This window comes from Callorhinus ursinus, unplaced genomic scaffold (assembly GCF_003265705.2).
Source record: "Callorhinus ursinus isolate GAN/ISIS: 27379988/994484 unplaced genomic scaffold, GSC_fseal_2.0 scaffold2, whole genome shotgun sequence".
Taxonomy (NCBI): domain Eukaryota; kingdom Metazoa; phylum Chordata; class Mammalia; order Carnivora; family Otariidae; genus Callorhinus; species Callorhinus ursinus.
Genome location: NW_027397064.1, coordinates 98,671,975 through 98,744,063, shown reverse-complemented (window position 1 = coordinate 98,744,063; position 72,089 = coordinate 98,671,975). Strand labels below are relative to the sequence as shown.

Below are 72,089 nucleotides of genomic sequence, written 5' to 3'. Positions count from 1 at the left end.
TCCCTTTTGTTCAGTGCTCCCAGAAGGATAGGGATGTAAAAGCTTTCTCCTTTCTTACCAAACTGATGAATACATAGTAGCTGCTGGGCTGAGAAGCATACTGTCTGTGTCTGGGCTCAATGGTAATGAGTGCTGGGATCAATTAGCAATGTCTGCCATGGATGTGAAATGGGGCAGTGCAGTATGCGTGGGGACAAAGAGTTCGAGCAGATCAGGACAACTAAGATGTTTGGCAAACACTTGATTGTAGATACATTTTTCTCTTTGCAGAGTTTATAAACAAATTCTTCTATATCCTTTTTACAACTTGGCTACCATTTTCAAAAGATAAAAATGAATACGGGAAAAAGAAATGTAGATAGTATACAAGTACATAGCCCCTCTTCTGATAACCACTCTCAACAATTTCTAGGATATTTATGTAACACACACACACACACGCACACACACACTTCACTTAGCAATTTATTTGGACCTTGGCTCACTCTAAAAATTATTTTCCAAGATTATATAGTATCCCATCACTTGTGTGCACCATAATCTATCTAGCAAGTCCTCCATTAATGGATATTTTGATTGTTTCTGATCTCTTTACTACTGATTACACTTTACACTGCAAAGGATACCCCTGTATACGTGTCTGTGTTCTCAAATGAGAATATTTCAGTAGAACTGGTGGTCCAAGGGAATGTGCATTTTTAAATTTAGACGATTCAGGCCCAGTTGTCTTCTCGGAAGGATGTGTCAATTTTCACTCCCACCTACAATACATAAGCTGGCATTTTATTTTTTAAAAATTTTAAAAAAGATTTTATTTATTTATTTGCACGTGCACGCGCGAGAGAGCACATTGCACAAGAGCACGGGTGGAGGGGGAGAGGGAGAAGGAGAAGCAGATTCCCCGCTGAGCGCGGACCCTGGGATCATGACCTGAGCTGAAGGCAGATGCTGACCTGACTGAGCCACAAGGCGTCCCCATCAGCTGGCATTTTAAAAAAATATCTTTTCATTTTGAAATAATCACACAGTTACAGAAGAGTTGCAAGTACAGTAGTGCACAAAGAACTCGTTTCTGACCCATCTGAGTGTCCATTACTGACCCAGTCCCCCATCGTCTCCGAATATATTGGTGCTCATTTCCTACGAGCAAGCACATCTTCCCCTGGAACCACAGTACAACCTTGCAGATCTGATAACCAACGATCCTCGGACATTTTGAATCTCACCAATTCTCTCAATAATGTCGTTCGTAGCGAACAGGGCCAGGCTGGAATGGACCATTGCTTTCAATGTAGTTTCTCTCTCTCTCTTTTTTTTATTTAAAGATTTTATTTATTTACTTAGAGCGCAAGCGGGTGGAAGGTTGAGGGAGAGGGCGTGAAAGAAGTGTGGTGTCTCGTGAGCATCCTATTTGGAAGAGTCCTTTGGTTCTCCCTTGAGTGAGGGTTACAGACCACCGACCTCATGGAGACCTCCTCAGTTGGGGTTTTTCCAGTGATAAGATTCCGAGTACACACCTTCGGCAGGAGTATCACGCAAGGGATGCCGGGTCTTCTCACTGCCTCCCAGCAGGGGCACACGTTTTATTTGTCCCATTTCTGCCCATGTTCACTTTGATCACTCACTTCAGGTGGCAGCTCTTTGGCTCCTTCACTTCAAAGTGACGTTCTTTTCATATAACTCATTAGCATTTTGTTAGGAGGGATTTTGAAACAAATTAGTATTTTGTTAGGAGGGACTGAAACTTTAAGGACGCATCAGACTTTCAGTGTACTGATTTATTGACATGTCTTGCTATGTTTTTTTCTGTTTTATTCAATAGGTTATATTCCATGACAACCATTGTTTATTTTGGTGCTCACCTTGTCCTGACTTGGCGAACGGGAGCCCTTTCCAGCTGGCTTCTGTGTGCCTTTGACCTGGCCGGCTCACTACTCTTTCAGCCTCCTTGCTCTCTGGCACTGAGAATGTTCTGGACCCATCTTATGCTTTCCCTGTTTTGGTCCTGGCTTCAGTCACTTCCCCAAGAAGCCCGGTTTCTTTTAGGCGAGAACCGTATTTACACACACACACACACACACATGCACACATTAACACTTCTGTTATTTCTAGATCTGTCCATACATATTGAAAGTGGTAAGTTCACAATGGTGCTTTCAATTGTAATCCAACACCACCACAAGGGTGAGTCTGGTTTTCTCTCTTCCTGTATTTTTTTTCTTTTCCTGTATTTTTAACTCCCTTTCTGACAATAAGAACCTTAGATCCTATTATCCTAAATATATTTGCTTATTTGTTCAAGCTTCCTGTATATAATGCATCTCCAATCTTGACCACCACCCTTTCCCCACAGAGATTCCCTCCAAATTCATTCTGGCGTCGATGTCATAGGCCTGGTCCCACTCAGGGGGCTCCTTCACTTCACCCTCTCCCCTCTGAGGAGGTCCCTCCCCACCTCACTCAGGCCACCCGTCCATGCACAGCCCTCCCCGGTGCTCTTGGGCTGGGATTCCCCACACAGGGCCACACTCCCTGACATGGATGTCCTCATGATGCTGGGCTCTGGCTCCCACTCTGAGTCACTGTGACCCTCCCCATCCTCAACCACAGCGTGGACACCTGCCTTGTTCTGCCCCACCGAACAGCCCTAGGACTGAAATGAGCAGATAGGAAGGGGAGGAAGAGGAAGAGGGAAAGGGAAGAGGAGGAAACCAGCCAGTAGGTTAGTGACCTTCATTGTTCCTTACTATTGAACTTCACCTTCCACCATCATGGGGACCTTTCTGCTTCATAGGAACGTGGAAATTTTTCCTAAAAAAGAAGAGATGCATGATGTTGGGTTCTGGATTTGAGCAAGAGTATATGTGAGGACGTGTTTCTTAGGCTATGAGTGGGGCTCAAATCCATTCTTGGAACTCTTCTTTTGGGTGACTTGTGCCAATTTGGAGCAGACATCAAGATGGAATGGGACATGCAGGAAATCCATTAGGGGTGGTGATGGCAGGAGGGAATGGGGAGGGGGAGTGTGGAAGAGCTGCCAGACTGATGCTGACCTGACCTCCAGTGAAGGAGAGAGGGAAGGAAGGAAGGACGGAACGCTGGACGGAAGCATTTCAGGCTGTCGGGCAGTTGCAAGGGGCGTTTGACAAGGCTTTCAAGGAGTGCTATGCCACACTCGCCCATCAGAAGGCCCCAGTCTCTGAGGAAGGGGCCTGCCTCAGTATCCCTGCCACATTCAGTTATCGGCTAGGGGGTTCCTGTGGAAAGAGTGGTGGCAGCATGAACGTAATGCTGGATTCAGAGCACAGCAGTGGGGCCATGAGTTAATTATGCTTCCTGAAGTCAGAGATTTGACAGGAGCCTTCTCGTGGCTGCCACATGAGCAGAAGGGCAAGGTACCTTCCTGGAAGGGAAAGACTGAATCGTAATCTGTTACCAAACAGAAAAACCAGCAACCAGAGAGATGTAACCTGACCATAAGCAGAGTCACCAGCAAAAAAAAAGGAGGAAAGATTAGCAAAGAGGAAGATAGGTAAGCTTTCTTGCCAGGTGTTCAATGCCATTGGCTTTGCATTTTTAGACTATTAAGGGGAGGTACCCACTGATGTACCCCTTTGACTGGAACATTTGAAAACCAGCCATTTGCAAAGCCAGACTAGCCTCCTGTAGGCTCACTGTACCCATCATTCCCCACTCTTGACTCTTACATCTTTGATTCCTTGGTTTCTTCCATACTTCAGCTCCCCTTAATTGACCCTCTTCCTGGTTGGCAACCCATTCTTATTCCTTTCTTGGGTTTAGCAACCTCAGCACCTCCACATCAGTGAGTTTTCAATAAGGTGTGCTTCCTTGGGCTCAGAGGCTCCCACAGCTACATGTGGGATCATTTTCTCTTCCAACTTTTCTCAGCAGGGCCCGCTGGCCAAGCCAGGACATTGACCTTCGCTCCCCAGTGTTAGTGGCAAGTCAGGCAGAGTGGGGACAGTGTGCTGGCTGGGGCACATGGCTCCTATAAGTAACACTGGGAAAGAGCAGGGGAATTCATAATCTTAGGCCTTCTGGGGTCAAATGACTCTACCATTCCTTTTGTCATTGCTCAGAGGCTTTCAGTTTTACCTCTAATACTAAGAAATAGGTCCAATCTTTACATCTGTATAGCCGTTGTGTCTCTTTCTAGGCTTCATGATCATGCTATGAAGCATGTGGTGGCATTTTACAGGTGAGAAAGTGGAAAGCCCAGAGAGGGTTAAGTGTATGCCTAAGGTCACACAGCTAGACTAGACAGAAGCACAGCTGGGTCAATGCTTAGTCAACTGTTCCTTCCGCAGCACCCTACTTTCCTATCTATTGTGTGCCCCTAACTCATGGATTCTCTCTCAACTCTTCTGAGAGCCTGCTATATTAATTCTGATTCCTTCCCCCGTCTTCCACAACCTTATGAAATAACTTGCTCTACTGAATCATCGCTTTACCTACAAGATATAATTTTATTCTATTGCCTCTGATTTCATTATCTTTGTTTTGTCACTCGATCTCGCTTTTTCTAGGGGTTCCAAAGGACTTACAATGAATGATAAGAATGGAATTATAAGCACCAAAAAATAGAGAATAATTAAATGTCAGTCATGGCCGTGATAGAGTGAATGGGATTCCGTATCTCACTATTTGGGGCACTGACTATGATGATACTCATTAACTGTTTTTTATTCTTAAGGCTGTGAGTTTGGCTGGGAATTCAGCTGTACGTGATGTATCATGCTTACCTTGCCTTCCCCCCACCCACGCGCCTCCCCTTGAGGAAGATAAGCATCTTTGGGAGCGAGAATTTTTAAATGAGATTGTTTATGCATCAAGGAATAAGTATTAATAGCTAAAGTGCATTCATATGGTGATTGTTTTCTGGTGATGAGAATGGGAAATGTTATTTCTCTATTAAATTATGGAGGCCACTGGATTATGCATGCCACACTGATGTGTCAGCTCTGTTTCTGTCTATTCAAGGTGATGCTGGGAGTCTTATTTTCAAACTTGATGCTTCTGTAAATTGGTTTGAATGTTTTGTGTGTACATGGGCATTGGTGCCAAGGAAAAACAATGGTTACTAAATCAGCATGTTGAGTCTACTACTCAAGTCTGCACTATAGGCAGAGAGTGCCAGAGTCTCCATTGGGGTCTGTCCTGGAGTCCTGTGCTTTGCCCAGGGCCCCGCCCTGCAAGGGACATAGTGAGTGCAACCAGGAAGGGAAAGCTGTACAAGGTGAGCCATAGGAAGAGCTGCTGAAGAAATCCGGCGTGTTCGGCATGAAGAGGCAGAGGCCAGAACCGATGTGAGGGTTGTCTTCAGATACCTGAAGGGGAAGATTCTGTCCAGGAGGTGACACTTGCTCTCTGTTGTCCTGAAACACAGACATAGAATTTAAAGATAGAATACTTACAGGGGTGTCTGGGTGGCCCAGTCGGTTGAACGACCAACTCTGGGTTTCAGCTCAGGTCATTATCTCAAGGTCATGAGATCGAGCCCTGCATGGGGCTCCACGCTCAGCACAGAGTCTGCTTGAGATTCAGTCTGTCCCTCTCCCTCTCCCTCTGCTTCTCCCCCCAGTCTCTCTCGCTCTAATAAATAAATAAAATCTTTAAAATAGAAGATTTCTAGTTCTACAAAATGACACCATTTTACATTATTGCAGTACCTGACTACTCACAACCTCCTTTCAAAGACACCGTCACTAGAAAATAATCTCCAAGATAATAGGAGTTTTGTGCCAAATTTTGTTTTTCACTTAGGATCTGCAGCTGCTATGATAGCGTTTGGACATAGTAAGTGCTCAATAATACTGGCTGAATAAATGAATGAATGAGTCTGCGCATGTCAGACCTGATGTTATAAGCCCATTTTGCAGATGATAAAAACTGAGGTTCATACATGTAAAGTGGTTTCTTCAGCTCACATAAATGAAGTCATCTTGAACCCAGAGCCTCTAATAAGAGTCTACTGGCTTACTTGGGGTTTAATGATGCTGGCTTTCTACAATGAATTGGGTCATCTCCTGTGGTAGTTAGTGAGCCCCTGATGAAAATTTGAATATACTATTCATGCTTCTGTTACTATTATTTCCTGCATCGTCTGGATAGTCAACCTTAGAGGGGTTGGGTGAGCCACTGAATAGCTGTTTTTCTTAATATGGAGGTAGTAAGAACATGACTTTTCACACCTCTGTCTTTCCATTCCTCATTTCTCCCTTATCTGTGAATTTTTTTCATCCCTCCCAGCTCTCTAGAATTCCTCTACCGTGTAGCTTCTCTCACCCTCTGCCCCTCCGGTGAGAACATAAGCTATTGTCATGTGCAGTAGGTTAGCACACTACTTCTTTCAGAGCTGTTTGCCTTTCCAAAGCATTCACTATAGAGAAACACCCAAAGGAATAGGTCTGTAATAGTTGAATTGCAGGTACCATGTACCTTGGAGTATGAACTATTCTTGGAGAGGAGAAGAGGGAGGGGGACCCTTTCCAGTCACCCTGGAACCCCAGCAATCTGGCAACCTCATGCCCCACTTATAACAGCCCAGACTTGCTTACAGCAGCTTTGCATGAGGGTCATCACCTTTTGCCCCACCTGGTTCCATCACCCATCCCCAGAACATGATCCCAAATGTACCCAGCTAGGTTTCCAGCCTCAAACAGTTGAAATTAGAGCTACCGTTCGATCCAGCAGTTGCACTACTGGGTATTTACCACAAAGATACAAATGTAGGGACCCGAAGGGGTATGTGTACCCCAATGTTTATAGCAGCAATGTCCACAATAGCCAAACTGTGGAAAGAGCCAAGATGCCCATCGACAGATGAATGGATAAAGAAGATGTGGTATATATACACAATGGAATATTATGCAGCCATCAAAAGGAATGAGATCTTGCCATTTGCAACTACGTGGATGGAACTGGAGGGTGTTATGCTGAGTGAAATAAGTCAATCAGAGAAAGACATGTATCATATGACCTCACTGATATGAGGAATTCTTAATCTCAGGAAACAAACTGAGTGTTACTGGAGTGGTTGGGGGTGGGAGGGATGGGGTGGCTGAGTGATAGACATTGGGGAGGGTATGTGCTACGGTGAGCGCTGTGAATTGTGCAAGACTGTTGAATCACAGATCTGTACTTCTGAAACAAATAATGCAACATATTTTAGGAAAAAAGGAAAAGAAGAACATAACAGGAGAGGAAGAAAAGGGGAGTATGTCAGAGGGGGAGACGAACCATGAGAGATGATGGACTCTGAAAAACAAACTGAGGGTTCTAGAGGGGAGGGGGTAGGGGGATGGGTTAGCCTGATGATGGGTATTGAGGAGGGCACGTTCTGCATGGAGCACTGGGTGTTATGCACAAACAATGAATCATGGAACACTGCACCAAAAACTAATGATGTAATATATGGTGATTAACATAACAATAAAAATTTAAAAAAAAAAAAAGCTTAGAGAAAACTGCCCTAGCTGGAGGGTCTATGGATGTGTTTCTGGGTGACAAGGAACCCAGGAAGAGGAGTGATTAAAGAGAAATATTCATTAAAATGGCTAAAGGTGAAGGAGCTTTGAAAATCTGAGATTAAAAGAGATCTACAACACTTTTGCTTCCAGAGTCTGCAAACAGCCTTGTCCTTCTATCGATGCCTTTCTAGGACCTCAAGTCCCTTTGTCTCTGAAGGAGAGCCACCTGCAACCCTCTCACCTCGCTTTTGTTATTCAAGCTCCAGGCACAGGGGCTCTTGGCTCCCAGGAGCTCAGTGAACCATGCCTCATGCCTCGCTTCTTCCCAGCCGCTGCTATGGACCCCGAAGGATAAGAAACATAAGAAATGACGGGAATTTCAGGAAGCATCCAGCAACAAGAAAATAGTTAATGGAACCACTAATAAGAAAGCAAACCTTGTACAGAAAATCTGTCCGTTCTACTTTCCTCTTATCAATATTGCTCCGAAAGTCAATTTGTCACCGTGTAGTCACAAATCTCACCCCGGTCTCCTTAAATGTTTCACGCTAGGTTTACCCAACAAGAGTAATAAAAATAATGACACCATTATTCCTCTTCTCTCTTTGTTTTCAGTGCTCCACTTGCAGATTTGAATAATGAATTATACTCACATTATCTGTACTCTCTTGCTCTTGACTTCCTCTACTGGCTAAAAGTGAAGCTATTATCCGATTGTCAAAGACTGAGGAGACTTTCCTCCTGCAGTCAGTGATCCTGCGATGTAGATACACTCTGGAGTGAAATTATCGAGAGCACAATTTCAAGCTATATAAGAGAAAATTACCAGCCAGTGTGGAAATGAATCTGGAACCTGGTGAAATATTAAATATTTCATTAGTAATCCTTTTGGAACAAAAATAAGGAGACAACAGAATTAGTTGCAAGTTGGGCATAAAAGGCTAATTAATGTTATTGTATTCAGCTGATTGACTTCGAGGCTATTAAATCATTATTTTATTGTCAGGATCTCTTCCTTGTTCACACTAAAGAAGTCATTTCATCAGAAAAACTGTGTTTTTCCTCTTCTTCTCTCTCTCTCTCTCTTTTTGTTTTTTTTTTAACTTCTGCGCTTCCAAGGAGACCCACTCCTGTGTCTGAACTTGGTTTCTGACACAGTTGAGGTTACATCTTTGAATAGACCTTCTGGTGCATTTTAGAAAATGTAAAGTCCACCTCTGCCATCAAGAACAGATTAAAAGTGGACATGGCAACCACCCTGGGGAGACCAGAACCCACATCTGGAAGGTACTGTGGAGCTCATGTTGTCCCTGCTTTTACACCAACAGGTGGGTGTCCGGTCTATTGTTCATCAACTTCTCCATCTTCATTGGTTTCGTCTCCTTCTGTCTCTTGCAGAACCTTGGCTCCATATTCCATTCCATGATCCACCATCTGCAGAACCAAGCAAAGTAAATCTCTCTCACACACAAGCTCATGAAAAAACATATCTGAACCTATTTGTGATGACTGTCTCCAATCTCTACTCCTAGTTCCACAGGTGCTATTTAGCAAGGACAGATGTTGAGGCCCAGCCTAAGTATCCAAAGGGGGCTTCTCACATCTTAGCCTGGGTCTGGTGCATGGTGGCCACTGACATCTCTATCATATGGCATCTCTAAGTGAACTGGAAAAAAGTTCTCTTTGTGCTATTGCAACATCCCACCAAGTCATATAGCTTGGTAAGTAAAGTGCGGGGTTGAACTTCAGCGCTACTTGTTCAGTACTACTTGAACAGCCAACAACCTGAACAACCATACACAGCAGACCCAGGAAGGACTCTCGGCAGAGGTGACTCTCAACAAAGATGTAAAGTGGACAAAGTCCATCTCTAGGGCTCTCCATCTTTGCCTTCCTGTCCCTTCCTTTTTTGCCTATCTGTCCAGATACTAGAACTCATTCTTTAATCAGTAGCTGAGAAGGTGGTCTCTTTTCAGGGAACCTTGAAATCCCATCTTAATAGGGTTTCCTTAAACAACAAGAGGATTTTGAGATGCAAAGTCAGACATTTTAAAGGTGCAATTCCAGGTACCCTAAAAGGGAATGAAGACTTTCTGATGTCTTACTGATTGGTCTTCTGTTGGCTACTTTGGAGAGAGGGGTGTCTATATCACAGGTAAAGTTCTTCTCCCTGGATTCTGGAGACCAACTGGTCAGCCTTCACTTTTGGGGTGTTAAGACCATTCTCAAAATAGCAGAAGCTAGGCTATGGGGTGGGCCAGACATGAAAATCCCTGGAGGTTGGGCTGTGGTGGTCTAGTTAGAACTTTATCTGGGCTGCTTTTGGCTTCTGCAGAGACTAGGGGAGTGGAGAGGCCCGTTACATAAACAATTCAGACCCCAGTTGAGCCAAAATGAGTAACTCAGGCCACGTTGTAACATGGGACTCTGGCCCCATCAATCTCACTTGAAAATAACTCAACTTTTTACCAAGTGTAGTTCTAACCCAATACTCACTTTTTCTTACCACTCCCCTTTTCTTTTTCCTTTTTTTTTTTCCTGAGACGCAAATGGAGACAGCAAAAGAAGAAAAAAAGTGAAGTTGAAAGAGATTTTCCCATGTTAGTGGGAATAGTGGCTTGGAATCAGGTGGAAAGCTTTTATTTTTATATTTTTAAAATCAGTCGCTCTATTTTCCCTGGATAAAAGAGATGGAAATAAAACTGGATCAGTAATTTGGAAAGAAATTATACAGCACTGGCTGGGTGTGTGGCCTGGTTCTGCTTTCTTTTTTTTTTCTTTTTTTTAAAGATTTTATTTATTTATTTGACAGAGAGAGAGACAGCGAGAGAGGGAACACAAGCAGGGGGAGTGGGAGAGGGAGAAGCAGGCTTCCTGCGGAGCAGGGAGCCCGATGCGGGGCTCGATCCCAGGACCCTGGGATCATGACCTGAGCCGAAGGCAGTCGCTTAACTGACTGAGCCACCCAGGCGCCCCCTGGTTCTGCTTTCTTAATACAGTTTCCTAATGACAGGGATGTGACTGGTGAGGGGACCTCTCCATGGGTCATGTGGGCAGATGTCACAGAGGGTTGGGAGGCAGAAAGGAGAAGCTAGTGGGGTTTGAGTGCTTCCCCAGATATGATCCATAGCCCTGGCTCCCAAATGCGGTGGATTTGTACCAAGGAAAACCACATCACTGTGCTTTGAATACCAGGGTACTCCTAGCTGAGAGGGATGCTTTACAGCAAGCTTCTTTGGAAACCTGCCTGGTCGTGGACCTGGAGGTGTGTGAACTCAGTGGGACAGAGCCTGTGAAGGAGGCCACAGTTTCGTGTGCCATCTTTCAACATGGCCATCTTATCTCAGAGGGCCACAGCATGAGGCCCATCCTCTGACTTTTATGAGGGTACTTGTGGCACCAGGAGAGATGGGCTGGGTGGGTGACCGAACTTCCACAAAGCCACCACACACCTGATAAGGCAGGAAGCGTGTTCATTCCACACCCGTTTACTGCACCTTTGGCCCATTCTGGGTACCCAGTGCTGGGCAGGACATTCAAAGACAACATAGGAACAGCCCTGACTTTAAGGAGATCATCATCTGAAGGATGAAGTCAGAATAGAAACAGACAGTGAATGAAGTGAGCTCAGAGCTTATAGCTCAGAAGCACAGGGGAGGGACCCCCATTATATTTCTGGAAGCAGCTAAAAAAGTCAAACTCAGTTTGGAGGCAGAGAGGGTGGGGTTCCTTCTAAAATGGGACCCTGGCAGTCCCCAAATGTCATTCATCTTGATGGGTCAGCGTGGACTATCAGAGAACACGAGATAGAGAAGAAAGATGAACAAAACCTTGGTCTTGTACTTGTTTCTCTTGGGAATCTCCGTCAGCTGCACTTAGAGAATAATAAAACCATTTCAAGACAGTAGCACTCACCGAAGGCTGCATGCGGCCTAGTAAATGCTGGGATTGGCTCTCTCAACTTCCATTTTTCCTCCCATTTTACTTGGAAAACTTGGAAAACTATAATCTTCATTGTCCAGAAGATCTGGCGGGTAGGACTCTGCATACAAGTTAGGTCCTGCAAATCTCATGCATGTACGGGAAATTTGGAACACACAGGTGATGGCCATCTTGGTTGCTGGCAAGGGAAGCTGGGCAGAGATGCGAACCCTCAGGGGTCATGACAGTGCCAGGACAGTGAGGGTCAGATGCAGTGGCTGCAGTGGAGCACCAGCTTCCTGACTCCTGGACCATAGTCAGGGTGGTATGACCTTGAAACCGGTAGTTTAGTGGTGGTTGCAAATGTTTTGCAAGCAACTACGTCATGTGTTAAATCTTTTCATTCAAAATACTCAGAGAGATTTCTGTTTCCTGCACTGAGTCCTGAAAGGTACACATGACCAGCATTCCCCTTGGTCAAGACCTATTTTCCAAACTAACAGGCTTTAAGCTGTCTTTTTGGGTCTATACTGGATTCCATTTCTCTGACCCTTGGCCCCCTTCTTGGACTATAACTGAAGTTCACGTCTTAGACTCATCCTAGGCATTGCATGTGCTGTTGATGCCCCATTCCATACCCCCTGGGCCCATAACCTCTTTGTCCACCTATGGCAGCTGCTAGAAGAATTCCCAGCCTGGTGCCAATTTAGAGCAGAAGCAGGCCCAAGGGTGAGGAAGTCACAGCTAGGGAGCAAACTTTAACCAACGAGGAGTTTAAATCACTGGACTAATACACCTCCTCCTGCTCCATCCTTTTGTAGGACATTTCTAAGACTATACGGTTTCTCAGAGGGCCTTCAGCAAGATCAAGCTCCTGCTACCTATTATGGAAACCAGCTTTCTGGTTCCATCCGTTATCTCTCTTATACTCCACATTGCTTCACTTGCACTTCCTACAATCCCTTCTCAAGAAAACTGCCTGCATGCAAGTCCTCTTGTGGGTTTGCTTTTGGGGAACTCCACACTGAGACCAGCATAAACCTGCCAGTCAGTCCAGCTTATGTCTTTGTGTTCTCATTGCATCTGTCACAGGTAGGCCTGGGGCTTTCCTGGCTTTGGCCATGAAAGTCCCATTTCCTGGGTGACCCCTCGGTCCCGGGAAAACCAGGATGGCTATTTACCAGAGCATGGGGCTGGCAAATGGGAACGGATTATGCTCTATTTTATGGCCTATTTCATAGAAATCTATGAACTCCTGTGCAAATGGGGTTCTAGAAAAATTACTGATAACTTGGAAACCAAAATTTAAATGCTAACACTGTTGTTATAACGGTTGGTCTTATAATGAACTGCATTAAATTCCACCCTTGATTTTGGTTTCTACCTTTAAAGGGCCATGGCCAGGAAAGCTGATGGTTGGAAAGCTGGAGGTTGGGACTCTCTGGGGGCAGGCCCTGGGGTCAGCAGCTCTGCAGCATTTTCCTCTGGGGAGGCTTGGCGGCAACTTTGCAGAACTTCATGACATGGCTGGAATCCATCTCCTGCCACCTCCCTGACTTTCTGGACTTGTGAGCACCTATTGGGTGTCCAGCTCCATTCTAGACATGGTGACAAAGAGGCCTAATGGGATAGCTCCTGCTCAGAAGAAGAGTTCACACCATTCCTGTCTCCCCTGGGGATCAGCCAGGTCAACCCAAGTGTCTGTTGAGCACTTAGTAAGTGCTGTTTCTTCCCTAGACGTGGGGATTACAACTGGGCAGGGCAGAGGTCAGTACTTTTGCAAATATGAACATTGATCAAATAACCACACAGGTAATGCATCAAACTTGTGGTAAGTGCTAACAGAAAAAAATTCTAGGGAGCTCTGAGAATATGAAACAGGCACTGTACCAAGCTAATGCATTAGGGAAATCTATTGCAAGGAAGTGACATTAAAGCCTGGACAAGAACGGAGTACAAGACAAGGAGAGAAGGAGCAAGATGGAGAACATTCCAGGCCCTAAGAGGCAAGTGCTTTTCAGAATGAGGACATATGCAACTCATGTGTCAAAGCAAAGGGATGTGTTGAATGAAGGTCAGCAGAGGTGGTGGAGCCAGATTGGTAGGCCCTTGGAGGTTGTTTAGGACCTTTAGCTATATTCTTAGAGCAATGGGTAAAGGTCAGGCCGTGCAGAGCCCCATTCGCTCTGCTGCTGACAAGGTAGCAGATGTTCAGAGAAGGAAGGTCAGGGAGGAGGCATGGGGTGGGGCTGAGACCAGCACTGCCCTTGAGAGCATGGAGAGGGGGCAGGAGGGATACTAGCTTGGGAAACTGGTGGAAACCCCATTTCAGAGACAGTGCATCCACAGGGGTGAATAGCATGTCTGAGGAGCTATCCCACAGATGGACAGGTATGGAGGGGGCTACAAACCCCGGGTCCGCGTCCAACCCTTCAACTTCCCACCTCTTGCCCTCCAAGTATTTTCTAGAGTAACATATATATGAGCACTCTGTGAACCATGAAGGTTTACAATGCAGAGTATCATTTTTAATAGTATAAGGTTAAAGTCAGAAGACACTTTGGTGATGTAACACTTCGCACAAGTGTTTTTTTCATTTTCAAGAAAAATGGAGGCCTAGGCTGGTTTGACACGTGCCCGGAATCATTTTGCAAGCTAGAAGCAGATAGAACATGGTGGAGGGAGCAACTATGCTGACCTCCAGCCTTGTGTCCTTCCATCACACCACAACCTACCGGATAACTCCACCTGGACCTCCCAGTCTTGGTCTCATAAAATATGAAGCAGACAGGAAGTCCCCAGTTTGGGTCTGAGTCCCCCCGACAAACATCTAAAACCATGCACTGTAATGTAACTGTTTCTCCTTTCCCGACTTGCAGCCAACCCTTCTCCTAAAACCTCGGCAGCCCTCCCTAATTATGGAGAAGGGCTCTGTTGCTCAATGAAACCAAGAGACTCCCTAGTTTTCAAGAAATGCAATTCACTGCTGCTTGGTTCATCTAAAGACTCTGTTAGTGGGGGCAGAGGAGCTGAGCTGGAGTCTAAGGGTAGGGTCTCCACCCTTTGTATAAAGAAAAGCCACTTTGTGGAGGCAAAGGGGGGAAACGTGGGTTTGGAGGTGTGAGAAAAGATTTTTTCATCGTAGATCTGGATGGGATGGAGTTTTGGTTGCTGTTCCAGCTTGCAGGGGAAGGTGCTTGGTTGGAATAGCCAAGGTAAGTGTGTGAAATCTGCTAAGGGTCTGTGCTCTAGGTGGGGGTCCCCAACTCAGAGCATCCGGCAAGGGATTTAGCAAATATGTACAAAAACATGTGTAACAAACAATTGCAAAGACAATGAGGGTGAAGTGAGAAGCAAGGGCTTTTGGCGGTAGTCAAACTTGTAGTCAGACCCCAACTACACCATTTGATAGCTGTGCCATCCTGGGAAAGCTGCTTCATGAAGAATATCATGGAGCAATAATGAGAATTTAAGTTGACAAATTAACTTGCACATAGTAGGTGCTCATTAGCATGCATTTCCATAAACAGAATCTATACTTATAATCTTTTTTTAAAGATTTATTTATTTATTTGAGAGCGAGAGAGAGAACATGAGTGGGAGGGACAGAGGGAGAGGGAAGGAGAAGCTCAAGCAGGCTCCCCACTGAGCACAGAGCCTCATGCAGGGCTTGATCTCATGACCCCAAGATCAGAACCTGAGCTGAAACCAGGAGTCGGACGCTCAACCGACTGCACAACCCAGGTGCCCCTGTATTTATAATCTTGAAAATAGTTTTAGGCTAACAGTCTTTTAGGCTAAATGTGTTCCTTGAATGCATATTTATCCACCCGCACCCTCCTTACACACACACACACACAGCTACTTTTTCCTTTGAACACTGACTAGACAGCATCATAAGAGCCTCACATTGCAATCAACAGCCCTGATTATGGAGATTTGGGTAAAAAAGGCAGGAATCCTTCCAGCAGACCTGCCACAGCCTGCCGCACAGAGGCAGGTGGCAAGTGTTGTCCCCGGGCACGTGTCTTGTTTTATGTACGTTCCCAAATCCAGTGCTCTGTCCATCCAGCCACATGCCTGCACGTGTCTGTGTGTGCATGATTAAGTTTTTCACAAAGCACAATGCCAGGTCCGAGTGCTAGTGTGTGCTGAATCAGGTGCATTTGAATTTCATAGGTCTCAAACCAGGCTGGGGCCGCGGACTATAAAATTTACGAAGGCACACTCTGAATTAATCAGCAAATATATACTAATTCACGCTGACCTTTTTTCAAGCTGAGGCCTTTTTATCAGTCACTGTAGGTTTAACATTGGCCTACCGAGTGTTATTACAAAGGACTCCATGGTTGGCCATAATTATATAATGCAAATGACATTTGCTGTTTTGTTTGAGCGTATTCCCTCAGATGTTTCCTTCCTTTATCACGCTCCTCACACATCTGTGTCCCCGCAATGGCTCTGCAAGCTCCCCCTTGCCTGGTCCCCAAGTTCCTGGTGCTGTCTGTCCCGACTGTCACACAGACACGGCCCGCCGTGCGGATGCTGCGGGTGCAACGCGTGTGTCTGACACAGGTTATGTTGGCAGCTGGTGGGAACAGGTGTACGCTGATTCTACCATCAAATAGCAACACACATTTGGCTCTCTCCCAAAGCCCAGGCATGAAAAACCTGTTCTCTTCACATTTCTTTGGAGATTGATTGACTGCTCTTTGACACAGCACACTGTGACTGTTTGTAAGTTCCCTGGTCCTTTGCCGGCTCAGATGTGTTCCAGGGAAGTCTCAGAGAAGACCCGCATGGGGGCACCATGAATTATTCATCTGCTTCTCCTGGATGGTGGTGAGGGAGGATACACCCAGAAGACACACTGCCACATATGTGGGGAGTTAAGGACAGTGAAGGGATGGCTGTTGGAGAAAAAAAGAAAAGGCATGGAAGAGGTGTAAGAATATTTCACTTTCGAGATGGTTTAAAACAGGAGCACCCTTCTCAAAGACCAAGTGCTTCCAGTTACAGACCCGAGGTGTTGTAAAACAATGATGAAAGAAACCACTTTCATAATTTAATGCAACTTAAATTGACCATCCCTAGAAAGGAGGGAGCGGAAGGTTGGGTTCTGTCTCAGTAAAAAAGAAAAAAGAAATTCAAACAAGAGAATAAAAAAAATCCTATGATAAAATGTCTTGGGTAAATCAACAACAACAACAAAAGTTCCCATTTAAGAAGGCAGCACTGTGACCAGCCGAACGTTGTGACAGTTTTATGAGGGGGTGATGTCTGGTTTGAACTCTGTGGGAGCTCTTGTCCCCAGTCACAGACAAAAGTGGCTTTTTTTTTTTAAAGATAGGACCAAAAAAGCCAAATGCTGTTACCAAGCAGGAAAGGGGTTTGTGAGCATGTCAAATGTACCTGCGGGCCCAGGGACGAGCAAGTCAAAAGCTGCAACACTTGATTTTTCCATTTCCAGGAGGGTCGGGGTCCCCAGGAAAACAGAGGCAGATAGGGAGTCAGGGACCACCACCCCACGTCCCCCACCTCACACTTTCCCAAGAGCCTGGCTCTGGCAGTTCCAGTCTGGGCCCGCTTGCCCTACTGGACTTTCCCTCTCTTCTCTCCTTGCGTGCTGACGATGATTTTCATCCCTGATTCATTTCTTTCACTCTCTTCAGTGGGTGGAACAAAAGAGCTCCGAAACCAAGATGGCTGTAGCTGGGGCAGCAAATGTACAATTAAATGTGTGCTTTGTGCAACTGGATTTTTATCTCAAACCTCACCCAAGGCCTGAAGCTCAGAGCAGGAATCTGTGAGCTGATTTTGGGGTCTGTTTGGAAAGTATCATATCAAAATCTAATGGCATTTCAGGGCTTTCTATGCTCAGAAACTGCCATTGTTATCCTGAATTGATGATGCTATATTAGCACTCCACCAATTCATTTCACACAAAGTACAAATCTAATAAACTCATCTCAAAAATAGCCCTGATGTATTCAACCGCTAATGCCTCAGCAGCCTGATATATTTGTATACAGCAGAATTCTAAATCCAGCGGAGAATTATAAGACGGGTTTAGGCATTGCATGCTTCTCGTAAAACCTTATTTGAACATTTGATTCCAGTTTACATTTTATTAGCAAAGCGCTCATTTTTCACCCAGAATGAGGAAGCAGAGGGGAGGAGAAGTACATTCCTGCAACTTCAATTCTGTGCCCAAATAACTTACAAGACGGACACGAAATGGACAAGACTATGACTGCCCCGAAGACAATTACAAAAAATACTTAATTAGGATGCAATGCCGGTTATTTTAAGCCATACAAAAGAGTTCTGTACATAATAGAGTGGCTGTTTCACGCAGCTCATATGATAAAATTCTCACCAGTCTTAAAATGACAGATGTAATATTACCTTTAATAAGTGTCTACCGATGCATGCAAATTGAATTAGATAGTGGGAGTACAAATTTGTCCGATAATTAAGATAAAATTTCATGTCAGCTTAAACCCTGGTGTATATTAGTAACTCTGTATATTTCTTTTCTCTGTTCTCTACCAATTATTTTTCAGTGTGGTCTCTTGATTACCGGAAGAGTCAGGTGAAGGGGGTAAAAAACATGGCCCCCCAAACATATTATTATAAATGGGAGCCAGTCATGTCCGCGATCACTACTCGGTTTATGCTAAGTTTTAAATACTGGGCACAATTCAAATAACTTTGAATAAATTCAACGAGGTATTAACTTAATTTTTCTGGGGTCTCATGAGGTGCTACTCTGCCCTTAAGGCTAATGCTGAACTAGTGCCATTTAGGAGAAATAAAAACACAGAATTTGGAAGTTAATAACCTCAATGATTTAGAAAATCTGAGTTTTGGACTGATTCGGCATTGCTTTAATGCTGAGAATAAACTGGGTGTTCCATGTAATATTTTGTTTACAAAAATCTCAGAAGGCCAAGAGAATGCACACTCATACACACACACACAGGCAATCCCTTGTGTGTGCACATGCAAAACACCATGCCCACATACACACAGCGTAAAGGGTAAGTGCTCTGCGTGGCATTCAGCTCCATTTTAATACCCTCCACTGCTGTGATCGCAGTCCCCCAAGGGAGGCAAATATCCTGAGCATTATTAAAAGTGGGATTATCCAATCTAATACTGAAGATTTGGGAATCAGCCAAGAGAAGTCATAAGCAGGAGGGTAAAACAAAGAAGACTTATCGGGGCCCAGACCACCGGGTTTGCCTCCCTAAGCTTTCGCCTGGCTGGGTATGATTGACAGCACCTGACAGGTGACTCTCACTCGCCCGAACAATGAATGCCCTCGGATGCAGGTCAGTGGGGTGTGCCCGCCATACTGCCTATCCATGGGAGGGAACGCTGGGACAGACTTCCTGACGACCTGCTGCAGGTCCGCTCACTGGAGCCTCACAACGAGCCCTTGAGGGTTTACTATGATGATCATTTCTTTTTTTTCTTTCTGGTATGGAAAACGAGGCTCCAAAGGATCAAATGGCATGCCCAGTGTTGGAGGGTAAGTGTCAGGGCCGGCATCTAGATTCTCTCCTTTTCGCTCCAAAGACAGCTCTTCAAGAAACCATGCCGATGTCCACGCTTGGTTCTTGCACTTATTAGTCATGTCTGTCGCCAAGTCGAGATCCAGCTTCAAGGGCCTGAGACATTAGACTGTGGCAGACTGCCCATTGAGGGAGAGGAGTCCCTCTGTAGCTCCTCCACTCAGTTACCACCATGAAGAACACATCATTTTCCGCCCTATACCCATGTTACTCATTGTGCTAATCTGCCTGGTGGTTATAGGTATGTGGATTTGCAATCCCTCTACATGTGGTCTTTTTTCTTTCTTCTGTCCCAAGATGTATTTTTTGTCTTATGCTAATCAGATATTATTTCTATCACTCTGATAATTTAGTGCATTTCCATACTGCAGCCTGCCCCCCCTGGAACTCATTCTTATAGCTCTTATGTTACCTCTCAGCCTAGTTATGAAATTTCTCACAAGGGATATTTTTGGAACATCCTGGTGGGCAGCGAGTGCTAATGGTTTACCTTCACTATACTTTCTCCCCTTTTTCCTTAGTAGCAAAAATCTGGTATTTTACGGCACAGCTGCATACTAAGTCAACAGACTACATTTCTCAGCCTCCCTTGCATCTCAATGTGGCCACATGATTAAGTTTTGGCCAGTCAGATGAAAACAGAGTGCTGTGTGTGGTACTTTCTTGACAGTTCCATAAAGGGAGGGGAGGTCCACATTTGACCCCTCCCTCCGCTGGAGACCTTGGACATAAACTAAGTGGAGTACCTGTGGCCATTTAAGATCATGAGGTGACTTTCAAACTTAAATTGCTTCCACTTCTGGTACTGGCACCTAGTTTTAGCAGATTAATCTTCCTACTGAGAACAACTAGACAAGCTGAGTTAGTTTATTATTTTTGTAACAAAATATCTAGTTGAAGGTCTCAGGAACTGTCAAGGTGGTAGGGATTCAAAAGACCAAACAGCAGGAGTGGGAAGGATGCTGTGCCCTAATCTATCCATTAGAGAGTCTAAGGACAGAGATACTGGCATTCCAAAGCCTTTCAGAGCCCTTGCCATCCCCAGGTATCTCTGGCCTCTTTTCTGGATTCTTCCCAAGGTCAAGAGTAAGAAGCACAAGGGCACCATCTTTAAGCAGGGTGATCTGGTAGCACTGAAAAAGGTCATGGGAGGTGGGATATGCTTAGTAAGCTCTACTATCTCCCGCACAGAGGGTGTGATGCCCATTGAGAAGCCTTCTCTTCTATCTCCTGCAAGGCTCACCCACCACAGGTAGGTATTCATGAGATTCTTAGAGAAGGGAAGTCAAGTGAGCCCCAAATTCACTGCCTCTTTCTCCACTAAGGCATTTGTCAATTCCATTATGGTGGTTTAGGGCTGAAAAGCAGCATAAAGCATTGGCTGAGATACTGAGAGCTGAAGAGAGCTTCCAGCAGTCTCACCAGGCTGAAGGCCATGGCCAAAAATTGGAGGCTAGACCCGTCAATCAGGAGAGGCTATGGCAAGCATCCAGGCTTCAGTTGGAACCCCGGAGTGCCCTATCTAGAAGCGCTGTGACAGGTTGGTCCTTATAAAAATGGAAGTACACCTTCGAATCAGCTCAGTCCTAATTGGAATAAGGTAGACTACTCCTACCCTAACTGCCTGCCAGAAATAAAAGCAAATTTTCTTTGGAGGAAGAGGTCATCATGTTTGGACCTAAAATTAATTCTATCACTTTCAGCTACAATATCTGACATGCAGTAACAATTTACCAAGCATACCACAAGGGCAACATGACTAAAACTAAGAGAAAATATAGTCAATAGAAATGGACCCATAAATGAAACAAGTATTTGAGTTATATAAGAATTGAAAAAAAATTTGTTAATATGTTAAAAAAATGAGATAACTCGATGGGAAATTTCAGCAGAGGGACTGGAAAATGTAAAGAAGTTTTAGAGGGAAATTCTGGAAGTCAAAAATAAAGTAATCAAAATTCAGAACTCAGCAGAAGGCTTCTCAAAGTAGGGCAGACATAATCATAAGTGAAATTGCGAGCCAGAATGTTGGTCAAGAGGAAATACTCAGACAGATGCCCCTAAGGAAAAAAGTGTGGGAAGTAGAGAAAAGAGCATCTGAAACCTGAGGGGCATGGTGGAAATGTCTAGCATATGTCTAACCAGTGCCCAAGAAAGAGCAGGAAAGGAGAATGAAGAAGAAGAGGTATCTGGAGAGAGATTGTCCAGGATTGGAAGCAACATATGGAAGACAACAGACAAAGATGCCATCATGCTGCTCCTGGTCTGCATACTTCCAGATTTCTTTTTCATGGTAGAGAAATAATGCCTATCTTGACTTAGCCACAAATTTTCAGGCCCTGTTACTCATAAATGCTAACTGAAACACCCCTCGTTGTTAATAGAGATCTATCAGTGCAAATGTTCATGTCCTCTCCCATGTCATATATTTTTAAAATGTAAAACATGTTCATAAGGAAGAAAGACCCTATGCTGTGTGGCTCTGAATGCAAGAAATAAGACCTATCTGCAAGTAGGAGTTAGAGGGAAACATCTTTCAGTTCAGTGTGAGTTCTACATTCTTTATTCCAACAACAATTTTTTTAACGATCTTATTTATTTATTTGACAGAGAGAGACACAGTGAGAGAGGGAACACAAGCAGGGGGAGTTGTAGAGGGAGAAGCAGGCTCCCTGCCAAGCAGGGAGCCCGATGCAGGGCTGGATCCCAGGACCCTGGGACCATGACCTGAGCCGAAGGCAGATGCTTAATGACTGAGCCACCCAGGTGCCCTCCAACAACTATTTTTGAGCAACTACTCTGTATCAGGCTCTGTCCTGGATATTAAGAATGCAAAGTCAAATAAGACAGCTTAACGTCTGGTTGGGGCAAGATTAACAGAATCTAAATTAAGAGTCACAAAATCGAATGCTTATGGGGACCTGACAGGTCAGGTCAGGTTCAAGTGAGTGAGGTGGACTGAGGTGGGCATGGGGTGAGCCAGAGAACACAGACATCACCTGAGTGCAGCCTCCATGCAGGTCCCCTGATTGATGCCAGTGTGAAGGCAGTCCCCGTGGGGCCAGATCCTCTTCCTTTTCCAAAGAAGCTGGCAATCCAGATATTGATGTGGAATGTCCAAATGCATACAGTGTTATGCAGGAAAGGGCAGAATTTGACCCAAGGGTGGCCATTTTGCCACACCTTATATAATGGGTTGAATGGTGGCACCAAAAATGTTCTGTCCACGGCCTAACCCTTAGAACCTGGAATGTTACTTTATTTAAAGAAAGGGTCTTTGTAAATGTAATATGTAAAGGATTTATGGGTGAGATCATTCTGGATTATCCTGGTGGGCCCTAAATCCAATGACCAGTGTCTTTATAAGAAACAAAAGAAAAAAGACAAAAGACAGAAGCAGAGATTGGAGGGATGCAGCCAAGAAAGACCAGAAATGCCAACAGCCATAAGAAGCTGAAAGAGGCAGGGAAAGATTTGCCCTTCAAGCCTTTCAAGGGAGCACAGCCTGCCCAAACCCTTGATTTCAGATTTCAAGCCTCCAGAACCGTGATAGAGTAAATCTCTGTTGCTGTAAGCCGCCCAGTTTGTGGTGCTGTGTAACGGCAGCCCTGGGAAACTAATACACTCTAAGTGCATAGTCTAGGTAAGCCAAAGTGCTGGGGGAGACTAGAGAGCATCTCCAACCCTCTAGATAGAGACCAGAGGGAGAAGAGTCAGGGATGGATTTCGGAAGGAATTGACACCTGAGTGAAATAGCAGGTATTAGGCACAGTTTGTGTGTGTTGAGGGGTGGGGAAGGGAGGTTAAGCACTTCTAGCCAGACATAACAAATCGAGTTGTTCAACAATGAGGGTTATTTCATGAGGTAGTGAGCCTCCTGTCAGGCAAGGGTTTAAGTACACACATTGTACAACTGCTTGCTGGAGATTATGAAGGACAATGCATTCACGAGATAAGTGTTATACTCATTCCTAGGCAAATTTGAAATGCCTTCTGAACTTAAGATTCTAATGACCCCTGTCTTTTCCCATCTTATTATATCTCCCTGTGCTGGCAGGGCTGACTGCCAATGCAGGCTTGTCGGTTGCAATGATTCCAGGACACTAGGCTGAGGTTCAAGGGGCCAGATCCCCGCTGCTCCCCGTCCTCTATCCCATGGTGTAGGCTGCTGCACCTGCCAGAAAGTAAATGACCAAATACCCTCAACCTGGGAGTTCTACTCCATCTCTTGACCAGTAAAACACAAACTGGTCCCTCTTCTTAAAGAGCTTTAGTTGAATTAGGACCATAATATTGGGTGGCGAGTAGATCCCATTTGCACACCAGAAATCTCAGGAACCAGAAACGATTGTATCTCAATTTGAAAAAGATTAATGGTAAATGAAGAGGAAAACACTGGCCAAACACATCCTAGGGGTTGTTTTGGGTTAGACTCCTCATTCAAATTGACAGAACTAATAAATGGAGGTGACAGATGACAGCGTATAGACCCTTACAGAGCTATGTTCTGTCTCTCTACTCACACTGTTCATTTCTCAGTCTCAGGGATGTGTATTCTGTTAGGCAGAGATATGCCAGAGCAAATCTGAAGTCATAGAATAAACAGGCCATATCTCCCCAGACCTGTAGTTCCCAAACTTTTTGATCTTAGAACCTCTTTGTATAACTCTTAAAAATTACTGAGGATGACAAAGATCTTTTGTTTCTGTGAGTTATATCTATCAATATTTATTCAATTAGAAATTAAAACAGAAAAATTTGAGATACAAGAATATAGAAGCATACATTCCAATATCCATAAGAACAGTGACATCATGGCGTGTCATATAACTTCTGGAAAACTCAAGTGTATACTCATGAGGGAATGATCTCATATTAGTATTGCAGTGTATTAATATTATTATGAAAATAATTTTCACCTGAATTAGTCCTGGGGACTCCTGGAACTCCCTAGACTATGCTTTGAGAACCATTATCCTAAGCCTTAACTTTCTCAAATATCTAGAGAAAAACACATTTTTTAAATGCTTAGGAAGAGGATAAATTATTCAATAACTGATATAAAGGTAGCTGGCTTTCCACTTGGGAAAAACAAAAATTAATTCTGATTTCACTCAATTAAAAAAAATCTATGCAGGTTATAGATGTAAACACAGAACTATGAAAGTATCAGACGGCGGTAGAGCTGACCATATTCTAGAGTTCTGCGGGGAGGATAGCCTTTATTAAAAAAAGACACAAACCTCAAAAATCACAAAAGGAAGAGAAGCGACGATTTGGCCAGATTAAAGGTAAAACTTCTGAATGGCAGACATCACCAAATATTTGCAACATATTTAATATGCAAAGGTCAGTTTTTCTAACATATAATGATCTTCTATAAGAAAAACCAAATAATCCAGTAGAAAAAGTGGCAAAAAATATGACCAGGAAATTCAAACAAGAAATATTAACAGACAATAAATATAGGAAAATGAACTCATCCTAAATACTATCTTAATGCAACGTAAGCCAGTAACGATGGTGCACGTCGCATCTACTAAATGGTCAAAAAATGTAATTTTCACTGATAATGTATAATACTGGTGCATGTGTGGGAAAATGGGCACTCTCATATTTTACTTGTGAAAATAAATTAGAACACTTTTGGCATAGCAATTTGCTGTATCTACTACAGATTTAAATATGGATAAGGGCCACCTGTGTTTCACATAAGAGTCTGTTCTACAGAAATTACAATAAAATAAGGAGGATCTGTGTCCAAAGGATGTTTACTGCAGCATTGTTTGAAGTTACAAAAAATAGACATGAAATTGGTCACATTGTAAATGTCCATAAATAAAGCAATTGTATCGTATTGATTTGATTGAAAACAATGCAGACATGAGCAAGAGTAAAGTAGACCTCCCTGACTGATACAGAAAAATACCTATCATATAAGGTTAAACTTGAAAGCAATTTGAAGAGTGATAAGTATGGCATCATCCCATTTTTTAAAAGTTTTTATTTAAGGGTGCCTGGGTGGCTCAGTTGGTTAAGCAACTGCCTTCGGCTCAGGTCATGATCCTGGAGTCCCAGGATCGAGTCCCGCATTGGGCTCCCTGCTCAACAGGGAGTCTGCTTCTCTGACTCTCCCCGCTCTCATGTGCTCTCTCTCTCTCTCTCATTCTCTCTCTCTCAAATAAATAAATAAAATAAAATAAAAGTTTTTATTTAAATTCCAGTTAGTCAACATACAATGTAATATTAGTTTCCAGTGTACAGTACAGTGATTCAACACTTCCATACATCACCCGGTGCTCATCCCATAAGTGCCCTCCTTAATCCCCATCACCTATTTCTGCCCCCCACCTCCCCTCTGGTAACCATCAGCGTGTTCTCTACAGTTAAGAGTCTGTTTCTTGGTTTGTCTCTCTTTGTTCCTTCCTCTTTGCTCATTTGTTTTGTTTCTTAAATTCCACATATGAGTGAAATCATATGGTAGTTTTTCTCTTATTTCATTTAGCATTATAATCTCTACCTCCATCCCTGCTGTTGCAAGTGGCAAGATTTCACTCTTTTTTATGACTGAGTAATATTCCAGTGTGTGTGTGTTTGTGTGTGTGTGCGCGCGCGTGTGTGCGTGTATGTGTGTGTATGTGTGTGCATACATCTTCCTTATCCATTCATCTGTCCATGGACACTTGGGTGTTTCCTTAATTTGACTATTGTAGATAATGCTGCTATAAACATCGTGGTGCATGTATCCCTTTGAATTAGTACTTTTGTATTCTTTGGATAAATACCTAGTACTGCAATTGCTGGGTCATGGGGTAGTTCTGTTTTTAACTTTTTGAGGAACCTCCATACTGTCTTCCAGAGTGGCTGCACCAGCATCATCCCATTTTTTTTTAAGAAAAAGAAGTATGCAAACAAATATATGTGCAGAAGCACAGGAAGTGGTTGAGAAAGGTACATAGCAATTATCAGTTGTTAGTGCTAAGGAGGGGGATGAGGCTTGAAAAGAAATTTCATTTTATTATTTTATTTCTTAATGCAAATAACCTCAAAAGGTATGGAATTATGAAAGATTATTATTTTTTGCCTGCTTTCTTAGTACATTTTCAGGCAAAATTAGAGTTAATGTTTTCTTTTTCCTTTTTTTTTTAAATTTGAAATACGGTTGATACACGTTCTATAGTTTCAGGAGTACAACATAGTGATTCAACAATTCTATATACTATGCTATGCTCACCATAATAAGGGTAGTTGCCATCTGACACCATACAAAGTTATCGTGATATTGTTGACTGTGTTCCCTATGCTGTACGTTCATCCTAGAGTTAATTTCTTTTAAAGATTTTATTTATTTATTCTAGAGACGGAGAGAGAACCAGGGAGAGGGACAAGCAGATTCAGTGCTGAGCAAAGCCTGAAGCAGGGCTCCATCTCAGGACCCCAAGACCATGACCCGATGGGAAAACAAGAGTGAGATGCTCAACCTACTGGGCCACCCAGGTGCCCCCATCCAAGAGGTAATTTTTAATAATAAAATTCAATATCTCACAACACAATTGCTTTGAGCTTCTCCTGGGGCTCCTTCTCTTTTGCCCTTAGTGAAAAGCCGGTAGAGAGGAATGAGGCACCTGTGCCTGGACCAGGCTGCCTCACCAAATGACCCAAGGGTGGGGAAGGTCCTGAATTCCACCAGATGGCTAAGGACGGCTGTGACTCTGGGCTGGTGATCGGTCTGGTGCAATCGGAGTACCTCAACCCGGTTCTTCCTTTTGCTTGTATCTACCCCACCTACCCTCCAAAGCTGTGGAGTTCTCCATGCCCTGAACACATTCGCGCCTTTCGTGCGTGCATGCACAGGGCTAGGCAGCCAGGTGGGGAAGCTGCTGTAGGGCAGCACATGGTAGGACGTGCCATATGCCCACCTCACGCGTGCCCAGTTCCCACTGTCCCCAGTGAGCATCTCGAATATGAGCTCTCTTCCTCCTCCTCCTTTCTCTCTCTCTCTCTCTCTCTCTCTCTCTCTCTGCAGCTCTGTTTTCAAGATTTGAGAGCTGGAAGGAACCTGAGAGTTCTGATAAGCTAACACTCCATTTACAGAGGTGGGAACAGAGGCCAAATCTGGCCATAACCTGCTCGAGACTTTACAGTGCATGGTGGACATGGGGTAGGGACAGGGGACCTGTGTCGCAGCTGGAGTGAAGAGGAGCTCTCTCTGTCTCTTCTCAGAGGAGAGTGACTGAAGGAGCAGGACTGTGAGGAAGTAGCAAGGTGGGGTCCGTTGTTCGAGAAGAAAGTTCTAAGGATTTGGAGCTGAAACCATGTCACCGAAAAAGGTTCGGGAGGGCACTGTGACTCTTCAGTTTCTCTAAGAAAAGGTTTTATTTCCTTTTCTTTAAAGAAAGATTGCTGTTCCTGCCATGTAGGGCTGTCAGGAGAGCTCCCCAAACAAAGACTGTGGTTGGCTGGGCATATCTGTGTCCTCTCACCTCAAGGTCACCAGCCGCCACTGCTCCCAGGGGACAGTCAGAGGTATGCCTCCTCTAGGCGGCCTGTGGAGCACAAAGGAGGTGTTGGGCCAGCAGGTGGTGGACAAGTGCTTGTCTGTGGGGCGGGAAGCCAGAACCAGTTCCTGTGGTTTGGATCAGCTGCATTCTGTTCAAGCCTCAGTCTTCCCATTTGTAGGATGAGAAGCCTGGACTGGATGATCCCAAGACCCCCCGTTGTGTGACCCACGGCTCTGCTCAGAGAGTGGCAGAGTACGCAGGAAGAAGAGATGAGGCGTGAGCACCAGCACCCAGCTCTCCCACACCCTCCTGCCCCACTGAGCCAGGCCTCCAAGTGAGATCTCACCACACCAGTGGCTGAATTTACATAGGGAGCCTACCCTTCTATCCTCTTCTGCATCTCCCTTAGGGACAGGCGCTTCAGAGCTCTCTTTCTCAAAGCCCCCATTGATGAAGACCGTGACAAGCCATCAGCCCTGCAGCTCTCAGGCATTGGGACTGAGAGTGGGCTCTGGGCACCATGGTCCCTCTGTTTCAGGGCACCTTGCTCCCTGCCTCTGAGTGCCTCTGAGTGTCTCTGACCACCATGTCCTGAGAAAGGGGGACACACCAAGAGAGGTTCACAAGATAAATTTGGCCAGGCTGGCATATGATTTTAGGTGTTGTACCCAGAGAAAGGGGCTAAAAACCACTGAAGCCCACCAGGGAGGAGAGTGGCCCCCTTTGGAATGCTCCTTCAGTCCTTTGGATGAGCCCAAGGAGAGTGTCTATTTGTGCTGGTCTTTTTTCCCTCCCTAACTCAGGCTAAAGTTCCTATTTAACAAAGTGACAATAAGTTCTGGGCTCAGAGCCTTCATCAGGAAATGTTCAATACTAATGTTTGGTTTTATTATATATACTTTTATAGTTACCATCTCTTTATGGTGAATGAGGCCAGTTTTCCATTTAATAGCAGTGTACAAAGTCTAAAATTTTATTTTAAATTAATTTACATAGGGGAAAAAAGGAAGTTGATTTAAGTAAAAATTATTCCAGATGGGGCTTGAATGGGCCTGGAGTTTGGAAAAACCCAACACAGAGAAGGTGGGAACTTGCCAAAGGCAATAATCTTTGCCCTCAGCAGTTGGACCAAAATGGCCCTCCAAGTACCCATTTTATCTTAGCCCCCATTCCCTCATCCCAGCCTTCCAGTTCTCTAACTCCATCTCCCAGGCATCAATATTTGTTTTGGGCCTCCTGCCCTGCCTGGGTGGTCTCTGGCTTACCAGGCCATCAAACTACTTCTAAAGGCGCTTCTTCACTCCAGGCTGGTGCCCACGTGGAGTAAGGCTGGTGGCCCGTGCTGCCGGATTCAGCTCCATAGAACACCCCCTCTTCCCCCGCCCCACCACTCTGCCAGTCTTTTCGCCAAGGCAGACCACCACCCAGAAAAAAAATGTAAGTTACTTTGATGAAGCCGGCTTCCCAGTGCGTCCGGCAGACCCATCTAACTGACAGAGCTGGGGCTCTTCACTGAGGGAACCACAGGGGTTCAGTTACCTCCCTCAGAAATTGTGTTTGTATTATATAGTATATGTATTCTTTCCTATATAAATTGTGTTACATATTATATACATGTTGTGAAGATTCTGGGATAAATGTGACAAAATTCTAACTCAAAAATTTAGCAGGTGCTGATGCTCATGCTCAGAGATTTACTGCGTTTTCACTTGGGCTGTGCCTTGGGTTCATACTTGCTATAAGCTTGAGTTCTCACACCCCACCTGCCCTTCCCCTCCCCACCCACGACCAGGCTCTGCCTCCTTGTTACCGCTACCTGCTGTGTTCTGAGCACTGGCCATAAGCAATCTATCTCATCAGGAGGGTGACAGGGATAAACAAAAGTGCTCCATTAATATTAGCTGAATAAATGATGAATTCCATGCAAGGTTTTCAATCATAACTGTTGCTTTAGGGTTTTGCAGAAGATGGAAAGTTCCAGAAGTGATCTGGGACAGCAAGGAAGTCTGACCAGACCCAGTTAGATCTTTGGGGTTTAATTTCAGTTTCATCAAGTAATTCCACAAGGAAACAGTATAAATTTGAAGGCTTGAGTTTAAGGCCCCTAAAGAAATCATTTCGTTATTACATTGCTAGTTAATATTTCCTTTCCATGCGCAGTTTGCCCACATAAGCAAAATGATCATTTGCACTGTTTTTCAAGAAAGAAAAAATTTAATATAAGGTACTCAAACTCAACTGTATTCAAATTGAAATAAATTAAATTGGCTATTCAGATCAAAGTCTACTGAAGCTTAATTTCCTCATGCAAATCTATATATTTTCATGCTGTGCAACCCGCTTTTTGTTCCAAAGATATTGTGAACAACTTTCCATATAAGGAGATCTGAAACAATTGAACTAATAACCCACAACTGAAGTTTTAGATTGTGTCCCCTTTTTTCTTTTATAATGAATAGTATGTGTCAAGCATTCTTGTTCTCTACTATGGGACAGTTAGGTTCTTCGCGATTTTAAAAAATGTTCTAAATAGCACTTCATGAAAAATCTGTTAAGAACATCTTTACATATTTATCTAAGTATTTCTTAGGATAAATTTTTAGTAGTTGGGTTGCTTGTCAAAGAAGAAATGTACTTTTTAATGATTTTGGTAATTGGTTTTCAGTAATACGGTAACAATTTCTATACCCCTCCACAAAATATGAATGTGCCTACTTCCTCACATACTCACCAGCATTGTGTATTATTTAAAAGTGCTTCCAATTTGATAAATGGAAGTGGTTTTTCATTTTTGTATTGTTCCAAATTCATTTCCCTAATTACTTGTAGGTCTTTGTATTTATTGGCTATCTATTTTCCTTTTTAAGTAAATACTGTACTCTATTTGCACTTTGGCTTATTTTTTCCCCCTGCTGGGGTAACCATTCTTTATCTACCCTTTGTCAAGTTCATACATTTTTAGTTGTAGTTTGTTTTTAATTTTAATTTTTTTGCCATGTTTACATAATTATTATGTGACTGAATCTTTCACTTTCATTGCTTTATGGTTTCTGGTTTTGGTGTCAGAAAGGCCTTCCTTCTCCCGAAATTATATACGTTTTTACCTGCAAGTAAAATTTATATAATTACATTTTTACTTTCAACCTTTATTACTTTTGTGGCTTTATATTTTACATTTATATTTTTAAGAAAGTTAAGTTTTCATAAGGTATACATTAGGAATGTAATCATTTCTCCAAAATGTTTAATCAATGTTTTAGAATATTAATTATCAAATAATTAATATCTTCCCTATTACTTGAAATGCCATTTTATTATGTACCGAATTCTTTTCTTTTATTTTTTATATACTTTATTTATTTATTTGAGAGAGAGTGAGAGTGAGCACGAGCAGGGGGAGGGGCAGAGGGAGAAGCAGACTCCCCACTGGGCAAGGAGCCCTACGCGGGGCTCCATCCTAGGACCCGGGGATAATGACCTCAGCCAAAGGCAGGCACTTAACTGACTGAGCCACCCAGATGCCCTATACTGAATTCTTATACTTGTGTTTATTTCTGGACTTTCTTTTTCATGAGTTTCCACATCTGTTCCGGTTGCTGTTGCCACACTGTTTTGATTACTATAGGTTTGTAATACATTCTAGAATCTGATGGAAGAAGGAGTCTTCTCTCACTCTTTAGAAAATTTTCCTGCATAGTTTTACTTGTTCATTCTTCCATATAAACTACAGAATCACTTTATGTCTTTCACAAGCACATACAAACATATACCATTAAAATTCATATCAAATTGCATTAAATTTGTAGATTAACTTAGAGCAGACTGCCATCTTAACAATAGTGATGCTTTCCAAGCAAGGACCCGATAAGGCGGTGTTTTATAGACAACTTTCAGCATCATTTCAGATTATATTATATAAAATGACTCATGGGATGCTAAAAACCTACCAACGATCCATGGCTTACGAGTACCAAATTTACTTACATGTCCAAATCACTTTTTTTTTTAAAGATTTTATTTATTTATTTGACAGGGAGAGACAGTGAGAGCAGGAACACAAGCAGGGGGAGTGGGAGAGGGAGAAGCACGCTTCCCGCGGAGCAGGGAGCCCGATGTGGGACTCGATCCCAGGACCCTGGGATCATGACCTGAGCCGAAGGCAGACGCTTAACGACTGAGCCACCCAGGCGCCCTCCAAATCACTTTCTTAAGATGAGTACTTGAAGTCCAGATATTGGAACTGACTTAAGTACAAAGCCAACTTTGGTGCTCACCCTAAAAAACCTAAGAGCAATAACCTTGCCAAATATTACAGGAAAAACCATTTTTCTTTTAATGGGGGGTATCACATTTTAATGGGGGCAAAATATGATGGTGTTAATTCTTCATCTTTTCCCCTCATCTACATTCCACCTGCCCTCCAAAAAAGTCACCTGCGATCACATTCGGTGGTGATGGAGAAAGACCAAAGTGACAGCATTCCGAATGAGAATTCTCAATAATTCTCTGACAAGCCCCCCTGCTGCCGGTCCCCATCCAAACCCAGGATGTGTGTGCCATGCACTCTATAATGTCTTGTAATGTGTCCCCACAGCCGCTGGAATGAGGAGAATTGATAAGAACATGGGACTCCTTGCTTTTGCAAAACGCCGCAGTGAGTTTCTCAAATTTGAGGGAGAGGAGGAGGTGACTGCCCTTGGAATTAATCCCCATGGTTGTTCAGGACTCTAAATGACTATTTAATTTCTGACCAGATACAGGAACCAGGCCATACCCCCAATTGAGGGCACGCCGACAAAATGGCCAAGTGTGATCCTTAATTTGTCAATAATGATTTTAGGCCGTGACCCTTAATAGGACCCTGTCACTGGTGAGGTGATTTATGCCTCCTGCGATGACATCAGTACGAATAGTGCTGATAAAAGAACACTTATATTGGAGCAAACAGGATGATGAATGGAATCCGGGTCTCCTTAGTCATCTCATTACTGCCTCCCCTTCACCACGGAGCTAATGTAGCGAGTCATCGTGTGCCTGGGGAGTAGTTTGGAGCTGGATTTAATAGCAAAAGTGCGGGAAATGTATTGCAGCCCTGGGTCAGGAGTGGCGGAGAGTACGTTTTGAGTCTGTGTATACAAGAAGAGGCAATCGTGCCGAAAATCGCTACCCTTCTGTGCCACCCAAGACTGCACCGTGCCCGCATCTCATTGGATGGCAGCGTTTTCTCCGCATGTTTTCAGAATGTGATTCTAAAATCACAGCGTCTGTTATCTTCAAGACCATGAGGGTCTTCCTCTTGAATATGTGCCCCCCCATCCCCTCTTGCAGAGACCCCTGATCCTTCAGGCAGAGATGAGACTCTTGCAGAAGAGCAGGAATGGTGGAAGAGGCCCCTCCCAACACGTGGGGCACAGGGGTAGGGGCTCCAGCACTGGCTAGCTGTGTGACCTTGGGCAAGTCACTTGGCCTCTCGGCAGCCCTAAACGCTCCATTTTTGGAAAAGGGAGGGTCTAGGTGTATTTCCAAGTTTTCTTCTTGCTCCGAAACATAAGGCTTCTGAAGAGTCCGTGCTATGAGGGCAAGAACGCAGACAATTAACCCAATCTTCCCCTGAAAATACCAATTCTGGGTAATATCAATGACAGAGGGGCTTTGCACATAATTAGGAGGGGAAATACGTCCCCAGGGGCTATTCAAAAGATGTGTGTGTCACCCATAATTTGGCCAGCCCTTGAGTGCAGTGACTGCTGTACAGAGGGGAGTAGATGCAGTTTTATTAGTGCAATTTTATTGCCCTCACCAGCTGCACTCTTTGCTCTATAAAAGGTAATTACTTCCAATAGTAACAAGCTAATTGATTGCTAATTAAATCAATTGGCACACTAACCGCTGTCAGAAAGTGACAGATTAGCGGGTCATGTGATGGCGTGTTAGTAATGAAAAGTGGACATGGTCTGAGGGTGATTGACACATGAGATGAAAAGCGATTTGGGATCTCCGAGGTGGTCAGAGAGAGGGCAGGGAGAACATGATTGATTCAATGGTGACTGTCAGAGAGGAAATGAGAATTGAATGGAATTCAGTGTCTGCCCGAACCCTCACCACATGATGCTTCACGTTTTTTCACATGTAAATCAGGGAGATGGGGACTTCTTGCAAATGAAATGCCAAAATAGAAAGGACAGAAGGGAGGGGGTGCCCAAAGTGAGGATGTGTAAGCCTTAAAGAACAGAGTTTTTTTTTTTTTCTTTTGAAAATTTCAAAAAATTTAATAAGAATAATAAATATTGTTCATAACTTGCCCGCGAATCTCGGCAACCTGGCTGTCTGTGCATGCTTCTCATCTTTGGATGCGTTTTAGAAGGTGCTTGTCTGCTGTCATTATCAAAGAAGGAAAATATTTATTGTCTGCCTTTGCAATGCATCATAGCCTGATTAGGACGATGGATTAGATGTAAATTTTGGGTCCAGGGAACGTGCAAAATGACTCTGCTGCAGTGTTATAAACATGTTCCAAAGGAAGTGACACTGTCATAGTTCACATTTGCCATGCCCACTGCCTTGTGTGCAGCCCGCTCCAAGTCCTGAAGCCACTTTGGAAGTTCTGAGCTGCCCTTATGCAGAGATGGAGTGAGAAAGCACCCACAGTGCAGTGTGGTCTGAGGTCAGTGGAAAGTTCCTGTCTTGATACCCTAAGATCTCCACCCACAACCTACTGAAGGCTGAAATTCTACCATGAGCCCCTTACCACTTTGGTTTTTGAAGTCTCCTAAGTCCCTTCAGGGAGAAATGGCAAAACGAAGACCTGGGGGTAAATCCAACTGCATTTACTGGCTGTGGGTCTTCAAGGAATCAACCTAACTTCCCTGAGCCTGTTTCCCCACCTGTGAATTGGATAGAATACTACCCCCTTCCCACGGCTGTGGCGAAAACACAGCTTGCACAGAATACCCAGTGCGCAAAAAGTGCTTGAGAAATGGGAGTTAACAGCATTGATGCTAGCAGTAGTTAGAGCATTGAGCCTCAACATAGACACTGGTGCAGCCTGGTCCGGAGGCAAGACTGGATTTTCGAGCCAGAAGGAGGTGGGGTGAACGGGAATTCTGAAATGTCCTCCCCTTTGAGGAATTTACCTAAAGTCTGACACCTCCAGTTTTGCGATTTGAGAACGGAGTAAGAACACCTATCTTACGTTTGGGGCTATTTGGGATTCAATAATTTAAAGCATGTGGAGATTCTAACACAGGTGCTAGTAAGCGTTAGCTCCTTTTCCTACCCACTCAAGACTGGAAAAATCGGCAACATTGTCCCTGTATGGGAATCTTGAAAGGCCGGTTTTTCTGGGAAGCAGGAGCATGACTACAATGGACTTTAGAACTTTGGCCTTTAGTGTCCTCTACAAGTCCCTGTACTGTGCACCTATACCATTTTAAACACTTCTGAATACTCCAGTTGTGATTTCAGTATCCAGTGGGTGGGGTGTTGGTCCAATAACAAGACAGCTTTATCACAGGATCTCCATGTGCCCATGCTGGGTCAGGGTCTGCAGAGCCCTCTCGTTGCAATAATGAGCCCCAGGGCCTGGTGTCACAGCTTTGCTGGTGATGGGGAGTTCTCAGACATGAGTATGCCAAGAAGCAGAGAGATGAGCAGTGTGTTTCCTCCTGCAAGGGGCACTCTCTGGCACACCCACAGCACACCTGCAGCTCTCCTGGAAGTATGGAGGACCAATCTTTTGGGGGCCAATGATTTCTCAGCAGCACAGCTCTCTCTGATTATCCTGAAGCCTCTCTGAAAGAGAACCATGTGTCCATATCCCTTAGGAGTGCGTGCACACACTCATACCCATCCTATTCTGGTTCTGCTCAGAAGACCCCTGCTCCTCCCCCAAAAGGTGAGTAATCTCACAGCAGAGAGAAGGGTCTGTTAGTCCACAGGGACTGGTCATGATGCTTAGAACTTTTCTGAGTGACATAAGGACTCCTGGACATAGATGATGAAAATTCTCACCATGCCCATGAGGACTTGACCCAGTGGTTTTCAACCTGACTGCACATGGGAATCACCTGGGGAGCTTAAAAAACACAGAAGCCCGAGTCCTGCTCCTGGGATCTTGATTTAGGGGTCTGGGGTGCCGCACTGGCATTGGAATGCTTTTAAAGCCCCCAGATGGTTTTATGACAGCCGAAGTTGAGAATGATGGCCTGGCTAGATAAGGCAAATACCCGTGTAGAGCAAGGGAGCACCCAGGGAATGATTTTTTGCCACACGAAAGTGTTCTCAATTTGCTCCTGGGTTTCTGAAATCCTGTCATCTGGGTCAACCATCTATGGCATCATGGTATGAGGATTAGGCTGCAAATCAACCTTTGGGAAGAAGGTGGGTTACTTATAGTGGGTGCCTTATGGACCTTTCCAGAGAGCACACTTCATGGAAATGAGTAGTGAGCTTAGGCCACTGGGTTCCTACAGGGAAGTAATAGTTGTGTAGATGAGTGTTGGAGAGCCTCCATATTATGCTGAGATCTGGGCCTGGCTGCTAGGCCACTGGCCAGTGTTTGGAGGACATAGGGTTCTTCTCCTCCCACCTTCCCTCCCTAACCCTAAAGTCACAAAACCCCCAGAGATACCATGGACAGAGCCCAATCCTTTCTCATGGATCCCTCTACCTTTTGGGCATGCAGGCTTCAGTGGGAATGGATCTCTGGTGAACTCCAGATATTCAGAATCTTGAGTGGCTTCCATCTCAGTAATTGAGAGCTGAGCTGTGCTAACTTCTGCAGATAACTTGTGTTTGCAAAAACAAGACAGTTTTCAGCAAATTGTCTCAGGAAAATGTACAGAGACTTTGTGGTTTGAACTCATCTCCCACCTCAACAGAAGGAGGCCAAGAACCAGCAGGGAGTGGATAAGTTCTTCCCATTCCCAGTCTACCCTGTGCAGGTTTTCCCAGACAAGTTACAATCGTGTAATATCATTTGCTGACACAAAGAACCCATCCCATTACCCAGGCTTCTGTTTAGCCACAGAACGATTGTCCTTCCAGACAGATGATGCAGGCTCGGTAATGAGAGGCAGTATGATACAGTGGTCAAGGACACAGACTCTGGAGCCACACTGCTGGGGTTCGAAGCCTGGCTTTGCCACTGTCTAGCCATGTGATTGTGGACAAGTTCCTTGAGCTGTCTGTGTGCCTATTCCTTCATCTGTACAGTAGGAGTTAATTACATGTATATACCCCATGAGGTTGTTGTAAAGATAAACACACAAGTATATTTAAGAGTGCAAGCTATTATTATAACAGCCCAAAAAGCATCAGGTAGAGGACACATACAGAAAGAACCCTGCAAATACAGAAGAGCTTCCCTCATTTTAAATGATTAGAGGCAGATGTTTTCCAGAAACTATTGGAAGAAAAAAAAATCCTTCTTAAAATTAACAGTTGGATTATTGTTAAAAAGTCTGAATTAGACAGCTTCAGATAAAGACTGCAGCTTTTGTGGTTAATTATTTGTTGTTTGATTCGAGGAAGCAATCAATTCTAGCCTGGACTACATAGTAAAGGAATAATATGAAGAAGAAGATAAGTAGATGTATATTAGGAGATTAATTATAAGGAACTAGCCTCCATAATTGTGAGGTTTGGCAAGGCAAGTATGAAGTCCATAAGGCAGGACATCAAGAAGGGCATGGCATGAGCTGGAGCTACTTATCCATAGGTAGAATTTCTTCTTTCTTCCCAGTTTTGCTCTTAAGGTCTTTCGGCTGATTGAGTCAGGCCCACCCAGATTATCTAGGATAATCTACCTTACTTAACATCAACTAATAATGGACTTCAGTCACATCTATAAAATACCCTCAGAGCAATACCTAGATTAGTGCTTGATTGACTCATGACTACAGCCTCCTCAAGTTGATAGACTAAACTGATCATCACAGTCTACTCCTTATCAACTTGACATTCATACAGATCTTCTTAAACCAGTATTCATTTCCAAACAAAGGTAATAGCAAAGTGATACACCTAAAATGAGACAACTATTCTGCATACAACCAAAAACATGCTAACCTAACCTTTTCCTCAGGAGACCATGCAAAGTCCTTGGAAAATGTTCATTTTTCTCCTCTGATATTTTATAATTTAAATACTGTGATACAAGGCTCACTACCATTAGTATTATCCTATGTTAGATGATAAGGGGATAATAGAAGAAGAAAACAAAAATTTTTGTTAGTATATAGAGAAACATATTTATAACAAAATAAGGAATAAATACTTGTAACTATTATAGTCCTGATTTCTGCAACTGGTCATGGCTGTAACTATCTTCTTTCCCTGTGGAGAAGAGAGGCATGAGAAACCCAAAGTAGTTAGGTGGCAATCTCAACTTCCAGTTTAATGGGATCACTGTTTCATCTCCTGCTGGAAGCACTCCTCCCTTTGGAACTAAAACCTCTAGACCAGAAGAGTGTAAGATCATGGGGGTGGGAAGCAAAAGATCTGCTAGTAAATGACTGGGGGTAATGGTGAGTGAAGACACTCCCACCTCTACCTCTTAATTTCTGGACCCATGAAATACTAGGTATGGGAGACAGGGCATGACATATTTGATGCTGATTTAGAGCATATCCAGCCTCTTGCAGGACATTACCCAAGCCTCACTTATACTGCCACCTACCACTTACATTACACTACAACTGAGTCTTCATAAGGCCATTCCTCCATTCTACCAAGTCAGTTGCTTCAGAATATTGGGGAACATGTTAAAACTAGAGAATCCCATGGGTATGGGCCCATTGCTATACTTCATTTTCTGGGAAGTGACTTCTTTTACAAGAAGTAACAATGAATAAAATATCATGATGGTGGATAAGGCATTGAGTCAGCCCATGGATAGTACATCTGGAAGAAGTATCACATGAAGAAAAGGCAAATCTATATCCGGGGTAAGTGTATATTATAGTTAGAACAAAGGGCTCTCCCCTTACATGATAGAAGCAGTCCAATGTAATCAACCTGCCACCAGGTAGTTGGATGATTATCCTAGGGAATGGTGTCATACTGGGGACTCAGTGTTGGTCTTTGCTGCTGGAAAATTTGGCACACAACTATAGCCAGATTGTCCTTAGTGAGTGGAAATCCATGTTACTGAGCCCTTGCATAACCCCCATCCCTTCAACTATGGCCACTTTGTGGCCATTGGGCAACGACAGGAATGGCTGAGGAAAGAGGTTGACTGGCATCCACAGAATGGGACTACCCATTTAATTACTAAAATTTTTCTCTGCCAAGGTCACACTTTGGTGAGCATTCACATGGGACACAAATATCTCCTCATTCTTTGCCTATTCAGAGAAGTCTATTAATATCCCTCTTCCCTAGATCTGCTTGTTGCCAATTTTCTAATCACATTCCCTCCAGGTCCATGACCATCCAACAAAACCATTGGCTGAAGAACATAAATAAGTACGGACTGGTACCTCTGGCCATTTCTCCTTCCTATGAACAATCAGGTGCACTGCTTAAAATTCTGCCTGTCTCTTTGAAAATGAGACACAGCCCTTCAGGGGTGTCCCACAAAGGGACTGTAATTTTGTAACTGTCCACTTTCAGGTACTACCTGAGTAAGAGGTAGAACCAACTGTTAACCAAGCAGAATTTTCTTTTCCTTAGTCATCCATTCATAGGAATATTCCATGAGGCCATATACACAGTCTGGGATAGAGAAGGTTGTAGGAATCATAGCCATGGATATTTGGGCCATTTCCTCTTGTAACTTACTTGTGCCTTCTAGCTCTGCTTGAGCCCAATCTCACATATACCACTTCCATTTGATAATAGGGTGTTCTTGTGCATGACCAGCTGTATGGTTTGGTGGGTCAGTTCATGATGGGCAGCTCAGATCATATGATTAAGTGTTCAGTCTCTATTAAATCCCAGTAGCAAGCCAAACACTGTTTCTCAAAAGGAGAGTAGTTATCGACAGAGGATGACAGGACTTTGCAGCTAATCTTCAAAGTCTGCTGTAATTTAGGGAACCAACTAAAGCCCCAAACAGCCATTTTATTTGCCACTGATACTTCAAGCCCCATAGGATTTGCTGGATCAAGTGGCAGAGGAGCTTGTGCAACAGCCTTGTTTCCTCTGTACCCTACTCAAAATTATCAGCTTTTCAGGTGACTTGGTAAATGGGCTGGAATTAGCACACCCAAATGAGAAATGTGTTGCCTCCAAAATCCAAAGATGGTCACCATGCATTGTACCTCTTTTTTGGTAATAAGAGTGTCCAGATACAACTCATCTTTCACCTTAGAAAGGATATCTTGACATGCCTCCTACCACTGGACTCTTAGAAATTTCACCTAGGTAATTTTTGTCTGATTTATTTCCTTTGACATACAAATTTCTTAATATATTTAGAGTAGTTTCTATTTCCTGCTCAGTCAGGTCTATTAGCATAATATTTCAATGTAATGGGCCAGTGTGGTGTCTGGTGAATGTGAAAAGTAATCAAGGTCTCTATGGACTAAATTATGCATAGGACTGGAGAGTTGACATACCCTTGAGATAAGACAGTGATGGTGTATTGCTAGCCTTACAAGTTGAAAGCAAACTGCTTTTAGTGATCTTTGCTAACAGTTTTCAAAAAAAAAAAAAAAACATTTGCCATATCAATAGCTGCATACCAAGTACCGGGGGATGGGTTAATTTATTCAAGCAACACAACCTCACCTGGAACAGCAGCTGCAATTGGACTAACCATCTGATTAAGTTTATGATAATCCACAGTCATACTCCAGGATCTATCTGTCTTCTGAACAGGTGAAATAGGAGAGGAGAATGGGAATGTAGTGTGAATCACCACCCCTGGATCTTTCAAGTCCTTGATGGTGTCAATAATCTCTGCAACCCTTCCAGGAATGCAGTATTGCTTTTGCTTTACTATTGTGTAGGTAGGGTTCTAGTGGCTTCCACTTGACCTTCTTTGCTATAATAGCCCTCACTCTGGAGGTCAGGGAACCAATCTGAGATTCTGTCAGTTGGTTCTGGAAGTATGAATATATCTATTCCAATTAGGCATGTGAGAACTGAGGAAATAACCATGGGACGGGCTCAGGGACCTACTAGACCAACTCTGAGATGGATGAGCTAAATCACTATTGATCACCTGACCTTAATAAAGCTCTACTCTGATTGGTGGCCTGCAGTGACATTTTGAGTCTCCAGGAATTAGTGTCGGTCCAGAGCCAGTGCCTGATAGTCCCCAGAAGGTTGAATATTTCTCTTTCCCCAGTGCCCATTCACCCTGGTATCAAACATAGGTCCTTTTGAGGTAGACTGGGAGAAAAATTAACAGCATAAATTTTTGGTAGTGTATTAGAGGTCCTCCCTCAAGAGAACCCTTTCATTCAGTGCATTCTGGGTCTACAAACTGCTCAAGTCTAGAATTTGATTGAGGTGCTGTGACTCTCTGTTTTGATGACTCACACTAGACTTCTGTTTATTCTATCTGGAACTCTTCCACTTATATAGGTCAAGTAAAAATTACATAGAGTGCCTCTCTATTTCCTCTCTAAGGATATGAAGATAACTAACCGATATCGTAGGTCTCTGCAAATCGGCCTGCTCTGATTACTACTTTGACACTGTTGTCCATTACAGTAGCCACACCCACATTGCCTTTGGTAATTAAGTGCTGCCACTTGTCCCCTGTTGCTCTGGATTCCAATGATCTCCATTGCATTTAAGCATCCCAGTTCGGTGGTAGCAATTCTCACTGGACCTCTGAGAAGAACAACCACAGAGTTCTTCAAGGATGCTGGAGATCCCCTCACATATTCGCAGTTATGGTAAATGTGTGTCCTCTGAGCCCTTTCAGGGTGGATGAGGAGGTCTTACATGATGAAATCCACTCTACCATTCCACTCTCCTTAAGCCTTTGGATGCCTGTCTCTACAGTATGCCAAGACTATTCTGGCACTTCAGTTCATTTAATGTCGATTACTTTCAGGTCTGTGTTTCAGCCAACCAAAATACTTTTAGAGACTTTCTAAACGCTCAAGCTGAAGGATATACAAGTACCAAGCACTCTTATCTTGAAAGCCACCATAAGGATAATAATTAACAGTCAAAATAAAACTGTTTCAAGCCTCTATCACATTTATTATTAGAGCCAATGTCCTCCCAAAATTTTCATGAATTTTGAGGGGTTTAATTTTTTGTTTTCAGCTTTTGTTCTTCCTTCCTTTTGCTCCTGAGATCTCAATTATCTTTCCTTCTGGGGCTCTTTTTTCCCCCTCTAACCTGAGTCATCCCAAATGGGGAACAAAACTCTTCTGTTTCCCCCTAAATGTTTCCTACACAAGGAAGTTTTGTGAAACAGATTTAGGGGAATGGAGGGAGGTTATTTCACAACTCAAAATGAACCTCCAGCTTTAATGTGGGACGTCCTCAGCCTTTTCTACCTGTGGGACCTGCTTTCTGGGGTTTCTTCATCTCCTGTACTACGCTTTTCCCAAGGTGGCAGGTCTTCTCTGCCCTTCTGTTCTTACCAAAACCTCTTGGTTTCTCCCTTGTCTTTCTCGGTTCCAGGCATCCTCTCTTCCCTCTCTCCGGCTGCCCAGGCACCTTCAAATGTTCTCATTTCATCACACACCACACTTTCATATGTGCTTTTTGCTTCCTTTCTCCACTCCCTGACCAGATTTTCCCCAGGGAGGAATTTTGTCAGAAGCTTTTAACAATCAGCATAGTTTTCCAACCCTATATAAAGTTTAGCCCTCTACAAATCTCTTTGCACATCTATCACTCCCTTTGTTTCTCACAAAAATTTTTCAGACTGATAGAGCAGGTGAAATTCTCACCAGTTTGCCAATGAAAGGGTTGAGATTGGGAGAGATAACGGAGCACTCTCTGATCACCCAGCCAATGAGCAACCCAAGAAACAGACTGAGAGCTGATAAAGAAACTTTGACATCATTTTATCCAGCCTCCCATTGGGCATGGGGATCTTTTTTTACAGTGTCCCTGAAAGTTTCAAGAATGGTTGTATGGTATTTGTTTAATGGAAGAAAACCAAACACTGCATCATTTACTTGTTAATGGTCTCATGGCAGACCATCGGGAATCACTGTTTGATGATCATCTTCAGCATAGAATGGCCTTGGCACCTGGGCTTCCCTAAGTAGTGCCTTTGTCACACTTAGATTATGGGGACTATAGTTCATGCCTGCCACTTTTCTGGGGTTATTTTGAAGAAGGAGCCTCTTTCTGAGCTGTCTTGGAGGGTCTTCCTTGGGAATTCAGAGGAGCAGGGGCAGAGAGAGTCTTGACTCTGGATGATGTCCTGCCTGCCCTTCAATCTGACCAACTTCAGTTTTGACAGTGAATCCACCTGGCTTTCAGTTAAAGTTGTATTTGCCCATTTGCCTCACCTCTCCCACCACCATAGCTACTTGATTCCTTATCGCATTGGATATTGGATATTGGATATCAGCGTCTGGGTTCACCCTAGGGCTGGAGTTGGCCATAAGGCAGGATGGCTTTGCCTTCTCCAGGGTCAACTTGAGAAAGGGGCTAAGAGTGTTTTCTGGAGGATACATTAATCTGGGACACAGAAGCTGTGAGAGCTACATGGAGAAGCAAGGCCACGGTCAGGAGATCATGACAGTCTCCAGGAAAGTTAGAAGGCTTGCAGGCCAAACATGAGGAGTGAGAAATTCAGAAAAGTAGCTGCAGGTTGGCAGTTTCCTCAATACATTGTGCCAGGGTGAGAGATTATGCTTGCACCTCTCCACTGATGGGGGCTGCAGTGAGCATTCTTTTAGTTTAGGGCCCAGATGGGTGAGGGCGTGGAGTAGAGCAAGCTGAAAAAACTCACTGGGCTGGAGCCTTGGATTTGCCTTTGTGTCTCCCCTCCTCCCTGCTCTCCTAAGGCTCTGGTATTCCCCCAGATCACAACTTTTTGTCCCCACCCTGTTTTTGTGACAATGATCAGAGTGGATCCTTCCTCACTAAGTCTACCACTGCTGTGGCCCCCACCTGGTAATAAAGAAGGATCAGACACTGTTCAGGCCAGTCATAGTCAACTAGTGAGCCCCTCCCTGACTGACTGACTTTACTTACTTACTTGTGCCTTTGATTTTTAGGAAGAGAAATTAGAAGAATAAACCCCCCGTTTCTTTTCTGTCTTGCCCTCATTCTGGGCTTCATGCTTTCTTAAAAACAAAATCCTCAAGCTAGCTAGAGCATCTTTTAGGGACTCCAAGGCCATAAATCCTTGCCCTGCCTCCTTTATCCATTTCCTCGGCCTGTACTTTCTGGTCTGCCATCTTGTAGGGCTGCATTCTCTCAGGCAACATGCTATGCTTTTTTTTTTTTTTCTCTTTTTTCTTTTTTCTTGCTTCACGTTTCTTGACCTAAGCCGGGTCATTTAACTTCAAGGAGAGCAGCCAAGTGTCAAATTTGGCCTTTCCCAAGTCTTGCTTACAGAAGGCCAAGCAATCCCCTGAAGTGATTGGCAACACTGTCTTTGGGCCAAATGCAGACGGCAGCTGCAGATGGTGCTATGGAGAGATAGTGTACAGAAGGCACCTCCTGCCAATCCTGGACGCCCAGGCCAGGCCAGGCCACCAGATTCCTGGCTCCTAGTCAGGATCCCAGCCTTCCCCCATGAAGGCCATGTGGGATTGCATCCAGATACCTTAGGAGACTGTCTGGCAACCTGTTCCCCCAGCGTGAGGTACCTCCTTTCCCTGGCCTAGGAGCCAGCCAGAACTTGGGGGAAGAATGCCTGACAAAATTCAGGTCTAAGGGCCTGTCTGCATCTTCACAGCCTTTAGGAAAACCCCACTTTTCTTAAGCTTTTTAGCTGAAGCTTTTTGTTCTTATGTTCAGTCTCTGACACTGTGGATCTGTCACCTTACTCTCTGAAACTCAGGCTCACAAAATAGCCATCTGGCATGTTTGTGGTTTTAAAAGGTCCAGCATTCATCATCCCTTTCTTCTGGGAATGACATCTCAAAGTTCCTTTGTCCACTCCTAGCTCAGTCCATATGGATCTGGTGAGGATCCTGATTCCAGGTAAGGAGAGCATAACTCATGACTGGCCAGACAACACTTTGCATTCACCAGCCACAGGGATTGATTCAGGGATGAGCACATGACCCAGCCTAACCAGTCAGTGTAATTCCATTGTCTTGACCCATGGTTATTGTTTCAATGTTAACACACAACTCAGATTGTAATTAGAGTGAATTTTGCAACTTATGATATAGCAACTGTGGAAAAGTGTTCAGTTTTTAGCTGGCTTTGAACCTGGAAAGAAGTAGGATGAGAGCTATGGGCACTATTTTACCACTACATGGTGCCTGAGAATAAAACCCATATGGTGACAGAGCCAAGAGAGAGAATAACTAGGTCTTAAATGACACCATTTAAGTTCTGTGGTCAAACATTATCTGAAACTATTTCTACTCTTGGAATTTCTTTCCTGTTATATAAAATACTTATTTTCTTCATACTTAAGCAGTTTGATTTTGATTTTAAAAGTCCTAATATACCCTCTATGATGCTCTCAACAGTTGACTTGATGTATCAAGGCTAGATAAGAAAATATTTCTTTGTGACCCAGGACAAGATTCTGGCAGATGAGTTTAGGCAAGAGAATGCAATTCCTAGGTGCAAAGGTATGCAAAACTTCACTTTTAGTAGTTACTTCAAAAGAATGCCTGTTCAAATGTTTTGCCTATTTTTTTATTGGATTGTCTATATTTTGTAATTGATTCATAGGAGTTCTTTGTATATTCTGGTCCTTTATCAGATACATGTTATGCAAATTTCTTCTCTATAGTTTCCTTTTCACTGTTTTAATCATATCTTTTGATGAACATTAGTTCTTAATTTTAACAAAGTTCAGTTTATCAGTGTCTTCCTTTGTGATTTTTCTTTATATATACTGTTTAGGATATCTTTATGTATCTCAGCCAAAGCTATAAATATATTCTCCTACATTATCTTCTGGAAACTTTATTGTTTTACTTTTCACATTTATTATTTTTTTAAGATTTTATTTATTTATTTATTTATTCATTTGAGAGAGTGAGAATGAGAGAGAGAGAGAGCACTTGAGAGGGGGGAGAAGCAGTCAGAGGGAGAAGCAGACTCCCTGCTGAGCAGGGAGCCCAATGTGGAACTCAATCCCGGGACTCCAGGATCATGACCTGAGCCAAAGGCAGTCGCTTAACCAACTGAGCCACCCAGGCGCCACTTACTTTTCACATTTAAATCTATAATCTATCTGGAATTGATTTCCACATATGGTGTGATCTAGAGGTGAAGTTCAATTTTTTTCCTTAGGAATAACCAATTGATCAAGCATCAGTTATTGAAAATGCTATTCTATCTTCACTGCATTTCAGTGGCACATATGATATTATATACGTAAGTCTGATATTGGATTTTCTATTCTGTTCCATTGGTCTGTTTGTCTGTCCTTGTATCAGTTGCATACTGTTTTACTTGCTGTTCTTGTCTAAAAGTCTTGATCAGTCCTCCAATTCTGTTCTGTTTTCTTTAAAACTGTCTTACTACTATTGACATTTTGCTTTTCTTGATAAAATTTAAAGTAAGTTTGTCAATGTCCAGAAAAAACTTGCTGTAAATTTTATTCAGGTTGCCTTGAATAGAGACGTCAATGTGGAAAGAGTCGACATTTGTAAAATATTCCCCTGCCAATCTGTGAGCGTACTATATCCCTCTGTTTACCTGGGTCTTCTTTACTTTCTCTCAGTATATATAGTTCATATAGGTCATGTAGTTCTTGTGTAGAGGTCTTTTACAACTTTGGCTAAATTTCATCCTATGTAGTTAATGGATTTGATGTTATTGTAAATGGTTTCATTTTAAAATTTCATTTTCTAGTTATCTATATCTGTATAGAGGGAAAGAACTTATTTTTATTGACTCTATATCCAAAATTGTTCTTTACTTATTTACTTAGAATTCTAATAATTTATTTCTACCTGCTTTGGGGTTTTCTATGCACAAAATACATCACCTGCAAATATGGTAAGTTGAATTTCTCCCTTTCTAATATTTATTTGTTTATTTATTTTCTTAACTTATTAAATTAGTAAGGACCTCTGGTACAATCCTGATATAAGTGGTGATAGACATCCTTAGCTTAGATTTATTGGCATAAAGTTGCTTATAGTGTTTACATAATTTTTGATGCCTGTAGACTCTGTAGTTACAATCCCTTTTTCATTTCTGATATTTGGTCTTCTAATAATTTCTTTGGTCATCTTGCTAGGGATTTATTAGCAAATCATTTTAATTTGACTTCGTTGGTGCTCTCCAGTATATGTTGGCTTTTGACTTCATTAATTTCTGCTCTTCTTCTTTTATTTCCTTTGTTATAGTTTCTGTGGATTCAATTGCTATATTTATTAACTTGAACTAAGCAAAATAACAGTTTCTTGAGATGGGTACTTAGATCATTGTTTTTCATTCTCATTTGATAATATATGCATTTAAGGCTATAAATTTCCCTCTAAGCACTGCTTCAGCTTCATCCTACAAAACTGATATGTAATCTTTTGACTAAAATCACTTCAAAATATATTCTAATATGTATTGTGATTTATTCTTTGATCCATTGATTATTTAGAAACATATTACTTCATTTAAAAACATCTGGAGGATTTTTGAGTTACTCTTTGTCTCTGATTTCTTGCTTAGATCCATTGTCAGATAACATACCCTGTATGATTTCAATCCTTAGGTATTTGTTAGTACTTTCTTTATGGCCCAATGTATAGTCAATTTTCGTAGATATTTCACATCTACTTAAAAGAATGTTTCGTTTTCAGTTATTACATCCAGTGTTCTATATGTTATTGGCATTTATACTGTTTGGTGTTCTCTGAGATTTCTGGTTCTGTGGTTTGGTGTCTGATATTAATATGGGAAAATTCTAAGTCACTATTGTTTCAAATATTTCTTCTGTTTCTTTCTCTCTTTCTTCTTCTGGTATTCCCATCATAGGTATATCACACATTTTGTAGTTGTCCCACACAGTCCTTGGATATTCTGGGTTTTTTTTTTCCTCCAGTCTTTGTTCTCTTTCTTGAATTGTGGGGTTTTAGGGAGAAAGACCGGAGAGGTAAAGTGCCATTCTTATCACATCATATCAAGGGTACATGTTATCAGCATGAAATCATTGTTGATGACCTGGCTAAGGAAACGTTTGTCAGATTTCTGCACTGTAAAGTTATTCCTTTTTTATTTTGTATTTTTTGGAAGAAAGTCACTAATGGCAGCCCACACTTAAGGAGTGGAGAGTTATGTTCCATGCCTTTGAGCTTGGAGCACCTACATGAATTGTTTACAATTCTTATGCACAGATTTGTCTATTATCCCCTATTTATCTATCCATCCATTTATTTAATCATTTATTTTTAAAAGATTTTATTTATGTATTTGAGAGAGAGAGAGAGAGCATGAGCAGGGCCAGAGGGAGAGGGAGAAGTAGACTCCCCGCTGAGTAGGGAGCCCAATGTGGGGCTTGATTCCAGGACCCTGGGATCATGACCTGAGCCAAAGGCAGATGCTTAATCAACTGAACCACCCAGGCACCATATTTCATCATTTATTTATGTTAGTATGAACCCTCAGATATTTTATACTCTGTTATAATCCAACACTAATTTACTTTTTGCTTAACTTGTTCCAGCTTTGGCTGTTGGTTGCCCTTTCAGTTGGCTTCTGTGTTCCTGTGTTCCTTTGCCATCATTAATGTGAGCTTGTTTTTTTAGCACTTCCTTCCTTTTTGGCCTACAAGATACTCCAGGCTCATCTTGTATATTCCCAACCGCAGTCCCAAGAATCAGCCATTTCTTCAAAGATACATCATTCCTTGTATTGGTGATTTTTATCAGAAACCAAGATCTGGGTGCTAGTTGTGCTCATTATTAATGGAATTTTTGCTTCTCTCAGCTGACAGAGCAAGAAAATATATGTATGCATATTAATCTGTGTATATATACACACATCTACAAATATTTCTATGTATATCCATCTATGTGTATCCATTTATAGGATATCATTATGCTGATATCTTCATCTGAATACCTTCAAGTTTTTCTCTTTTGGTTTTCAGTGTTTGAAAATGAAGTGCCTAATTGTGGTTTTCTTTTCACGTAAACTGTTTGAGATTCTTAAAGTTACTTGAATGTGTGGCTGAATGTCTTTCAATAGTTTTGGAAAATGTTTGGCCAGTATCTCTTCAAATATTACTTTTGTCCCCCTCTCTCTTTTCTTGGGGAGGTGGGGGAACTCCAATTGGATAAATGGTAGATTTCTCTATCATATTCTATATGTCTCTAATGGAAATGTCTGCATTTTCTGTTCTTTTATCTCTATGGGCTTCCACCTGGATATTTCCTCTTGATCTATCTTCTAGTTTAGTAATTCTGTCTTTTGCATGAAGTAATATATTAACTTTGTCTATTCCATTTTTCTTTCAGTAATTTTATTTTTATTTGGTATTTTATAGATAGAGTCCAATTCTGTGATGGAATTTACCAAATTTTCATCTTTTTTTAGTATATTAATCTTAGATATTGTAAAGTCCTGGTCTGATATCTACATTATCCAAAGCACCTATGGGTCTGTGTCTAGGTTGGCTTATATATGATAAAGTGTAGAGGTTTGGGCAAGTTATCTTCCTCCAGAGAGCATTTAATTTGCTCCTGATAAGCAGTTAGACTATAGCATATTACCTTGATCCAGTCAATGTTGGTATATTTCCATTTTCTCCTAATTCCTGAATCTTAATTGAAATTCTAGCTTGCTTAACAAGACCCTTCCACTTTAGTAGGTGCTAAGATCAGGTTTTGACCCCCCAGCACTATAACTCCATGGAAATCTCTCTTTAGTTTTTAGCTTTTCAGTTCCTGCTTGGCTTCTCAACATGTGACTTATATGTTGACAAATGACTCAACAGGAAATCGTATACAAAATGTCAAACTCAATGTATTAGTTTGCTACAGCTGCTATAACAAAGTACCACAAACTGGGTTGCTTACCCAATGGAAATTTATTGTCTCAAGCTCTGGAAGCTAGATGTCTGAGATTAAGGTATTGACGGGGTCTTGCTCCCTCCGAAGGTGCTGGGGAAGGATATGTTCTAGAACTCGCTCTTAAATTTTGGTAGTTCCTTGGCTTGTGGAAGCATATGTCCAATCTTACATGGTTTCCTGCATCTCTGTTTCTGTGTCCAAATTTCCCCTTTTCTATAAGTACACAATCATATTGGATTAGGAACATAACCCACTCCAGTATGACCTCATCTTAAAATTACATCTGCAAGACCCTATTTCCAAATAAGTTCATGTTCAGAGAGACTGGGATTTAGGACTTCAACGTTGAAATTTTGGGGGAGATACAATTCAATCCATAACACTCAACACTCAACACAAAGCATTTCTATTTTTTTCTGTATCTTTGTCCCTTAAATCCTGGCTTTCCTTGTCATTGTTTAATGGCTTCAAGCATTTTTTTTTCTAATTATATTCTGTTTTTATAATTATTTTTAGCAAGAAAATTAATCTGATACTAGATACCCCAGCATGACTGAAGGTATAAATCTGACTAATGCAATTTTTAACATGGTATTTTTTTCATTTGAAAACTGAAGGAGAGTAATATGATGACCATATCAGGCATGGGATGCATAGTTACTGGCAAAGAGACAGCTGGGGGTTTCCTGGTTAGGGGGAAATGTTATTGAGATAAAACAAGGGAATTCAGCAAAAAATCTACACACATCCTGAGGTAGCCCATGTGTTTTGGGAGTCTATGTAGGAGGAAATCATTCCGTGGTTTCATCATCATTTTTCTGAGAATTGATTTAACCCCTGGCCAAGGATCTCCTTAGGTGAATTGATAAGCTTCTTGTGATTAGCCGTAGACTGCCCATATTTATTGTATTTTAAAATAATTCCTTTTTCCCTCCCCCTGCTGGAAGCATGAGGGAATTTTTCTCTGATACTTAACTGTGAGAACTTGGTCCAGCAACTGGAGATGAAACTCACAAAAATGTGAGGGCACCCCTATGATTTGGGCCCCCTGGAATTTTTCAACTCACAGCTGTCCACACTGAGCTTCCAACAATTTGTCAACTATAGTTCAGGTTTTCCTGCGGGTGAGTCTCTGCTCCAGTATGCCTTGACACCTCGGGCCACCTTCTATCTCTCTAATCTTGGGGGCAATATTGGTTTGCTCTGTGTTCTTCCCTCTCTTACAGATTTAAGGAGAGTTGTTGAATCTGTCTGGTCAGCTCTTTATTTGTTGATGGAAGCCAACATATTATCTAGTTATACTTGTTAATTATGCCTTTTAAACCATCAGTATACCGTACGATATTTTTCTTCTTTGGATTTTGATTAGTTAAAGGGTTATGTTAATATTTCTAGTTCTAGTTCTCCTTTTAGTTCTGTCCTTTTTGTTTGTTTGCTTTATATGTTTTGAAGTGACTTACGTGTTCTTACCTTGGGGAGTTCATAGTCCAGTTGAAGAGGAAGACGTTATTCAAATAATCTCAGAAATGTAAAAATGCAACTTGGATAAGAGGGAAGGAGGAGAGGAGCATATGTTCTGTGCTCATAAAAACCAGACCCCAAGGTTGTTCGTCAGTCTAGCCAGGACTTCTTAAACCCCACCAGTAGGCAGAGCACCCGAACAGGCTTGGTACAGTGGTGGTTCTCAATCCCAGCAGCATAGTAGAATTATAGGGGTGCTTAAACAAAAAAAACAAAACCCCAAGACAAGAACCCACCCCCAGGCTGACCAATTAGACTCTATGGGAATGGGATCTGGCATGTAATATTTTAAAAAATAAATATCCCTGGGGGATGTAAGAGACAGGCTGAATAGAGAACACTGTTTTGGAAATAGAGAGTCCCAGATGACTTAGCTTCATTGTTTGTCACCTCTTGGTTTCGCTGCCCTTCCGATTTCTGCCTGGTCTCCTGCTTTCAGTTATGAGACTCTTGCTTTGTTCACTCATCTCAGTTCCAGCACCTGGGTTCCTGGCTCATTTGCTCGCACATTGGCAATAGGAATCTCTTGCAGCTGATCAGGACCCACGACCTCAGCGTCCATGTAGGTGTGGCTAACATCCACATCCCTCAGCTGGGGCCTGAGCTACTGAGGTAACTTCTTAATTTGTACCTAGAATGACCTAAAGAGAGAGGGCAATAAGAGGGGTCCAGGATGTGCAAAGTGGGGTCAAGGCTTTCTCGGGGGAGGGGCATAGACACTCCCTGAACCTCTGTGTGACCAGGTGGTGTCTACTGCAGGACACAAGCCCAAGGTTACAGTGGCCCTGAGCTTCTAGGAACCTCCCAAGACAGTGCTCAGAGCTACAAGGACAATATGACTGGCCAAAGCACTTGCCTTCAATTTTTTGGTGAGTGTCCCCCACTTCTAGGACAAACATGTACCCTCCCAATGACCCTCTCACTAGAACCTCACTCCCTGGCCAAGTCCATTTCCCTGCCCAGTGGGGAGCACTCATGTGCCCCCAGAGCCCACTCATTTCCCTTTTTATGTCATTCCTACTGTGTCTCAGTTCCTACCTCAGATTGCTCTGTGAGTTCAAAGCTTGTTATAATCCCCACCAAAAACTGTGGGTATTTCCTTTTCCAGATTGAGGGATGATTCATATGCTTTGATAATAAACTGGACAAGGCAACGCACCCACTTCAATGAGGAAAACTCAATTCCTCCTCCTCAGTTTACCCTCTTGGGGACTTGGGGGTTTTGCCCCTGAATCCCAGTGTCAGCTGCCAGATCCTACAATGACATCACTTCCTGCCCAGATTCAAACTCCTGCTTGTTAACTGGGCTCCCTTGATTGGCCAGGACCTCTGTCTGGCCTGACTCCTGCCCTGTGCCTGCTGCTCTGCCCTTTGTCTCCTCTCCTCTGTCTCTTCCGTTGGGCTTGTGTGGGCTTCTCTGGGGCTTATGGGTGCTTTTGCCTTCTGAGCACCAGAGGGTGGATGCTATGGGTCAGCAGAGGGAGAGATTCCTGAAGCCTGACCTGTGTAGAGAGTTGGGAATGCAGAGAAGAAGGAGTGAGGCCTCTGTGGTGGGCGATGGAGGGGCTCTCCTCCCACCACGTGCATAGCGTGGAAGATCATGGGATGTTGTAAATTTGCCACAGTAAAAAAAAAAAAAAAAGATAGGGCTGCAGGAGCCTCACATTTTGTAGGGATTATGGGAGGGTCTCTTGTAAGCTGATTCGATACCTCTGAGCTCCCCTAAAGGCTCAGTCAAGAGGGCTGAAGTTTGGTTATAAGAGTCAATGTCCAAAACTTCTAAGAAAATTGTCTATTCAGAACAGCGGCTTGTCCAACTACTGAAATCCAAAAGGATTATTTTTTTTCCTGTGGGTGTTTATAAAAAGGAGATGGCTAATGGATCAGGAAGTAAACCCAAGAGCCGGAATGCCTGGATTCAAATGCCAGCTCCTTCCACAGTTTGGCTATTATGGACATCGCTGCTTTGAACACTAAGGTGAAGGTGCCCCTTCTTTTCCTTACATCTGTATCTTTGGGGTAAATATCCAGTAGTGCAATTGCTGGGTCATACGGTAGCTCTGTTTTTAACGTCTTGAGGAGCCAAGATGTCCTTCAACAGATGAATGGATAAAGAAGATGTGGTCCATATACACAATGGGATATTACTCAGCCACCAAAAAGGATGAATACCCACCATTTGCAGTGACATGGATGGAACTGGAGGAGATTATGCTAACTGAAATAAATCAAGCAGAGAAAGTCAATTACCATATGGTTTCACTCATTTGTGGACCAGAAGGAATAGCATGGAGGACATTAGGAGAAGGGAGGGAAAACTGAATGGGAAGAAATCAGAGAAGGAGACAAACCATGAGAGACTCTGGACTCCAGGAAACAAACGGTTAGAGAAGGGAGGGGGTGGGGGCTGGGGTGGCCCGGTGATGGGTATTAAGGAGGGCACGTGTTGTGATGAGCACTGGGTGTTATATGCAACTAATGAATCGTTGAACACTACATCAAAAACTAATGAGGTACTATATGTTGGCTAACAACATAATAAAAAGAAATGCCAGCTCCTCTACTTCAGAGCTGTGTGACTTTGGGCGATTTGGGTAACTTCTCTGTGCCTTAGTTTCTCTATCTACAAAATGTAGATAATTGTAGAATCTACCCTGTAGGGCTTTAATGAAACTTAAATGAGTTAATATTTGCAAATCTCTTAGAATAGTACCTGGCACGTAGTGTCATACAAGAATTTGTTAAAAAAAATTTTAAGTACCCTCTTCAATGGTAGCCGACAGTGTCCTTAACAACATCTCAACATATACAATTGCAATAAGTTTCAATTACTTCAGTAAGACACAATGTGTTTCATTTAGCTGGTTTGTGTGTGTGAACGAGTGTGCCCGGTGTGTGCATGCACACATTTTGATAGTATCTCTTTATTCAGATTCATGGCTTATACCCAAAGTTCAGGGAATAAAAACAATTGTTCATAGAACCAGCTCTCTGGTGATTTTGAATGACTCAGATACAAGTGAAAGACATCTAGAGTAATTGATTTCAAACTAAGCTCTCTGGCATCTCCTCAGACTCTCCTGGGAGTTGGGATATGATGGGGGAGAAAATAAAGGTATAGATGAGGTTCTTATTCCTTCATCCACTTCAATTGGAAGAGCTTTGTATCCATCTCTTTTATCCTTGAACAAACATTTCCATGGTTAAGAAACACTTAAATATGACTGATCTAGAGAAAGATTTGAGTCTGTGTGCCCCTCAGACAATTATCTACAGGGATTATCTCTCATCGCCAATCTCTTGATGAGTTTGGGATGAAAGTGAGTTCAAGGTTGTTCTCCACAGCAGGAACCTGGGGTGAACATTTTCCAGAGGAAGTGACAGGTCACACACCTTGATGAGCAACCAGGTAGATCAGATTAAAGCTCCCTTACACAAATTACAAAGCTTAACCAGTAACTGTGTTCAAAAGGAAAGACACCCCCTCTCCACATGGTGGCTGAAGGAAAACCTATGGGTTGGGCCAGCACAGTCTCCCAAGAGTGTTTGGAAAGGACTATACCACACTAGACTCACACTTGGACAAAGCTGCCATATTCCTGCCTCAGGGAGCCCCAGCGTGTCTAACCTAAAAAATGCTGACTGTGGACATTACTATACACCCGCCCTGGCCCTCTGGAAACCACAACAAAACACTCATCATACATCTGATTTGGGCCAATGTTGCCCCATTCTAGGAGTATAAAAATAATAAAAACCATTTAGGGAAAAAGAATACACTAACACATTAAACATATACCTCAGCTATAAAATATGCTTCAATTTTTCAAATATTTTTAATTTTTAAATTGCACCTTAAAAATAAAAGAAATAGGAGTTTTGCAAATTTGGACCCCCAGCTCTTATATCAAATTATTAGTCAGAACTAGTTTAGTGTTGCACAACACTCGCTGAAAATGTTGGTTTGAGTTTTGAAATAAGTAACCTTTAATCAGTGGACGGTAATGATTGGGTTGAAGTCCCACTGGGAACAATAATGTAAAATCAAATAATCATTGTAGAGAATAGTATTTAACTTCCAGATTGGTTACTAAGTATCTAGTTCCTTCAGAAGTCAGTTACAATCATTGAGATCATTGTTAAAATAAAGTGCATCATGATTCTGACAGATAATGATAGATAATGATAATTTTTTTCTTTTATTTTTAGTATCTCTTCCTTTCATTTTTTAAATTCTGTTTCATTGGGTAGAAGTTCCACAACAATCTTAAATATAGTGCCTAATAGAGGTCAACCTCATTTTCCCTTAATTTTGATAGAAATATCTCCAGTGATTAATTATTAGATGTAACCCTGGCTGTTGGCCTTAACTACATTTTATTTATTGTTTTGCAGAAATATATATCTCTAGTTTACTAAAACATTTGGAAAGTAGAAACGGAAACAGAAAATCCAATGGCTTTTTTGGTATTTATAGAGAGGACAGTTATTTTTTTATTTAACATATTACAATAGCACTGTGTGATAGTAACAATTTGAGTACTAAATCACACCAAGAATTTAGCATTTGCAAAAGGGGGGGCTATCAAAACATAGCACTGTTTTGTAAAGTGAATTATTTGCTTTGCAAATTACCTATGACAAGTTTCTAAACCCAGAAAGCCAGTCTCTTTGAGTCAGCATGTGGTTGGTGTCTCGGGGACCAGAGACTAATTATAATAGCTCCAGCCTAGGCAGGGGCACTATTAGGAGGTCAGACCTGCCAGAAGAAATCAATTATAGGAGATGAACCTTGTTTGGATGTGCTTTGTGCACCGCCCGCTCTGAGGTCCAAGGCCTTGCTTCCCGGTGCAAAGATCATGAATGCCAGAGCCTAGCATTTGTATGCCACTTGGCACCGACTGTCCCCCCGTCACAGGAGTCTTCACCATTCTGGTCAGCACAGAATTAGCGACGAGGCATGCGAAAGACATGGAGCTAAGGACTCCTCTTTATGGAGCCACTGACTTCAGCCAGGACGGCAGATTGCAGCAAATCCAATAATCCTCTGGAAGAAAACAGGCACGTGTGCACATTTGCACATACATAACTCGTACACTTATACCCCTCCCCTCACATTAGGGGATTTGTTGCGCGTCGTGGTGGCTTAACATGGGCTTATTTCATGAATGAGTGAATGAGCAAGTGAACTCAGTCGTCCAAGTACATCCTCATACTCATCACATATGATGTCCGCTCACAGATACGCAGGCAAGTGGAGGAGCACCCTCCACACAGCTCTCCACACACGTGTCAACTGCTGTCCCTGTCCCCTGCAAGCTGTGACACACACCCTCTAGAAGTCTCTTCAACAGTCAGAATGCTTTCAACCTCAAGGGTCAAAAATCTCAATCCAAAAAGCCTCAACTACAGATGGATTTATCGCTGCACATAACAGGAAGTTGAGAAATAAAGACAGTTCTGGGACTGGTTGATCTGGAGGCTGTCACCAAGCACTGAACTTCATCCTGTCCCTCCTACCATTTCGAGGAATACCCTGAGCCTGGTTTCCCTTGTGGGTGCAGGATGGCTCCCAGGAGCACTCAGGGCTACATGCTTCCTAGCTCACATCCCGGAAGCGAAAGCAAGAGGTTTCCCTAGCCTATTTTTTAAGAGCAGAGAAGAACGTTCCAAAAGCCAATGGTAAATTTCTTCCTCCACGTAAAAGATTGTTAATTAGGGCAGGGCCCTTTCCTGAGTCAAGGAGATGGGATGGTACTTAAATCCAGCAAGTCCACCTCCCGAGGCAGGGGTCACGGTGATGAAACAGATTTTGGCAAGTCAAGCACCTGAATCGCAGCAGCCTGAAAGTGATCTGTGCCAAGTAAGTGAGTTCCCAGTACCAGCCTTATGCTCAGACTAGGGCGCAGGGTGGAGATTTGTGGGCACAGTCCTGTCTGGCTCTTCCTCCATCACACCACTGAGGCAGCTGCCTCTGAGAGACCCAGGGAAGGCAGCCTCAGCTGGTCCAACCAGACTTCATTATTTCTTTCACTCCTGGGACCTGTGCTTGGAGGCTGCTGAAGCGAGATCAGAGTCCCCCACTCGCAGCCAGTGAGAAGTTCAAAGTGAGACCTTCATTCTTCCCTCCTCCATTCCCTTCCTCCGGCTCCAGGGGAAAGAAATGAAAGCAATTGTTTGGGTACTGATTTATGTTAGTCCCTAACTATTGTCCCAACCAAAAAGCCAGGGTAGTTCTTCTGCTGGAAGGGCTGATGAGTGTGTAAGTGTGCTTGTGTCTGTGTGCATGCGTGTGTGTGTTTGTGTAGGAGTCCATGCGACTGCATGTGTGCGTGTGACTGTGTATATATGTAAGCGTGCGTGTTTATATGTCTGGGTGGATGTGTTTGTGCATACACATTGGGTAATGAAGCCCTTGGCTGACTAACATAGAGCACAGGATACAGAGGCTCTGAAGAGAGAAGATCCTCTGGATGAAAAACAATCTTAAAGTGGTGGGGCTGTAGCTTTTTAATTTGTTTTTGCCAGTTTTACTGAAATAGAGTTCACACGCCATATAATTCATCCAGTTAAATTGTCAAATCCAATGGTTTCTAGTGCATTCACAGAGTTGTGTATCCCATCCCATTAGTAAAATATTTTCATGACCCCAAAAAGCAACCCCACACGTCTTAGCCATCACTCCCCAGTCCCTCTATCCCCCTCAGCTCTAGGCAACCATTAATCTACATATTTGCTTACTCTGGACATTTTATATAAAGGGAATCAGACAATATGTAATCCTTTGTGACTGGCTTCTTTCACTTAGCATATTTTCAAAGTTCATCCATGTTGTAGCATGAAGCAGTACTTCATCCCTTTGTATGGATTAAGAATAATCTTGTAATGGAGACACTGAAATGTTATCTATCCATTAGTGAGCTGGTAGACATTTGGGTTGTTTTCACTTTTGGGCTGCATTATGAATAACGCTGCTATGAACATTCATGGACAAGTTTTTGTGTGGACATATACTTTGCTCTCTCTTGCGTATATGCCTAGGGGTAGAATTGTTGAATCACATGGTAACTATGTTTAACCATTTGAGGAACTGCCAGCCTATTTTCCAAAGCAGCTGCGCCATTTAACGTTCAGCAATGGATGAGGGTTCCAGGCTCTCCACATCCTTGTCATACGTGGTATTACCTCTCTTTGATTACAGACATCTTAAATGGGTATCTCATTGTGGTTTCGATTTGCATTTTCCTGATGGTTAATGATGCACATCTTTTCATGTGCCATTTGCATATCTTCCTTGGAGAAATATCTGTTCAGATCCTTTGCCCATTTTTTTGTTAGGACATTTATCTTTTAATTATTGAAATGTAATAGTTCTCTACATATTCTATATACAAGCCTTTTACCAGATACATGAATTGAAACATTTTTCTCCATTCTACAAGTTGTCTTTTCTCTTTACTTAAGGTGTCATTTAAAACACAGAAGTTTGTCATTTTAATATGTCCAGTTAATGTTTTTGTTGTTGTCACTTGTGTTCTTGCCTAATCCAAGGTCATGAAGGTCATGAAAATGTAAGCCTATGCCCTTGTCAGAACTGTATAGTTTTAGCTCTTTCACTTAGATCTCTGATTCATTTTGAGTTGGTTTTTGTATGTGGTCTAAGGTAGCACTCCAATTTCATTCCTTTGCATGTGAATGTGCCACTGCCCCACTATCATTTGTTGAAAAGACTATTCTTTCCCAATCAAACTGTCCTGACATCTTGCTGAATATCAATTGTAAGTGTAAAGGTTTATTTCTAGATTCTTAATTCTATGCCACCAGTCTATACACCTAATTTCAGGCCAGTACCACTCTGTCTTGATTACTGTGGCTTTGTAGTGTTTTAAATTTGGGAAATGTGAGTCCTTCGACTTTTTTCTTCTTTTTCAATATTGCTTTGGCTCTTCTGGGTCCCTTGAATTTCTATATGAATTTTAGGTTTAGCTTGTCAATTCAGGTAACGGAGTCAGCTGAAATTTTGACAGAGATTGCCTTGACTCTATAGATCAGCAGGAGGATTACTGTCATTTTAACCATATTTACTCTTCTGATTCACGAACATGGGATGTCTTTCCATTTACTTAGGTCCTCTATAATTTCTCTCATCAATGTTTTGGAGTTTTCAGAGTATAAGTTTTGTCCTCCTTTTCTTAAATGTATTCCTAAGTATTTTATTCCTTTTGATGTTATTACAAACGGCATTGTTTTCTTAATTTTATTTTTTGTTTGCTCGTTGCTCCTGTATAGAAAAACAATTCAGTTTTGAATACTGATCTTCTATCCTGAAACTTGCTGAACTTGTTCATTAAGTCCAATAGATTTTTAGAGGTCTTGGCTTTTTTTTGTTTCTTTTTGTTCTTTACAATAGTTCACCTCCTCCTTCAAGGAAAAGAACAAATTTAATTTTTAAGAACCACAACAATTCCTATATATGGTGCAACTATTCTGTTCCATTTCTTGATGTTCCTCAAATCTGCTAAGTGACTATTCTTTGGATTTAAACATGGGGAAATGAATCTTTAGAGAAACTGAGTAACTTCCATAAGGTAACAAGGTAAAGCAAATATTCTCCTTTTACTGTGAGACATGCGGAAAATGAAGATTCACTACCTTTCTTTATCCCACTTCAGTTCCTAGGCTTGTGTGAGCGCGCGCGCACACACACACTCGGGGTTCATTGCTTTATCAGACCTCTGCTACTGGAGTTCATCTTTTCTTCTAAAGGTTTTCTCTGGTTAACTTTCTAGAAGTCAGTACTGATGCACTTGTTAATTATGTTGTCAAATGATGTATATGACTTTAGGGTAAAAGGAGGAGGTGATTTGCCCAAGGTTACACAGAAAACAGCGGCAGAAGAATTGTTTTTGTCATTTCAACCTTCTTTTGGTTTGTACTAAAATCCTTAGCCTTTTTTTCTTTTCCTGGGTCTATAAACTCTCCTCACATCCTCTAGAGATAAAATTGTATAGCCCAACAGTTGAGTGCCACAGACAAGGCTGAGAAGCACTAACAGCTATCTGTCGGGGAGGTAAGACTACATTAATCTATTCACTCATTCAACAAATAATTATTGAATGCCTATTAGGCTATTATGCAACAGGTCATGTGCTAGGGGTACAGAGATAGAAAAATAACCTTTGCTTTCTACAAACTTACAGCTAATGGGGGATGCAGAGAAGCCAACAATTTCTATAATGTATGAAAAGCTCTGGGAACTATGGAAAAATGTCAGTCATTTATTCAGCATAGGGGGTGAGAGAATGATTCTTGGAGGAGAATGTATCCAAGCCAATGACAAAAGTATAAAACAAAACAAAAAGAAGTATAAGTAGGAGTGAGAAAGGAGAAATAGGGTCAGAGTCACAGGAGTTAAGCAGAGTTTGAGAAAGCATGCCACCTTGGGGAAAAGTAAGCCATTCCATGTGGCAAGAGCAGAATCGTAAAGGGCAATGTATGGCTAAGTATGTGCATGTGCATTCAGTGCTTAGATTGCCTGGCAGATATTCCAGTCTCCATCTATCTGTATTCAGTGAATAAATGGGTAACGGGGGTATAGCTGGAGAAGGCAGGAGTCAGATCAGGAAAGATCTTGTATAATTGGACAGCGAGTTTGAATTTTATTCTGAAGATAGGATTTTCATCTGGAAAGTGCTATAGTCAGATGCACCCACTGGAGGTGTGGAAAGTGGATTGGAGATGGACAAGCTTGGAGAGGTGTCGAGGTTGTTACAGAAATGCAGGTGAGAAGTAAGGAATGTGGAGGAAGGAGCAGAGTGGAGAAGAGGTGGCAGCTCAGGAGAGTAAGGAGGTATTCAGCAGTTAATATCTGGGTTGAGAAGGTGGGCAGAGGGAGTGGAATAAGTGGAAGGCTCCCAGGCTTCTCCACCTATTTTGATTTTCATCACGTGAGAAGAGATGGAGTGAGCGAGGAGCTGAGGCAGCAGTGAGGGAGGAAGCAGAGGTGCCCACTGGGATAAAAGATGCCGGCCGTCCTCCCTTCTTTCTTTCCCTTCCATATCACTTCTCCAGAGAGAAGGCTGGAAAAGAGGTGATGGTGGACAGCTCATGAATCCTTTATAGCCCTCCAACTCCCATTTTTAAGGGAAGGGGTTGGATGATCACTGACGTTTCTTCCAACTTGGAAATTCTCTATTCCATGATGTATCTTTTTCAAGACCCACCCAGTTGATGTGGATTTCCTGAGCAGAGGGAATTATTAGGAGATTTCGGTAAGAGAAGATGAGTTGAGAACTGAGAACGACTGGCTGGGATTCAGGAAACTTGGCTCAGCCCAACTACCTGGGGGACCGCAGGTAGTCAACCCACAGCTCCAAGCTCTGAACTCACTCAAAATAAAGATAAAGGATGGTGGATGGCGTGATGGCCAAGGAGTCTCTCCACACCAGTGATGTCTCACTCCCTGGAGTGGCTTAGAGAAGGGCTCTTCCTTCACCCTCCCGACCCCTTCTTTCTTGCTCCATTCCTATTCTGTACATTATTGATTCTTCTCTTTGGCCTGATTAATTTCCTAGTGTTCACTCTACTTCCTGAGGAGGGCTCATCTTTGACATTCAACTTAAGCTGTTCAGGAAATCCAAGTGTCATTCACTTTGGATTAGAGATAGAATTTACTAATCAGGATACATCTGCTTCCACTGTGGGTTACCAAGGTCACATCCCAATTATTTGAAGTCTGCTCCTGGCTTGCCAACAGGCACACAATGTATAATATTTATATCAGTGATCGATGAATGCTTCCTATTGGATAAATGCATATGAACAGTACTTCCCAAATGTAAAGGGTAATAATAATCTTTTTCATGGTAATGAATGCTATTGACTCAGACTCTGAAATCTTCAGTAGCCCATCCATATAACTTGAGATTTTGCTTAAAGATGAAAATCAAATAGAGGCAATGAAACAAGTGAATAACAAACAAAAAGCAGAATCAGAGCTATAAATACAGAGAACAAACTAATGGTTCCCAGAGGGGAGAGGGTGGGGGATGGGCAAAATGGATGAAGGGGAGTGAGAGATACAGGCTTCCAGTTCTGGAATGAAGGAACCACAGGCATAAAAGGCACAGCATAGGGAATATAGTCAATGGTATTATAATAGCATTGCACGGTGACAGATGGTAGCCACACTTGTGGTGAGCACAGAATAAGGTATAGAGATGCTGAATCACCCTGTTTTACACCCAAAACTAATGTAACACTGTGTGTCAGCTATACTCAAGTAAAAAAAATTAAATCAAATACAAGCATCCGATGGGATATGCATAATCTAAATCTTAGGTCAAACTGCTGTGCATCTTGATCAAGACGCGAGCAATGATTTTTAATTTGTTATGGGTTATGCAGCTCTTCTTGATTTTGCAAAATGTACATTTTTTTAATCTAGGAATTCTTTTTTGTATTTGGAACAAATGATAAATTCTTAGTGGTTTTAACGTTTTGTTCAGTATTTGCTTTTCACCTTTTCTCAGCTTCGGAGTGCTTCCAGATAGACATCTGCACAGAAAAATAGGGAAAATCTGAAGGAGGGAGACCCCAAACCACTTTTTCAAATCACCTAAGAAAGATGCTGAGGAGGTGGCTTAATAAAAAGGCAAAGACTTTGCTAACGTGGGTCTCCACTTGTTCAATAAAGTTAACAGAAGAACTTGGGTATCTGGGAATATTTAATTGCTGCAGGCAGAGTTTTAATGCTTTTCTTTAAAAAAAAACACAAACAAAAACAAAAACCAACAACGTGATTTGGAGACTGAGTTGTGTGTGTGTGTGTGTGTGTGTTTTTTAACTTTCTCTTTTAGATATACAAGCGATAATTTTAACAAAAGAAAAATACTGTTTACAGTGCCGTGTTGCTTAGGAGCAAATATTCACCATCTTCTCTTGTGAGTCCCAGTCTGGTCCAGCTCCCATCCTAGATTTGCCTGCTGTGAATCTTTGCACCTCTCAGTGAGCCTTCTGAAGTCTTCTCTCTGTTTCTGTGTGCCTCCTATGCTCTAGGGGTTTTATATATGCTCATTAAGCCGATTTTGGGAAACAAAATGTTAAGTCTTTTCCACTTCTTTTCCCCCTCCCCCCATTCCCAAGTAGTAAAAGAGGTTGGGATACACAAGTCCATTATGTAGGTTTGAATCTCAGGTTATCACTTTTTATCCTTGCACAAGTTACACAATATGTATCTGAGCCTCAGTTTCACTGGGAGTATATAGGTATCAGTGCTCCTAGCTTGAGCCTAATCCATTCTCACTAGGAGTCAAAATGATTAGGACATGTCTGGAAGGGCCCACTAATTGAAGGGGATCCCCCAGACGGAACTCTGGATGGTAGCTTGGCAGATAGCACAGACGGTGCATTTCTCTCTTCCTTATTTATACGCTCACTTTATCTGGAAAAGTGCTAGCTATGCTAATCAAATGTTGGGCAGAGAGACAAGCACTCTATATGGGCTAGAGAAATTTAATGAACCAACACATTTTTTTTTTCCAATTAGCTATAGGAAACATTACTGGCTACTTAACCAACAACCAATCCTTCCAAATGGTGTCCCATTAGATTCCAGTATGCATGTTCATCTATGTAGCCATGTGGTTCAGGGGAGGTAGACTCCACCCTCTGGGTGTGAATGCTGATTGGTCTAAAATAGTCTTTAGACCGTCACATTCCTTGCCACTGATTGGTTTGAGCATGAACAAGAGAGATAATTCAGATGAATGTGTCATGGGGAGATGATATGTACTGGGACCAAAAAGTGTAATGGTAATAGAACAGACAGATGCAAAGGACTTAGGTCCATGCGTGATTATCGTGCTGCTGAATTAACTAATCTTATGGGATAATAAATGCTTATCATTGTTTAAACTACTCAATTTAGAATTTTTTGTTTGTTGCAGCTGAAAGTACCCTAACGGGCACAGTGGGTTGCTGCTTCATTGCCTCCTGGAGGACTGGAGAAGCGGCATAAGTTCCTAGGTCATCTCGGCTCCTGGACAGTAGTTGCTGAGGTGTCAAGGAAGTTGGCGATGTTAAAGTAAGTGGTCCAGGTGTGACTAACCCAGAGGTCTACTATGAGTTTCTTTGGTTGAAATTGGAATGCAAGCCACCACATTGCTGCCATGGGGTCAGTTGTAGTTTGAGACAATGTTTTTATCTCTTCATAGGATTCCCAAACAGATATTCTTGGTGTGAGTCAGTACTCCAACCAATTCCTTAGGCAAGTGGCTTAAGTTTTCTCCTTAGTAAAATAACAATCAAAATAATAATATCACAGAGGATGGCTTTGCAGATTGAGATAAAGTATATAAAGGTAATAGCATAGTGCCCAGCATATAAAAATGCCCAGTATTTGTTAGTGATCATCATCATCACCATCATCCTAAGGTTGTAATTAAACTGATATCCACAAAGTTTCAATGCTGGTTAACAACTTCTTGAAATATGGTCAATTAATGATTCTATTTCTATAGATAATGGTTTGTCTCCTGCAAAAACAATAACATAGTAATAATGGCTATACTTCATTAAAAGCTCACTATATACTGGATACTGTCTAAGCATTGTATGTGCATCATCTCAATAAAACCTCATAACAGCTCTGTGATGTAGTTATCATTATTATTATTATTATATATATTTGAAAGAAGAAGGAACTGAGACACAGAGGTGAGGTAACAGTCCCAAATTCTTATGCCCCATAAGTGGCAGAGCCAGCTTTGAACGCAGGGACTCAGGCTTCAGGAGGCATACTCTAAAGACACTATGCAGGGGTGCCTGGGTGGTTCAGTTGGTTAAGCATCTGCCTTCAGCTCAGGTCATGATCCTAGGGTCCTAGGATCAAGCCCCGCATCAGGCTCCCTTTTCAGTGGGGAGCCTGCTTCTCCCTCTCCCTCTGCTCTCCCCCTGCTTGTGTTCTCTCTCTCTCTCTCTCTCAAATAAATAAAATCTTAAAAAAAAAAAAAAGAAAGACACTATGCTTGCCACCTCGGTCATAAGACCCTTACTGAGTGCTTACCATAAGCCACTGGTCAAAGGCTCTACAAGTATAAACCCAATTAATCACAATAATCATTGTGACACAAGTGGTAGGAACCATGAAGCATCAAGTAAGACTTAATCCTGCTTTCAAGCTAACAAGTTAGCCTGCCAGCATTTGTTGGATGCTGGTAAGATTTCTGGCTTAAAGACAAAGAACAATGTTACTCACAGCAATAGAACTAGCCAGAATATCAGTATTTTTGTGACAATTCCCACAGAATGGTACAAAGAGGGCCAGATGACACCTGAACCCACAGTGGGTTGAGTTGCAGGAGATAGACCCTGAGCTTAGGGGACCTGAATCTTTTATAATGGGCAATAAACATGCCTACCCTTCACTCTGGAGAGAGACATGATCTCTATCTTCCAAGGCTTAGAAACATCCTTGAAAAGATAGTCCAAAACAAAAGGCAGTCAGTGCATTGCTCAACAAGATGTGCAGAAACTCGAGCCCCATGGAGAACTATCTCAACAACAGGTACTATTATTAACCTTATTTTGCAAATGAAGAGATTGAGGCCCAAGATTATGTAACTTGCTCAAGGTCAAATGGCCAGGTTTAAACTTCCACTCCGCCTCTTCTTTGCCATGTGACCTTGTTTAATCTACATAACCTGCCTATTCTACCTCCTTACCATCTTGACTAGAGTCCGTTCCTCCCTCTTCCCGCTCTATCTCCATATCAACCCGTGTGGCTTCTCACCTGGATCATTCATTGTACCAGTTTCTAACTCCTTAATTTTGCTGTTCTTCAATCTTACCTACAGATTTCAGCCAGGCTTTCCATTCTAGAATGCAAATGTGATCCTATGATTCCCCATCCTTGAAATCTTTTAATGACTCTCCCCAACGTACAGGGTTTACAATGTCACGTGTGATCCTCACTCACTTGGCTACCTTTTTTATGGTCTGTCCTGCTAGAACTAATTGCAGTTCATACTCTCTCAAGCTCCCATGCACTTGCACTTGTGCTTCTGTCTGCTGGGAAGCCCTTTTTCTCCATTGCCCCTGGAAACCATGCTCACGGTTTTTAGAATCTCGCAGGTCGCAAATCCTCAGTGAAGCTTTGTTGGACCAGTCTCATCTGTCTGATGAGTACTCCCTCTTTCTTTTCTCTCCTTCTCCTACCTCTCACTTCCTCATCTCTTTTGCTCCTTTCTCCATTCTTCTGTCTTATCATATCAGATCCCATAGCTTCACCCACCTATGTCCTGCCAACAGCAAAGACCCATAATCCCCAGGACCACATATGCATTTTACTGTGGTTTCTAGAGTCACTGTCCTCCACTTTTGAAGTCTGTCTTGGACTTTCTCAAACCTGAATGATGGTCTGATCCCTTCAGAAAGTGCAGGGATCAGTGGTTGCCTGGCGGTAGGGCTTTAAGTGAGGATCAACGGGAATGGGCATACGGGAAACTTTCGTATTGACGGACATGGTTGATATATTGATTATGGCAAATGAGGTGCTAGGAACGGTTCAGGTCAATGAGATATTAGCTGAAGTTTTGGGTGGAACTTCTGGGGCAATCTCCTTAAAAAGAGAGCACACTCAGCTGGCACGTGCCCCTCTGCCTCTTATCTTCTCTACTGCTGCCTGGATCTTGGAAGCAATAGTGAAGGTAGAGCAGCCGTCTTATCTCTATGAGGCAACAAGCAGAGGGTAAAGGATGATAGAGCAGAAAACAGGAATAGTCTGGGTCCCTGATGGCTTTGTGAAGCCATTTTAACATCCCTGCCTGACCTCCCTCCAGACAACTCACTTGTGCTTCAATCATCTAAGCCATTGTTTTTCAGATTGCAGTCACTTATAGCCAGTTCTTAACTGACGTATCTTTGAAGCTGTGTGTCTACACTGGGAATATCCAGAGGATCGATGAGTAATACATTCAACCGGTATAGGTCGACCAATTGATTCGAGATTTTGACTCAGCAGTGAAAGTGATTTGCTTGCCTCATTCCTTCTGTAGCAGAATTTTACTTCCCAAACATCCAGGTATTTGCTTTAAGTTTTCTTTTTCCTCTAATTGGTGTGTCTGCATCATTCTTGGTCTTAGACTCGCTGTTCAGATAGAAATCAGGCCCTCCCCAGTTCTACGGGGTAGAACAGGTTCTAATGTAATCAGCTCAGGCCAGCCCTGGAGAATTACTTTGTTCTTTGTTTTTATATAAAAATCGACCAACCGGAACCAAAATAAATCAATAGTGGCTAAACATGGAGGTTCCTCTTTTCAAATTTCGTTGGACCCCTCAAGAAATCTGAAAACAAGAATTAAAGGGATTGCATTAGGAGTCCTCACGGAGGCTGAGAGGGGGTCAGGGCTGCCTTCGGCATAAAAGCAGAGAAAAGTATGTGTTCTTCATTAAGTACAGCTCTGCCTCCTTCACCAAGTTCATCTCAAGGCCCTGGTTCAGTCCCAGGCATGGCAGGACAGAGGTCTCGGGTCCAGCCAGGGTTGGTGCAGCCCACTTTTGTTCCTGGCCAAAGGGCCCACAACTCGCACACACTTGAGATGGGGTTATTCTGTGGAAAGACATTTCCAAGTTTCCTCTTCCACTAGCAGAGCCCCGGGGTTGAACCGTTCTCTGAAGATTCTCGAAGCAGAGCCTCCTCATCTCTCGCTCCTTCCTGGGGCCACGCTGGTCCATTTCTTCTGCCGTGCTGAGCCCCTCCTCCATGCCAGCCACTTCACTAAGGCTGAGAATCCTGAGAAGAAGGACACATGTCCCACCCCCACAGACTCCTGGGCTGGTAGAGCACTCCCAGAAGCCAATCACCTATCCATGTAGGCAACTTCTTGGGAATCACATTGGCAAGGATTTATCGGGGAGAGGCTGATGCCATCAGTCTAGGGGAAAGGGAGGCTGGGAGTGTTTTGATTTCATTCTACTGGGGAGTCTGATGCAGAGCCAGATTGGGGAACCACATTCCTAGGGCACACAGAATTCTCTGGTCTGGCCAGATTGCTCCATTCACTGCTCCCTGAAGCCCTATTCATGTCCACCTTTGCTCAGGCCCTCCTCTTGCTCCATCCTTATTGAAATCCAATTATCACTTCAGTCCCTAGAGCCGAATTTGGTCCTAACCATCTCCCTGAAGCCTTCAGTGGCAATCCTGGTTTGCGATGATTCCTCTTTCTCTGCCAGGCTGTTTGATGTTGGGCCCTCCCCTCATTGGGGTGAATCCACAGAGCCATAGTGATTTCTCTTGTCATGAGTATGCTTTATGTCATTTATCAAAGTGTAAGCCCTTATAGGCTGCATGTCTGTTGTATACTTTCTGGTCTTATAGTCCCTTAGACCACTGTGACCAAGTCACGGGGCCTGGACAGTCTCTGCAGTTGTCCAAACTATGAAGTTAATTCTCGACTTTGCAATATCTAAGACCTATGACTTTGGTCTGATTCCTAAGTCCCCTCAGTTGCCTCAGTGGCAGGTAAAAGGCTTGTCACAGAACTAGGCCCTGAGTAAGGTAGTTGTTATGATAGATTTGGTTATTTCTTTTGCTTTCATTCTTTTTATCTCCTCCACTCTTCGGACAAAATTCTGGTGGTTGGCGTGAAAATAATGCAGAGATACTAATGTGAGGAGGATGCGTAAGCTACATCGGCAGGCATGTTCTGGTTGTCACAGACCACATACCGTGCAACTCCACTACATTTGAAAATGAGACACAGTCACACCATAGATGTGCATTTAGCATATACGCTTAGCACTTACGAAGCTGTTTGTTTCTCTTTAGGTCCTGTATGCACAGTTGGACTCCTCAGATACCGGCTGAACAAAGTCGATTCCTTTGTAGCTTCTTTAGAAAGACAACCATATCCTGGCAAATTGAAACCAACAGATTGTCCCTTATGTATGTATCTTGCAAACATAAACATATCTAAAAGCACCTAAACAGAGAATGAAACCGAGACAGAGAGGTCCTACAGATCTGTGCAATGCAAAGTGGGATCTGCAGACCAGCAGAAGAACTGTCACCTGGGAGCCTCTGAGCGCAATGCAGAATCTCAGGCTGCACCTGGGATCTGCAGACCAGCAGAAGAACTATCACCTGGGAGCCTCTGAGCGCAATGCAGAATCTCAGGCTGCACTTGGCATCTGCAGGATTTGGATCTGCATTTTAACAAGATCTGCAGGTGATTGGTATGCACCTTAGAGCTCGAAAAGAGGCTGCTATAGAGAACCTTTGGTAAGAACAACAAGAAGAGGAGGTCTAAGACGCCATTTGGTCTCTCCCCATAAGTCTTAACTGATGTTATACCCTGCTAGGTAGCACTTCCCTCCACATTCAGAAGAGGGGGCTCCTGTATTTGTTGACTTGTGCTTCATAGGAATCCTTAATAGAAGTGGAATCAGTCATTGTTCACATATTACTGCTCCTCAATATCTTCGGCCACCAGGCTTGCTTTAGCTAATAGATTCTAAAGGGATGAGATTATGACCATGTTAGATCCATTAACATTTATATCTCCCACCGGCAGTAGACATAGATAGGCTTGCAATTCATTTATTCCTCAATGATTTCACTGAGGATCCAGGCATTGAGTGAGGCCCTGAAGATAAAAAGATGAACAGAAGATGGCCCTTGCCAAGCTTGATGCAGAAGGCGGGTGTAAGAAATAGATCATTACAGTCCAACATGTGAGCAAAATGACGGGATTTTGAACTCCACAGTGAAATTGCTGATGAAGGTCATCTTTCCCTTTCCTGCTTTATAGAAAAGAAGACCCCAGGAAGAGGGGCATAAAGGGACACCCACGGAAGACCTTTGTGAGTCTGACTCACAAGACCCCTTCTCCTGTGTACAGCCTTTTTTTCTCAGGCAAGCACAACTGCTTCCTACACCCTTATTAACCCTTAATGCCAAGGATCAAAAGTGATGTCTTTTAAATTTATTTCGCCCTTAACTGAGATCTATAGCTTGCCTTGAGTTTATTCTTCCTGCAATTTCTCGACTTAGGTTTTTCTAAATACTTCACAGCATCTCTACTACAATGAGATCTGAAAACAAAGAAATAAACCTTATCGGTGATTTCTGCCAATATCTGGCAATACCGTGGAAGAGATGTTTTGATTAGGCAATTTTCATTACTAAAAGCACTATAGCACAATAAATTAATTCAATGTTGTGCAGTTATCTATTAGACACATTACTATAGGAGTATAAAAATGTTAATTATTCATTATCATTGCTCTGATTATTTGTTGTGGCTGATAATTACATTGAATATATTTTATATCAGTAATAACCTTCTGTCTACATTTACAACATGTCGTATCTTGGGGGCTTGTCAAGTTTTTTCCCCAAGCCTTTCCTTTATTAAGACACAGACCTCAGGAGTACATAACCTTTATGTTGAAGGCTGATTTTCTTCTTTCATATAAAGAGCAAATATTATAGATTAATTAATCCAGGATGATTATAATTTAATCACTCTTCCTCTGGCTTCACAAGGGATTCAGCTTTTATTCAGTTGCTCATTCATATTGTTATGAAGAATAAATGCAGTCATAAAATATTTGTATGCTATGAATTCACAGAACAACCAACTGAGAAGCTGGAGGGGGAATGCGTGTTAGCCGCGCACCCGCTTGAGTCCCACACCATGTGGCCTCGGCCTGGAATACAAGCTAATGATCCAAAGTTGAAGAGCCTTAACCAGGGTGGGAGAGGCTGGCCTCTAATCCAACTGAATTTGGTGTACTTCAACCACAAACGATATATTTCAGCCCCACAGAACTTACCGAGCACCTATTATATACCAGCACTGTGTTAAACTCTGAGCATAAACTACCTACTACTAATTGCTTGATCTTGGAATTGTTATTAATGTCTTTGTGCCTTGGTTTTGACATCTGTAAAATGGGCTAATAAGAGAAACTTCTTCATTGTGTTGTGAAGATTAAGTGAGTTAATAATAGGTATGGAAGTGCCTTGAATAGTGCCTGGCACTGGCAAACAATAAAGGTGAGCTGTTTTGTTGTTGTTGTTAATTTTCATTTGGATGTCTCCCTTGTCAAGATGGTGGCAGATGTATAAGAAGTAAGCAACAGAACTAACTGTTCAGGCGCAGTGGCAGGGATCAAAGTCTATCGAAAGATACAAACGCAGGATGTGGTCTGTTTGCTCGGGGTGTGGTATGTGAGGAAAGGCTTCCCAGAAGAGATCTGTGGAGCTGACTCACTCAATAAATACGCCGGTGTTGTGTAGGTCCACAGTGGGGTGGTGGTGGGCGTCAGGTGGGTGCCCTTCTGAGAAGAGGGATAGCTGTTCCTAAAAGCTGAGAAGCTTATCGGCCATGGTGGGGATGGAGGGCTCCGGCTAGGTCAGCGAGGACCGAGCCCTGTGGAGACAACAAGCATGGTGGGCTGGCAGCTTGGGCTTCACCCCCAAAGGCATCAAGGCACCACAAAAGTGTTTTCAGCTGCAGAGTCACAAATAAGATCAGCATTGCAAGACTGGCCCAGCAGCAGCCTGGAGTGTGGAAGAGATGGTGGCTGAGAGTCTGTGCAGAGACAGTCGGTGGTAGGATCCAGCAGGGGCTGTGAGGGCTACGCTGACCTAGGCAGGGAGATGTGGGCTCATGGTGCCGCAACGGTTCAGAGGCCCAACTAACTCCATAACATTCTGAGAGGAGGCAAAGCTTTTGAGTTTGGTTTTAAGTAACAGCTACCTTATTGGTGGGGTGAGGGTGGGGGACGAAAGGGGAGGGGGGAAGGACTACAGGCAAGAGGAGCAAGGTGAAGATAACAAGCAACATTTATTATGTGCCTACTGCGTGCCAGGCACTGCACAAAATGCACTTTTATTACCTCGTTAAAACTTCACGGAAGTTTAGTGAGGAAAAGGCCATTATGATCCCATTTTACAGATCAGGACACAGAGGCTCCATTTGTTACCTA

The 72,089-nt window shown here is 42.8% G+C and overlaps 1 long non-coding RNA gene across 1 annotated transcript; it reads left to right on the top strand.

The window, feature by feature from the left end:
* The first annotated feature begins 65,322 nt into the window (after positions 1 to 65,322).
* Positions 65,323 to 70,387, top strand: LOC141374878 (uncharacterized). The gene is made up of 3 exons (XR_012382048.1): positions 65,323 to 65,661; positions 66,978 to 67,176; positions 68,923 to 70,387. It is a non-coding gene; the product is annotated as an uncharacterized lncRNA (long non-coding RNA).
* Positions 70,388 to 72,089: the final 1,702 nt, after the last annotated feature.